At 42.8% G+C, this 72,089-nt stretch overlaps 2 protein-coding genes across 4 annotated transcripts; one reads left to right on the forward strand and one right to left on the reverse strand.

Annotated features, from left to right (window-relative positions):
* Positions 1–16,089: 16,089 nt before the first annotated feature.
* armc2 (armadillo repeat containing 2) lies at positions 16,090–39,290 on the forward strand. Of its 2 annotated transcripts, XM_029732942.1 has the most exons (19): positions 16,090–16,987; positions 18,370–18,622; positions 19,181–19,491; positions 19,597–19,669; positions 20,000–20,174; positions 22,484–22,646; positions 24,971–25,050; positions 25,812–25,931; positions 26,791–26,975; positions 27,130–27,232; positions 28,353–28,576; positions 29,340–29,485; positions 29,989–30,088; positions 30,856–31,192; positions 33,741–33,863; positions 35,683–35,796; positions 36,041–36,173; positions 38,758–38,927; positions 39,081–39,290. In XM_029732942.1, the coding sequence occupies exons 3-19, from the start codon at positions 19,280–19,282 to the stop codon at positions 39,206–39,208; spliced, it is 2,586 nt and encodes an 861-aa protein (XP_029588802.1). In that variant the 5' UTR covers positions 16,090–16,987; positions 18,370–18,622; positions 19,181–19,279; the 3' UTR covers positions 39,209–39,290. The 2 variants fall into 2 exon arrangements, with proteins under 2 accessions (XP_029588802.1, XP_029588803.1); XM_029732943.1 differs by lacking the exon at positions 16,090–16,987 and having other exon boundaries at positions 18,342–18,622.
* Positions 39,291–40,459: 1,169 nt separating this feature from the next.
* Positions 40,460–46,545, reverse strand: LOC115174433 (sestrin-1-like). Of its 2 annotated transcripts, none has more exons than XM_029732945.1 (9): positions 46,249–46,545; positions 45,207–45,272; positions 44,854–44,943; positions 44,566–44,748; positions 44,047–44,286; positions 43,623–43,874; positions 43,226–43,416; positions 42,883–43,027; positions 40,460–42,756 (listed from the first exon to the last, which is right to left on the reverse strand). In XM_029732945.1, exons 1-9 carry the CDS (start codon positions 46,348–46,350, stop codon positions 42,670–42,672), a joined length of 1,356 nt encoding a protein of 451 aa, XP_029588805.1. In that variant the 5' UTR covers positions 46,351–46,545; the 3' UTR covers positions 40,460–42,669. The 2 variants fall into 2 exon arrangements, with proteins under 2 accessions (XP_029588805.1, XP_029588804.1); XM_029732944.1 differs by having other exon boundaries at positions 44,854–45,054; positions 46,249–46,544.
* Between the last annotated feature and the right edge of the window lie 25,544 nt (positions 46,546–72,089).

Here is a 72,089-nt window from a genome sequence, read left to right on the forward strand (position 1 = left end):
TCCCGGTCGGAGACTATGTCTATGGGCAGTCCATGGATCCGGAAGAAGTGCTGCACCATGAGCTGGGCCGTCTCTTTGGCAGAGGGTAGCTTGGGAAGAGGAAGTAGTCGGCTTTGGAAAACGGATCCCCCACGGTCAGGATGGCGGTGTCGCCATCAGATGGGGGAAGACCCGTGACAAAGTCCAGGGAGATGTGAGACCAGGGACGGTGGGGGACAGTCAGAGGTTGGAGGAGACCAGCCGGTGCTTGCAGAGGAGTTTTGTTCTGTGCACAAACTGTGCAAGTGGCAACGAATATGGACACGTCCAGGACCATGGTAGGCCACCAAAAGTGCTGTCACACTAAGGCCAGGGTTCGATGGGCGCCCGGGTGGCAGGCCAGCTTGGAGGAGTGGGCCCACTCCAAGACCAAGGAGCGGACAGTGTTGGGAACGAACATCCGGTTATCAGGACCCCCCCTGGATTTGGCTGGGAACGTTGCGTCTCACGGACCTGCTTCTCTATTCCCTAGCTGAGTGCCATCGCCAGGCATGAGGTGGGAAGGATGGTCTCGGGTTCCGGGGTAGTAGTCGTGGGGCTATAGCGGCGGGACAGTGCATCCGGCTTGACATTCTTGGATCCCGGCCGGTACGAGAGGGAGAAGTTGAACCGTGTGAACAGCAGGGCCCATCTGGCATGCCTGGAGTTGAGGCGCTTGGCAGTGTGGAGATACTCCAGGTGCTTGTGGTCAGTCCACACGATGAACGGATGTTCCGCCCCCTCCAACCAGTGCCTCCATTCCTCCAACTCCATCTTCACTGCGAGAAGCTCCCGAATCCCCACATCGTAGTTCCTTCCCGTGGCATTAAGGCGAAGGAAGAAGAAGGCGCAGGGATGTAGCTTGAGGTCAAGGACAGAACGCTGGGATAAGACAGCCCCCACTCCGACGTCCGAAGCATCGGCCTCCACCACAAACTGACGAGATGGGTGTGGATGAACCAGGATGGGAGCTGTGGTGAAGCAATGTTTGAGGTCCCGGGAACGCACGGTCAGCAGCTGGGAGCCACGTGAACGGAACCTTGGGCAAGGTGAGTGCTGATAGGGGGGAAGCCAAGATGCTGTTACCCAGGATAAAGTGGCGATAGAAATTGGCGAACCCCAGGAAATGGTGCAGCTGCACCCTGGATGTAAGCTAAGGCTAATCCATCACTGCTCTCACCTTCCCGGGATCCATCTGGACACTCCCGGCAGAGATGATGTAACCCAGAAAGGGGATGGTGGAGCGATGGAACTTGCACTTCTCCGCCTTCACAAACAGCTGATTCTCCAGGCGTTGAAGGACATGCCAGACGTGGAACACGTGTTCTTGAGGGGAGCGGGAGAAGATGAGGATGTCATCGATGTAGATGAAGACGAACCGGTTCAACATGTCATGTAGAACAACATTCACCAGAGCCTGGAACACAGCAGGGGCGTTGGTGAGGCCAATGGGCATGACCAGATACTCATAGTGGCCACTGGCCGTGTTGAAGGCGGTCTTCCACTCGTCCCCCTCTTGTATCGACACTAGGTAGTAGGCGTTCCATAGATACAGCTTGGAAAACACAGTGGCCCCTTGGAGCGGCTCGAAGGCCGAGGAGTTGAGTGGTAGTGGGTAATGGTATTTAACCGTAATTTCGTTGAGTCCCGGTAATCAATGCACGGGCGCAGGGTCTTGTCCTTTTTCTCCTTGAAGAAGACGCCTTCGCCGGCGGGAGAGGAAGAGGGATGGATAAATCCAGCAGCTAGGGAGTCCCCAATGTAGGTATCCATAGCCTTGGTCTCCGGTCCCGACAGAGAGTACAGACGTGGTGCTAGGGAGAAGGTCAATCCCGCAGTCATAGGGTCGGTGCGGCAGAAACGATGTGGCCCGGGCCTTGCTGAACACGAAGGTCCTGGTACTCCACGGGAATAGCGGAGAGGTCCGGGGTACCTTCCGAGCCCCCAGGAAGACATCCCGGGGCAGGTTGTTCTGACTTCAGGCAATGGGCGTGGCAGAACGGGCTCCAGCCCATGATGGCATCAGTAGACCAGTTAATGAGGGGATTTTGCCATTGGAGTCAGAAGAATCCCAATACCATGGGATTCAGAGGGGACTTGATGAGCAGGAACTGGATAGCCTCGCAGTGGTTCCCTGACATCCGTAGGTGGATGGGAGTGGTGTTGTGGGTGACTCGGCCTATAGAGCGCCCGTCCAGCGCTCTAACGTCCATGGAAATGTAGAGGGGTTGAGTGTGGATGTTCAGCTCGGACGCCAGGATAGCGTCCAAAAAAACTCGTCGGCCACAGAGTCAATGAGAACCCGGAGAGATTTGGACTGGTCTCCCCACAGCAGAATGGCATGAAAGGGGTTGTGAGCAGGGGAAGCAGGAACGTCCTCCCTATGGCCCACTAGAGTCCTTGCTCCTACCGGTGAGCCTGGCTTCTTTAGAGGAAAAGAGGACATGAAATGACCATGTGTCCCGCAATACAGACAACTCTTCATATCGATCCTGTATTGCCAATCCGCTGCCGACAACCCAGTTCTGCCTAGTGTCACAGGCTCAGAAAACGGTGACTCGGCCGTCCTCGGCAGCCCTCGGGGCAGGTCGGGAAACTCGGGTCCCCTCGGCAACGAGACCGTCGGGAGCTTCCAGGTTGACTCGGAGGCAAGGTGGAATCCCTGGGCGTGCGTGCAAAATCGAATTTCCTCTCCCTCCGTAGCTTCCGTAGTTGTCCATCGATTCGGATAGTCAAAACGATGAGGGAATCGAGATCCGTAGGTAACTCCCGAGCAGCAAGTTCGTCCTTGACCACCTCCGAGACGCCGTGCAGGAACATATCAAACAGTGCTTCCAGGTTCCAAGCACTCTCCGCTGTCAACGTGCGGAAATCAACCGCATAGTCAGCCACACTGCAGGAGCCCTGCCGAAGCTGGATTAGCCTCCGGGCTGCTTCTCTCCCAGAGAACGGGGCATAAAAAACCTTCACCTCTGCCACGAATCTCTCCAGACTAACGCATATGGCCTTCTGCTGTTCCCATACAACAGTAGCCCAGGTGAGAGCCCTCCCGGACAGCAGCGTGATGAGATATGCTATCTTGGATCGATCCGAGGGGAAGGAGGGCTGAAGCTCAAAAATGAGGGCACACTGAACTAGAAACGCCCAACAGGTGCTTGGCTCTCCATTGAAGCGTTCCGGGGGAGTAAACGGGGCTCCCGAGAAGGAGGAATGGCCGATGAGACGGCGCTGCTAGCAGCTGGGTTACTGAGGGGCTGTGGGGTTACCAAGGTGGTAAGCTGCCTCCCAGACAACCCGCGGAATTGCTCCAGCAAACTGTCCAATGCCTGGTCATGGCATTCAGCCAACATTTGGACCCCTCCACGAAGCAGTTCCTTGTGCCTCCCGATGTTGGCTCCTTGGGAGGAGATGGCGTCGCGCAGCTGGCCCGGGTCTGCTGGGTCAGTCATGGCCAGTTCGTACAATCAGGATAAGGTAAGACCCAGATGCAGACCGTGTTGAAGTAACAATGTTTATTACAGCAACAGAGGCAAAGGTACAGGATGGCAGGCAGACAGGCTCAGGGTCAGGATCAGGCAGAGTGGTCAGGTGGGCGGGTTCAGGGTCAGGACAGGAAAGGGTCAAAAACCAGGAGGGCGAGAAAAAGAGAGGCTAGGAAAAGACAGGAGCTGACAGGACAAACGCTGGTAAGCTTGATAAACAAGACAAACCGGCAACAGACAAACAGAAAACACAGGTCTAAGTACACAGGAGATAATGGGGAAGATGGGCGACACCTGGAGGGGGGTGGAGACAAGCACAAAGACAGGTTTAACAGATCAGGGCGTGACATTATACATTGTGTGTGATGTTTAACTGTATTTTTGTATACAAAATTTGCTAACACAGCTAGGCCTACACATACAGAATAACCCATGGCATATAGGAAATACCCCTAGTCTCTTGGGACATTCATTGGGACCTCTCTCTTCGTCTACAAACAGGCTTTCACAGCTTTCCATATCTGAGGACAGAAAACATCGCAAAGAAACAAGATTCATTATACTAAAATAAGACAGCACTGAATATTATGTTGCTATTATCTCTCTGTCCTCAGTTTTCCCCTCTGGGGACTGGAACTGGAGAATATTTTCACAATGTCCTCCCACAAAATGACCATGCCCTATCCAGTAGCCTACACTCTCCCTTCACTGACAGCTGGAGCTGCAATTTCACCCTCTTCCATGGCTGTTATTTACAAATGCATTTGGAGACTGTTTTTAATTTGCAATGGGTGTTTCACAATATGTGTACTACTGTGCTCTACACTCTAATGCTTCGGATGCATTCTCCGACTACGCTCTCTTGAGTACGAAAGTGTGAGTTTGAGAGTGTGGAGAATGCATAAAACATTACATTTGAGAAGCACTCGCACTCCCCCTACTGTATTACCTCACGCTTCACCTCCCATTCACTGAACCTTCTTCCAGCCAGGAGAATAGAAACAAAAGACAAAACAAGATATACACAAAGCAAACGTTTTACTTCGTAATTATCAGCTAAATATGTGAACCGTAATAATCTAGCTAGACAGCTAGTTAAACAGCCAAAAATGACCTAAAACTAATGTCATCTAAGGTAGATGTAGCTAGCTAGCCAGTTATCCCTATTGACCTATGGACTTTCCCTGAACTGTCTTCCAGCCTGGACAATGGCAATAGAGATGAAACAACATATACACAAAACAACCCTTTTACTTCATAACTATCAGCTAGCTGTACTGTATGTGAATCGTAACAATTTTCATGCTTTGATCACGGTAGTATGCATTTCGAGAAACACCCAATGATTACATCAAGATAGCTAGCTAATAGGAAGTTAGCTAGCTGATGACATTTAATTAACTTAGCTAAACAGTGTATAAAGTTAGCTAGGTAGCTAGCAATTCAGTTGAGTTAGCCTACAAAGTGGCCTAATGTAGCCAGCTAGCTAGTTAATAATACATCAGGGTTTTTATTTTTATTTTAAAAATGGATTTACTTACTTGAACAGGTTCTCCCACTACTACTGTTTTTTGGGTCCTTACAAAAACAAAACAACGGGCAATCTTCACAAAATATTGGGTGGTAGCAAAGCACAGCCAGCAGCCATGTAGACAAATGGAGACAAGGAAAAAAAGTGTGTTTGTCAAACGAGTTGTGACATTTGACTTTACCAGCGTAATCCACTTCCAATTTCAAAAAATATAAATTGCAGACTGTCGGCCACACTTGATAACTTGAACACTAGTGTTTGAAACTAACATAGGAAATAACTATCTGGTTGGAAAACAGTGACGCACATAAGACACAGCACCCTTTCTATGTGCATGTGGGGGGAGGATTCGTGAAATGTAATATCCAATCAAAATCTTGCCACTGGGAGCCAGCGGACCATTCAAACCATTTTTGCAATACAAAATTCTCCCGACCTCCAGGGGAGGCGTGACAACAACGTGATTTCGGAGATATGGCAAAGCAAGACTAGGGATTATGTAACAATGTGGTTCTCAAAATATTCTTTGTTTTCACAGAATTTTGCTGCACCGCCCCTTTACACAATGGAAGGTGGTGAGGAATGATTGTTCTTAACACAGGCATGTCTCACTCTCTGTACATTATTTATGTGTGTGTTTGTGTGTCTGAGTTATCTCATGCATGCCTTCCTCTCTCACCTGAGGAGTATATCACCTAGAGGGACAAACAAGGATACATTTCACCTTGATTGCTTATTTTTCTTACATGACAGAAAGAAAATCCAAATGTGTCATAAAACCATATCTCCCATTGAGTTGACTTGAAGTGTTTGTTTACACAGATGGGGGAGGTAGGGAGGGAGTATCTGAAACCACACAAAGGGTGTACTATTTCTTATTTATTTTCTTACAATAGAAAACTACAGAGAGGATGAGGGAGAGAACAGTAAACTATAATGTGAATGTTCTTGAAGTCTCACCATTGGTTGCACAACAGTTAGTGATGTGCAAAAATGAGAAGGGTGGAGAGGTTAGTGACTCTCAAACATCTATACACAATAGTACACACTTGAACACAGTGACCTACTATAGACTTTGTCACACACACAAATGAAAAAAGGAAGAGATGTAGGGGATTTGTCCCCTAAATGTGAATCTTGTTGTGTTCCAAACACACTGCGTCCATATCACTCAACCACACCAAGGCATTGGTCCATGTGTGTACTTGACCAACAGAGCCTATTGTGACGTCATCAAGCAGTGGCCAGGAGAGGGCAGTTCATTCAACAGTTTATATCCCTGTCATTTCAAACCAGTCATTGTATACAGGTGCATCACAATTCCCTATAGAACAAGCATTTTCTATTGAAATACCAGCATTATGAACAGCCCTAGGATTTAACTATCAGTTTTTTTATATTTATTTTTCAGTAGTCTCTAGGTCTAGGACATGTGCTCAAGCTTACAAAACGTGGAACCAAAATGACATTCCCACTAGTGTCTGTCTGTGTGTGTCAGAGAGTTTATGTACTGTATGAGTGTGTGTATCTGTGTATGCCTGTTTATTCAAGCCAGGGTAACATGTTGGGAGAGCATTCAGGCTGCATTGTGGAGGAGTGAGTCAGAGTGTCTGTCGTCATTGGCCCTTGACATGAGAAGCTCATACAGACTGTCATAGAGCAGGAACACAGTGCACAGACAGACTGATAGACGGACGGACAGACAGACAGGGCCTGTGGAAACAAAGAAAGAGGCAGACAGACAGACCAGAGCATCACCAACACCCATGGAGCTATTTATGGAAACATTAATCAGTTCCATCAAGATTACATATAGGCTCTCTCCTTTTGATTAGAATATTAAATATTAAACTCCCTTCGTTGGAGTCTGTGGATGATAGGAGTCAAAGGGATATAAAACAGAGGGATGCTTCTCCATAATGTGTGTGTGTGTGTGTGTGCGCCCAATGCTCATGTCTCCAAGTGTGTCACCCAAAAAATATCTGTGTGTAATATGAGTGCGTGTGTGTCAGGGTTCTTTTCCGTACAGACAGAGATGAGTGATAAGAGGGTGACTGTCTGTCGAGTGTGTCTGCTCTATTTGAATGGCTAGACCGTGACAGTGACTGCTATTCACCCCTACAGACGGGCTGCAGACAGTGTGTGTGCAAGTTTTATATCTGCTTGTGTGACTAAAGGCCTCAACAAGTCGCAGGTTGAAATTTATTGTCTTATCCTGGAGGCAGAACTGAGCGATTTCCCCTTAGATAGGCCAGCTGCAAAGTAAAACATTTTTCCTTTTTGATCTTCATTTAAGGTTAGGGTTAGGCATTAGAATAAGCAGTGTGGTTAAGGTTAGGGTAAGGTTTAAAATGAGCTTTTATGACCCTTGTGGCTGTGCCAGCTAGTGACCAGCTAGCTGCCTCCAGAACAAGATTCATAATGAAAAACTCTAACCTGCCAACAAATCAAGCATTAGAGGCGGTTTATGAGTCCTATTGTTATTGTCTCTCTCTCTCTCTCTCAAAAGTTGAGAGAGCCAAGGTTGACAAAGTTAAAAAAGTGCTTCTGCTGTAAAACACAGTCTGGAGTAAGCTAAGTTGGCTTCTTTTTTATCATCAGAAATATGCAGCGTACACACTGTTCTGTTCGGTCCTACCTGTATGAGGAAATTCTCCTGAAGGCACATTTGAACTTGAAATCCCTGATAAAACTGCAAAGTCAAGCAAGCCTGTGTCAGTGTGCTAGAGCAGCTTGTGTTGAACAGGAGTGGAGGCCTAGATACATCCATCAATAGCCAGTTGTGGTTTTCTGCCATAACACAGAAACACCCTCAATGCAAATCTCTCTCTCTCACGTCACAAAAAGAAAGAGTAAGAGAGACAGAATAAAAGAGACAATAGTAAAGAGAAAGAAAAGGAATGTTAATACTTGGGAGTCTGGGTTGCACACGAATTGAAATATCTCTATATAAGGCCAATTTTCCTCCCTTCAAACTCCGCCTGAAGCAGAATTTTGAATGCTGGAATTTGGGTAGAAGAATTAACACAATTAAAATGAATGTGTTACCATTGTTTTTATACTGAATTTCAATGTATTCCTATCTTTCTTACATTTTGTTTTATTTATTCCATATATGAATTGATATCTGCTTTTATCTGGAACAAGACAAACCCTCGGATAAGTAAAACTGTTTTGCAGAGATCACGGCTGCAGGGTGGTCTAACACACTTTAAAACATTCAATATTATTATTGGGCAGCTAATACACAAATAATGATATATTGGATGACAGGAAACACTGATGTTGCAGGCCCGAAATGGTTGACCCTAGAGACTTCATCCCGTGGGCCCACCTCCTTAGATGCCTTAGCTCCTCACTGAATGACTTGTACATTGATAATGATTTTGTATCTTTCGAACAGTTCAATATTCATAGATCAACATTTCTTTAGGTACCTATAACTTTGTAGTTTTGCATCTTCAAACTCTAATCACTTCTCATCACACCCACTTACCTCCCCTCTAGTCTCTGTAAAGTTAATCCTTATGTCACAGGGGGCACAGGCTTGGTCTATACACTGAGGGCACAAAACATTAGGAACATCTTCCTACTATTGAGTCGCACCCCCTTTTGCCCTCAGAACAGAACAGCCTCAATTCGTCGGGACATGGACTCTACAAGGTGTCGAAAGCATTCCACAGGGATGCTGGCCCATGTTGACTCCAATGCTTCCCACAGTTGTGTTAAGTTGGCTGGATGTCCTTTGGGTGACCATTCTTAATACACACAGGAAACATTGACAGTGAAAACCTCAGCAGCGCTGCAGTTCTTGACACACTCAAACCGGTGCGCCTGGCACCTACTACCAAAACCCATTCAAAGGCACTTCTTATGGCTTGAATCCCGTTAGCGGGATCGATATGACAACAGCCAGTGAAAGTGCAGGGCGCCAAATTCAAAACAACAAAGATCTCATAATTAAAATTCCTCAAACATACAAGTATTATACACCATTTTAAAGCTTTACTTCTTGTTAACCTCTCTAGGGTAGGGGGCAGTACTTGCACGGCCGGATAAAAAACTTACCCGATTTAATCTGGTTATTACTACTGCCCAGAAACTAGAATATGCATATAATTATTGGCTTTGGATAGAAAACACCCTAAAGTTTCTAAAACTGTTTGAATGGTGTCTGTGAGTATAACAGAACTCATATGGCAGGCAAAAACCTGAGAAGATTCCTTACAGGAAGTGGCCTGTCTGACCATTTGTTGGGCTTCTACACTCTCTTTATTGAAAACTGAGGATCTCTGCTGTAACGTGACACTTCCTACGGCTCCCATAGGCTCTCAGAAGGCGGCAAACCGGTGAATGATGTCTTTGCAGGCCCTGGCTGAAAAACAGTAGCGCATTTGGATAATGGTCGATCAGAGAACAATGAGACTGAGGCGCGTTTGCGAGGCAACACCATGTTTTTATTTTTTCGTCTTTGAACTTAAACAGGGTTTCCCGGTCCGAATATTATCGCTTTTTTACGAGAAAAATCGCATAAAAATTGATTTTAAACAGAGGTTGACATGTTTCGAAGTACGGTAATGGAATATTTAGAATTATTTTGTCACGAAACGCGTCGGGCGCGTCACCCTTCGTCACCCTTCGGATAGTGTCTTGAACGCACAAACAAAACAGAGGATATTTGAACATAACTATGGATTATTTTGAACCAAACCAACATTTATTATTGAAGTAGAAGTCCTGTGAGTGCATTCTGACGAAGAACAGCAAAGGTAATCACATTTTTCTAATAGTAAATCGGAGTTTGGTGAGGGCCAAACTTGGTGGGTGTCAAATTAGCTAGCCGTGATGGCTGGGCTATCTACTCAGAATATTGCAAAATGTGCTTTTGCCGAAAAGCTATTTTAAAATCGGACATAGCGATTGCATAAAGGAGTTCTGTATCTATAATTCTTGAAATAATTGTTATGTTTTTTGTGAACGTTTATCGTGAGTAATTTAGTAAATTCACCGGAAGTTTGCGGTGGGAATGCTAGTTCTGAACATCACATGCTAATGTAAAAAGCTGGTTTTTGATATAAATATGAACTTGATTGAACAGAATTTGTATAACATAATGTCCTAGGATTGTCATCTGATGAAGATCATCAAAGGTTAGTGCTGCATTTAGCTGTCTTCTGGGTTTTTGTGACATTATATGCTAGCTTGAAAAATTGGTGTCTGATTATTTCTGGCTGGGTACTCTGCTGACATAATCTAATGTTTTGCTTTCGTTGTAAAGCCTTTTTGAAATCGGACAGTGTGGTTAGATTAACGAGAGTCTTGTCTTTAAAATGGTGTAAAATAGTCATATGTTTGAGAAATTTAAGTAATAGCATTTCTAAGGATTCCACTGGCTGTTGAGTAGGTGGGACGATTTCGTCCCACATACCCTAGAGAGGTTAATCCAGCCACAGTGTCTGATTTCAAAAAGGCTTTACGGCAAAAGCAAACCATATGATTATGTTAGGTCAGCGGCTATACACAAAAAAAACAGCCATTTTCCAGCCAAAGAGAGGAGTCACAAAAAGCAGAAATAGAGATAAAATGAATCACTAACCTTTGATGATCTTCATCAGATGACACTCATCGGACTTCATGTTACACAATACATGTATGTTTTGTTTGATAAAGTTCATATTTATATCCAAAAATCTCAGTTTACATTGGCGCGTTATGTTCAGTAATGTTTTGCCTCCAAAACAACCGGTGATTTTGCAGAGAGCCACATCAATTTACAGAAATACTCATCATAAATGTTGATGAAAATACAAGTGTTATGCATGGAACTTTAGATAAACTTCTCCTTAATGCAACCGCTGTGTCAGATTTCAAAAAAGCTTTACCGAAATAGCACACCATGCAATAATCTGAGTACGGCGCTCAAACACAAAAACATGCCATACAATATATTCGCCATGTTGGAGTCAACAATAGTCAGAAATAGCATTATAAATATTCACTTACCTTTGATGATCTTCATCAGAATGCACTCCCAGGCATCCCAGTTCCACAATAAATGTTTGTTTTGTTCGATAAAGTCGATCCTTTATGTCCAAATACCTCCTTTTTGTTCGCGCCTTCAGTTCACAAATCCAAATTCACGACGCGCAGGTCAGACAAAAACTAAAAAAATTCCATTACAGTTCGTAGAAACATGTCAAACGTCGTATAGAATCAATCTTTAGGATGTTTTTATCATAAATCCGCAATAAAGTTTCAACCGGAGAAATCCTTTGTCTTCAGAAATGCAATGGAACTGAGCTACCTCTCATGTGAGTGCGCGTGGCTGAGGCTCAGGCTCATGCCTTGCTGGCAGTCCTCTCACTCAATGAGCTCTTATTCATCCCCACTTCACAGTAGAAGCCTCAAACAAGGTTCTAAAGACTGTTGACATCTAGTGGAAGCCTTAGGAAGTGCAAAATGACCCCACAGACACTGTAGTTTGGATAGGCAATCACTTGAAAAGCTACAACCACTTCCTGTTTGGATTTTTTCTCAGGTTTTTGCCTGCCATATGAGTTCTGTTATACTTACAGACATCATTCAAACAGTTTTAGAAACTTCAGAGTGTTTTCTATCCAAATCTAATAATATGCATTGTAAAAATATGCATATGTTAGTTTCTGGGCGTGAGTAGCAGGCAGTTTACTCTGGGCACGTCAGTCATCCAAGCTACTCAATACTGCCACCATCCATAAGAAGTTACATCTTTTGTCTTGCCCATTCACCCTCTGAATGGCACACATACACAATCCATGTCTCTATTCTCTCAAGGCTTAAAAATCCTTCTGAGGACAGACGTTCCGCTAGCGGAACGCCTCACCAATATCCAATGGTAGAGCGTGGCGCGAAATAGAAAAACCTTAAAAATGCTATAACTTCAATTTCTCAAACATATGACTATTTTACACCATTTGAAAGATAAGACTCTCGTTAATCCAACCACATTGTCCGATTTCAAAAAGGCTTGACAGCAAAAGCAAAACATTAGATTATGTCAGGAGAGTACCCAGCCAAAAATAATCACACAGCCATTTTCAAAGCAAGCATATATGTCACAAAAACCAAAACCACAGCTAAATGCAGCACTAACCTTTGATGATCTTCATCAGATGACACTCCTAGGACATTATGTTATACTATACATGCGTGTTTTGTTCAATCAAGTTCATATTTATATCCAAAAACAGCTTTTAACATTAGCATGTGATGTTCAGAACTAGCATTCCCACTGAAAACTTCCGGTGAATTTACTAAATTACTCATCATAAACGTTGACAAAATACATAACAATTATTTTAAGAATTATAGATACAGAACTCCTTTATGCAATCGCTATGTCAGATTTTAAAATAGCTTTTCAGCGAAAGCACATTTTGCAATATTCTGAGTACATAGCTCAGCCATCACAGGCTAGCTATTTAGACACCCGCCAACTTCGGGGCTCACTAAACTCAGAATTACTATTAGAAAAATGGTATTACCTTTGCTGTTCTTCGTCAGAATGCACTCCCAGGACTTCTACTTCAACAACAAATGTTGTTTTTGTTCCAAATAATCCATAGTTATATCCAAATACCTCCGTATTGTTCGTGCATTCAGGTCACTATCCAAAGGGTAACGCGCAAGCGCATTTCGTGACAAAAAATGTCAAAATGTTCCATTACCGTACTTAGAAGCATGTCAAACGCTGTTTAAAATCCATTTTTATGCTATTTTTCTCATAAAATAGCAATAATATTCCAACCGGACAATGTTGTATTCATTCAAAGAGGGAAAGAAAAAATGGCGAGGTCTCGTGAATGCGCATCTCCAGTCTCTCTGTCACCAGGCAGTCCACTGACAAACTGTGCTGCTGTTATCTGCCCAGAGACAGGAGACGCGTCAATCCGGTTTCTGAAGGCTTTAGAGAGCCAATGGAAGCCTTAGAAAGTGTCACGTAACAGCTCAGATACTGTAATTTTGATAGAGATGCAACAGAAGGACTACAAATTGTCAGACAGGCCACTTCCTGCTTGGAATCTTCTCAGGTTTTTGCCTGCCATATGAGTTCTGTTATACTCACAGACACCATTCAAACAGTTTTAGAAACTTTAGAGTGTTTTTTATCCAAATCTACTAACTATATGCATATTCTAGTTTCTGGGCAAGAGTAGTAACCAGATTAAATCGGGTACGTTTTTTATCCGGCCGTGAAAATACTGCCCCCTATCCACAACAGGTTTTAACCTGTCTTCTCCCCTTCATCTACACTGATTGAAATGGATTTAACAATTGACATCCATAAGGGATCATAGCTTTCACCTGGATAGTCTATGTCATGGAAACAGCAGATGTTCCTAATGTTTTGTACATTCAGTGTATGCTATTAAAAACTCGCACAATCTGGAATCAGAACAAATTAAGAAGATTTAGGTGAACAACTTTCTGATTAAATTTGGCAGAGTATGCTTCAGAGAATACATTCTAAAACATGCTGTAATACAATTTAAAATAGTCCATTGGCTATATTGATCAAATGCAAAATTTGACCAGAAATATATTCCACTTGTGACCGATGTAAGCAGGCTCCTGCTACTTTATTGCACATGTTTTGGATATGCCCAATTTTTTTTTTTACATTTTCCAAGGTACTGGAGAGGCCTACAGAACCTTATGCCTTTGTTGCATTATTCGAAGTGGCACCCTGGATACCTTTCTGAACAGTTATATGGGCAATATGCTAGCATTTATTACTCTTATTGCTAGAAGTGGAAAGATACATTTCCTCCTACTTTTAGCTATGGATAAAGGAAGTCTTGCAGCATCACAAACTAGAAAAAATGGGCTATTCAGTTAGAGGATCAGCAATACAATGGTATCATATCTGGCAACATTTCTTATCTTTTGTAGCTCATTTCATAACTCCATAAAGTAACCCAAATATGAATGTGTATCAATATTTTTTAATTTCTTTCCTTTTTTTGTTTGATTACAGTGCATTCGTAAAGTATTCAAACCCCTTGACTTTTTCCACATTTTGTTACACTCATCCTTATTCTAAAATGGATAAAATATATATTTTCAATCATCAATCTACACACAATATTCCATAATGACAAAGAAAAAATGTTTTTTTTTTACAAATTTTGGCAAATTTAAAAAATATATAAAAATATCACATTTACATAAGTATTCAGACCCTTTACTCAGTACTTTGTTGAAGCACCTTTGGCAGCAATTACAGCCTCGATACTTCTTGGGTATGACGCTACAAGCTTGGCACACCTTTATTTGGGGAGCTTCTCCCATTCTTCTCTGCAGATCCTCTCAAGCTCTGCCAGGTTGGATAGGGTGCGTCGCAGCACAGCATTTTCAGGTCTCTCTAGAGATGTCCGATCAGGTTCAAGTCCGGGCCCTGGCTGGGCCACTCAAGTACATTCAGAGACTTGTCCCGAAGCCACTCCTGCGTTGTCTTGGCTGTGTGCTTAAGGTCGTTGTCCTGTTGGAAGGTGAACCTTCGCCCCAGTCTGAAGTCCTGAAAAGCTTTTCATCAAGGATCTCTCTGTACTTTGCTCCATTCATCTTTCCCTCGACCCTGACTCGTTTCCCAATCCCTGCTACTGAAAAACATCCCCACAACACGATGCTGCCACTACCATGCTTCACTGTAGGGATGGTATTGGTCAGGTGATGAGCAGTGCCTGGTTTCCTCCAGACGTGACACTTGGCATTCAGGCCAAAGAGTTCAAACTTGGTTTCATCAGACCAGAGAATCTTGTTTCTCATGGTCTGAGAGTCCTTTAGGTGCCTTTTGGCAAGCGGGCTGTCAAGTGCATTTTACTGAGGATTTGCTTCCGTCTGGCCACTCTACCATAAAGGCTTGATTGGTGGAGTGCTGCAGAGATGGTTGTCCTTCTGGAAGGTTCTCCATTTAAGAATGATGGAGGACACTGTGTTCTTGGTGACCTTCAATGCTGCAGAAATTTGTTGGTACCCTTCTTCAGATCTGTGCCTCGACACAATGTCTCTGAGCTCTATGGACAATTCCTTTCGACCTCATGGCTTGTTTTTTTGTACTGACATGAACTGTCAACTGTGGGACCTTAAATAGACAAGAGTGTGCCTTTCCAAATCATGTCCAATTAGTTGAATTTACCACAGTGGACTCAAATCAAGTTGTAGAAACATCTCAAGGATGATCAATGGAAACTGGATGCACCTGAGCTCAATTTCGAGTCTCATAGCAAAGGGTTTGAATACTTATGTAAATAAGGTATTTTTTTTAAATAAAAATGCTTTGGTTTTCACTTTGTCATTATGGGGTATTGTGTGTAGATTGATGAGGAAATATTTAATTGAATCCATTTTAGAGTAAGTCTAATGTGAAAAAAGTGAAGGGGTCTGAATACTTTCTGAATGCACTGTATATCTGTGTGTTTCAAAATTGTGTTTATATTACTGTAATTTTATGTCATGCCTGTTCATTTAAAGTCTGGTATTGGGGAGGGTCTCCAATGGAGTATGGAAGGTTGGGGTGGGGTCTTTAAAATGCCAAATAAAAACCCCTTGATAAAAAAAGACTGCTGCAGCTGCACATCGGCGGGATGGGGAGGCCCCTATAGTTCAGACAGACAAGATATCAGCAGTTTTCTATTGTATTCATTACATGATGCCTGATGGTTGCACTGTCAGTACAATTTTGGCAATTCTATGAAACAGGTTTTGCTATGAGAGTACATTAGAGTGTGTGTGTGTGTGAGAGAGAGAGAGAGAGAGAGACAGAGACAGAGAGAGAGACAAGGAGAGAGAGTGAGAAATAAGAGAAGGCATGGGGATAGGATAAGAAAAATTAGGGGAGAGACAAACATATCAGAACAGGGAAGGAAGGAGAGTAATGGGATGAGAGAGAGAGAGAGAGAAAGACTGGACTGAATAGTGATTGAGGAGAGAGAGAGAGAAGCTCCTCTCATCTAACCTCCATGTTAGCTGTGTGTTTCCTCTATTATACTGAGTTCCTGGCCCTGAGCCGGTGGCCAAGGAGATGCACCACCTTCAAGGAGGACGAAAGCACTCGCAAATCAAGCCATTTCTTCCTCACTGTGACGTGGACAAGTTAAAACTGTGACGTGTCTGTGGTGGGAGTGTGTGTTTACTGACTTTTAGAGCTGTTCTCTTCTTTCTCTCAATGATTACTGCTACAGCTCCCAGGCCATATCAGTGATATACACTTTGACTGTAACAGCCTCCTCCACTGCTCACCATGTTAGTGCCAACTGTCCTGTTAGTATGTTTCCCCCTCCCTTAGTGACAATAAAATTACAGAGACCATCCTCCACCTCCCATTGGCTGGGAAGCACCATGGTGATGCCCTCTGATTGGGCATTCCCACCATGCACTCTCATCCAATCAGGCTTACTGTATCCATGAGACTGAAGCATGTAGGGCTATTTAAATCCAACAAGAGAGACACAAAATGCTCAGATGTACATTTCTACTTTGGGAAAAAAGCAGGGGGGGAAAGGTTTGCGAGTGGACGAACGTTGCAAATCCAGACAGACCTGATTGCTGCAAAGTGATCGACCCATCTTCGGGGTTAAACTGACCAAGGGTGAAGCGTGAGTTGAATGAATGAAAGCAGCGTACCAATGCATGTTGTACTCTTCTATCCCTCTACCCTAAGTTTGTTTATGAATATTGATAGAACTCTATCCCTTGCACTCATGCCTGCTTTGCCCTAAATGAAGCTGTGGCAGTGAACAGAGACTGAACGGTGAAATCGGGTGGACAGAATGAACTAAAGCTGGAGGTCTCTTCTCCAGTGTCAGGGGAGCACTGGGTATTGGTTGTTCATGCCACAGGAATGTTGTACGAAAAATACTTTACATCTCGCAGAGGAGCAGCGTTCGAAAGCAAAGCACTGGATGAAAAAGTCGACGTAAGTTCGTGGCCATTTTGTGTTCGCTCTTTTTTATTTTAACATCACATTTTCACGGACCACAAAATGGCGTCCAAATGTTCTCCTGCCAGGTCAGCCACTACGATCATTTCGAGATTTGTTTTCATTGAATTTAATCCAACAATATCACCTGCAACATATGCCGTAATGGTGACCAACATTTTTATATGGACTTTGGAAACACCTTTAAATCAGATTTTATCCACATATTTTTAGCAGTTTTAATGAATTTCTACAGCCTTATGTTAATTATAAAGTAGACTACATAAATGTATGACCCATGTACATTAAAATCTCAGTCTCAACTCTATCACAGTTTCTGTAATACAAATAAATAATGTTTACTTATCTTTTCATATCTGTGTCTACATTGTTACCATTTTACAGCTTATATTTAACAAGTTAAGATTTTATGTTATTAAATAAAACATTAACTGCCTGGTATTTCATTAAAGTGAGTGGATACTTATGGGAGAGGTGACAGTACTGTATAGCAACGGCTCATGCCGCCTTATCCTAACCATGACAACAAACAACGGAACAACAGATAGCCTACTACTATAGTCATGAGAAAGCAAGGTTCTTCCCTCCAGCAATTCTATAAACCTTGACTGGAAATAAAAGGTATAAATGTCAAAAAGGGTTAATACTCATTTACATAATGACCAAACTTAAATGTCTGTGGCAGACTGAGACAGTCTAAGTCTTTAAATACTGTATCTGTAGTCTAAGTCAAGCTTTACCAGTTTTCTATACTTAATTATGCGCATAAGTGTCAGCAGCGGTTTAATGTGCCAGTGAGAAAGAGGAGATGGTTGATTCATAGCGGCCGACACATTAATACTGATTTTTAATTTAGCCAGAGGGTGTATTTGTATTAATTATGAATCCCCTTGGCAGCAGCTACTCTTCCTGGGGTCCAGCAAAATTAAGGCAGTTAAATCAGGAATCAGGGCAGCCTGTTCAGTTGAAAGCCTGCTCATTCTCTTAACAACAACTCAATGGATGGTTATTGTTATAAATCAATTCCTCATTCTGAATACTAATCAGAATGTAATGTCGGTGGGATGTGAAAAATGTACTTGGCTATTGGTTGAAACAGTTTACGTCTGGGTTTAAAGCATCTCTGGGGCACTGGGAAGGACATATAAAAAGATAACAATGTGACAAACAACACGATGTCCATTTTAAAGATCGTTTAAAGACAGAGCACCGTTTAATTTAATGACAGATGAGGAAAACTATAACATTTTGGCAAGGGTTCTCTAATCTAGAAACCGATTATTCGGTGATGTATGACATGATAGCCTATGTGATGGTGTGACGCAACTGACTTGTTAAAATGTCATGCTTTTTGTCAGTTTAGTGAAAAATGCAAACGTTGTACCGAAAACACGGTGAAGATGCTGAGGGACTCACCTGGACTAATGCTGGACACAAACTGATAGTAAGGCTCGTGCCCGAGACTCGACGACGTCAGGCAGTCGTTTGCTGGGGACCTCTACAAACTCACTTGCATCAAACTTGAAAAGCAATGCATTTTCCTGTTTGGCTGTAGCTGGAAGTGTCGTCTCAAAATCGCCCATTCATTTTAAAGGTGATCACCAGTAGACGGTAAGTTTATTTTAGTAATAAGAATTCAACTTATTTTAATTTCCAAAGTCTGCCATCTGAGGTTAGTTAACGGTATCCAAAGCATTTGAACAGGCTAGCATGTCTAGCATGCTTGGTTTTTGACACCACTCCCGAGGTATTTAGTTTATGATACCAATTCATAGTGAGTATTCCTGGTAGTGCTATCGGTTGAAAAAATCAGAGTGTATCATAGATTAACATTTAATTTGTTCGTTTCTGTACACAATTTCTGTTACTTTTTAGCCACTCCGGTTTGTTGTCACTAGTCAAACGCTTGCTACCTCCGCTGTTCTCGGTTACCATGGTTATTTAGCGAGGACGCGCAGGCTTTCTAGTTTACAACAAGCCAATGTAACGCTTCATATCAGTGTATAGTTTTTTATGCTGTTTTGCTTGCTTTACGCAGATGCATTTTTGGTGCCTGTTTCTGCAATGGCTTAACATACTGTGTTTATTATTCACCCATATATATATAGTAAATAGCTTTTGTGAATAATTAATTGGTTTCCTCATCATTTCACTGCCTCTTCACTTCAGTAATACACCCAGGCAAAACCCACTTCAGTGATGAAATCATTCTCATAAAGTAATTCTCCTGACCTCATCCCTGGTCCTGCTGGCAACAACCCTCACAAAATGTCTTCTTTGGAGAGGAAGCGTGAGAAACACAGCCCTTTCACCCTGAACCCTGACCCTCGGAGGAAGACCAGCGCAGAGATCGTCACCGAGGCTAGGCACTCTCTGAGGACCCTGCGCACCCAGCGACCTTTTACCCCTCGAGACGACCACAGACAGCTGTTTGGAGAGACCTCTCGAGCCCAAGACGGTCGACCTCCCTCTACATTCAGGTTAAGGATCTGGTTAAACGCCCTATCTTATAACCCCCCTAGCAGTAGTCTAGTGTCACATCCATACAGTGTACTGAATGAACATGGTCTCTTTTTTTCTTTCAGCCTCTACGCTTGGAACTTTGAAGCGCCAGACTCCAGACCGGGTTCTGGAACTCGCCTGTCTCCTCTGGAACATGTGGGTTCTCCTCACTGTACATTTCATATCCTCACTCTTACATTACATTTACATTTTAGTCATTTAGCAGACGCTCTTATCCAGAGCGACTTACAGTAGTGAATGCATACATTTCTTTCTTTTTTTCCCTTAACTAGCATTGAAAAGGTTAATCCATTCTTCTCTAATTAAATCTGTCTCCTAGTACAGCACATTAATCTGTGTGTATCCTTGTGAACTTGTTGGTGGTCTTGGAAAGCCTTAGTGTATTGTTCTGATCAGCTGAAGACTCCACACACTAAATCAGTGTTTGGTCCCTTTAATGATCAAGTAATGTTTGTGGCCTAACAGAAGCCCAGGTTGCCAGTGGCCCAGGATGAGGACCCAGATCCCGTCAGCCCCATGGCCCTCCCCAAACCCCCCTCTGACCCCCTGGAGCTGAAGAGGGGGGCGGTGGGGGCAAGGGTACGCCTTTTTAGAGCTGGCTCTCTGACAACACTCCCACCTGTGGCACGGCCAACAGAAGGTAAGGAGAGATGGAGAGAAAGAAAAGAGAGATGAAGAGTGAGGAAAGAGGGCTGAGATGTAGTTTTTTTGTATTTTATTAGGAAGTCTAAGAAGGGAGAGAGACAAAATTGCAAAAGCGATGGAGAGATTGGAGGTGATATACATACATACACACACACACACACACAGTTGAAGTCGGAAGTTTACATACACCTTAGCCAAATACATTTAAACTCAGTTTTTCACAATTCCTGACATTTAATCCAAGTAAAAATTCCCTGTCTTAGGTCAGTTAGGATCACCACTTTTATTTTAAGAATGTGAAATGTCAGAATAATAGTGGAGAGAATGATTTATTTCAGCTTTTATTTCTTTCATCACATTCCCAGTGTGTCAGAAGTTTACATGCACTCAATTAGTATTTGGTAGCATTGCCAAACGTTTCGGGTAGTCTTCCACAAGTTTCCCACAATAAGTTGGGTAAATTTTGGCCCATTCCTCCTGACAGAGCTGGTGTAACTGAGTCAGGTTTGTATGCCTCCTTCCTTTCACATGCTTTTTCAGTGCTGCCCACAAATTTTCTATAGGATTGAGGTCAGGGCTTTATGATGGCCACTCCAATACCTTGAATTTGTTGTCCTTAAGCCATTTTGCCACAACTTTGGAAGCATGTTTGGGGTCATTGTGCATTTGGAAGACCCATTTGCGACCAAGCTTTAACTTCCTGACTGATGTCTTAAGATGTTGCTTCAATATATCCACCAGATTTTCCTTCCTCGTGATGCCATCTATTTTGTGAAGTGCACTAGTCCCTTCTGCAGCAAAGCACCCCCACAACATGATGCTGCCATCCCCATGCTTCACGGTTGGGATGTTGTTCTTCGGCTTGCAAGCCTCCCCCTTTTTCCTCCAAACATAACGATGGTCTTTATGGCCAAACAGTTCTATGTTTGTTTCATGAAACCAGAGAACATTTCTCCAAAAAGTATGATCTTTGTCCCCATGTGTAGTTGCAAACCTTAGTCTGGCTTTTTTTATGGCGGATCTGGAGCAGTGGCTTCTTCCTTGCTGAGCTGCCTTTCAGGTTTTGTCGATATAGGTCTTGTTTTACTGTGGATATAGATACTTTTGTACCTGTTTCCTCCAGCATCTTCAGAAGGTCCTTTGCTGTTGTTCTGGGATAGATTTGCACTTTTCGCACCAAAGTACGTTCATCTCTAAGAGACAGAACAAGTCTCCTTCCTGAGCAGTATGACGGCTGTTTGGTCCCATGGTGTTTATACCTGCGTACTATTGTTTGTACAGATGTGGTACCTTCAGGCATTTAGAAATTGCTCCCAAGGATGAAGCAGACTTGTGGAGGTCTACAATTTGTTTTTCTGAGGTCTTGGCTGATTTCTTTTGATTTTCCCATGATGTCAAGCAAAGAGGCACTGAGTTTAAAGGTAGGCCTTGAAATCTACAGGTACACCTCCAATTGACTCAAATCATGTCAATTAGCCTATCAGAAGCTTCTAAAGCCATGACATAATTTTCTGGAATTTTCCAAGCTGTTTAAAGGCACAGTCAACTTAGTGTATGTAAACTTCTGACCAACTGGAATTGTGAAACAGTGAATTATTAGTGAAATAATCATTCTGTAAACAATTGTTGGTAAATGTCTTGTGTCATGCACAAAGTAGATGTCCTAACTGACTTGCCAAAACTATAGTTTGTTGACAAGAAATTTGTGGAGTGGTTGAAAAATGAGTTTTAATGACTCCTACCTTAGTGTATGTAAACTTCCGACTTCAACTGTATATAGAGAGAGTTGCATGTTAGGGTTTTTTAGAGCGAGGGGGAGTTAGAGGGATGGTTGCAATAAGCAAACCATTAACACTATTATTGTAAGTAAATATCTCAGCGCGTGGCCTGCTAGTTATTTTATTATTAAATAATGTTTGCAGGCAGAAGGCTGTAACAGCGCTTCTCCCAGAAATGGAAATGAATGGAGCTTTTCACAGGAGGACATTATACCTTATTTACATTACCACTGGGGTGGTTGAGGTGGAAAACATAATTCACTACAGCTGGTTGCCATGGGGTTTAGTCTTCTTTTTTGCACATTTGCTTGCTGTCATTCCTTACTTACTGTATTATAACGCTTTTGGGAAAAGCTAAAATGACTGTAAAATTGGGTTATTTGTACATTTTCTAAACATCAATTTTCTAATCTTTCACAAAATCAAAACACAATATCTGAAAAGATGGTGAAAACGTTAAGGGGTGTTCAGAATTAACACTAATATCCAGTAACTATAATAGCTCTTAATTGTACTGTGTTTGTAGTAAGGGAGAGTGTAAATTCAGACTCCAGCCCAGAGCAGAGAGAGCTGTCAGCTAAGGGAAGAGGCAGGAGAGCCCCTTATGTTGAGCCTACTGATCAAGAGAGGAGAAACAAGGATAGTGGAGGACCCTCGAAACCTGCCCCACCCAGGACCGACAGTATAAGGTACTGTATGCCTGTACATTTCTCTACATTTCACCCCTTGTTCTCTCTTTCCTCCATATCCTCGTTTCTTTCTATTCTCGTCTCTCTCTTTTTTCCATATTTTTTTTCTTGAATTTTTCTTACTGTTCTACTCTTTCTCCTATTTCTCTCTCCTCCCTCACTCTCTCTCCTCCTTTCTCTCTCCCCCTCTCTCCGTTCCTCACTCTGCCTCTTTTTGACCTAGGTGAAAGTAAGACAATAAGTGTAGATTTATTGGCACACAACGGATTCCATGTCACCAGTACTGCATAGTGGTGAATTATACCTCCTATTCTTACATTTCACATCCTTGGCCTTGGCCACTCTCTTTGTCACACCTTCAGTGTGTCTGATTCAAAGGACTTTAACTACGCCCCCCACCTCCTCCGTGCTTTCTCACTCATTTTGGTTCTCAGAATGCCTTCGTGTTTATTCAAGGTATTTCATGAATTTCTCCTAAGTGTTATCAAATATTATATAACATTTTAGCTACCCCCATCTAGGCCTAATAAGTCAACCTCATTATTCAGGTCAGGTATCTGTCTAAAGCAGGATTTCCCAAACTCTCCTGGGGTCTCCCATGGGTGCACATTTTGGTTTTTGCACAAGCACTAGACAGCTGATTCAAATAATCATAGCTTGATGATGAGTTGATTATTTGAATCAGTTGTGTAGTGCTAGGGCAAAAACCAAAACGTGCACCCATGGGAGGCCCCAGGACCGAGTTTGGGAATCCCTGGTTTAAGGGATCTTAGTTTCCCCGCCCAAACTACCTTCTCAGCCAAAGCCCTTCCCAATAAAATAGGCTTATCTATCTGTTATCGCCATCACTGACTGGTCAGCCTTATACCTCCACAGCCAGTAGAGGCTAGAACACTTTCTTTCTACCGACCTCATCAGGAGAGTGTCAGTTACGGAGACATAACTCCAGGCGTGAGGACGGGCCTGTCATTAAAATCCATTATTTCCATCGATTAGCTATAGCTGCTGGGGCTGTGTAACGATGAACAACCATTAAACACTTTTACTTAGAAACCAAGCTCTCCCACAGGTTTACTGAGAACCAAAAATCCAAGCCAGGAATCCTTTTCAGAACTTAGACCAACCCATCTTAGAGAGAGGGGGATAGCAAGCGACAGAAAAAAGAGAGTGAGGGTTTGAGCTAGGGGTGAGAGACAAGAGTGACAGAGAAGGAGATTGATATAACAAATTGATATACAGAGTGAAATATTTAAAGTTGGAGTGTGTAGTGCATGCTCAAGAAATGAAAGAAAAGTGAGTGAGAGATGAAGAGTGAGATATTAGACATTGGCTGCTTCTTTTTCTCCAATAAGCCTGGGCTTTATAGCTCCAAATGGATGTCTATTCAATTTGGGTGCCCATCTGGGCATTGCTGGCAGCAACATAGCAGCGTCTCTGCTGGGACTGACTGACTGACTGTCTGCTGTCCATTGGCTAGACCCTGCCCAGGCCCAAGACACAGATGAGATCATGTCTCTGAGAATGCACTATCACACACAGAGGCCCTATTATCAGGCCCTAATCCTATCACACAGACCCCATGACCCCTCTCTCTCCCACTCTCGCTCTCGCTCTCTCTCTCTCTCTCTCTCTCTCTCTCACTTTTTCTGTCTCCCTCTCCATGTGTATTTGTGCATCTCCCTCTTTTTCTCTCTGAAATGTAGAATAACATTCACCTCTGCTCTCGGCTTGTGCTTTCTGCTCTAGTCTATGCCCTGTGTACCAGCCTCAGTACTGTCCGTAAGTCATCCAATAGATGCTTTAGCCTTTGAGGGAGTTTTAAGTTCCATGCAGAATTTTACTTATCTGTTTTCCCATGTGCTCTTACAATGATTCAAACACAGTAGGGACATTATAGCACTGTCAAGATCAATTTGAACATCAATGACAACAAACAGACAGTGAATGGAACAGTGTAGATTAAAACAGCATGTTATGGGTGTTACTGTCTGTTCTCTAACCGAAACTGACTGGTGAGTAAAGTCACAGTGACAAAACATGAACGGCTTTAACCAGGCTTAACCCACGATGCTGTGGTCTGAGTTCTTGTTGCAATGGGGACACCGAGTGGTGGCTGAAGGAACTGGTCACATATGTATCTAGCAATACAACCAGTCGTTTCCAAACTACAGTATTATGCACTGTGAGTGACCCATCTTTGAAAATGTCATACATCTCAGTTAACAATAGTTAATCAGCCAAGACCTAATAGGTTCTGAGCCACCATTTTGGTAAAGACTGTTTCAACTCAAACATCTTGTGTGTGTTTGTATGTCAAATTGCAGTGGACTCAGGTTCCATGGTGGTGTTGACTCATCTATTAGACCAGGCGAAGGAACAGGAGCAGGAGCCGGGGCCAAAACAGGTTAGTCCTGATTCACTAAGTGAATACTAGCTTAGTTCAATAGTTTACTGAACCATAGAGTTCTAGCTGTACGTTAGGATCAACTAAGGGCTTATATGTCCAGCAGCGAACCAACAGAGCCTGCGAGGGTAGCCTACACCAGGCCAATTGTTAAACCTATTGTTAAATCTACCATCCAGGTTGGTTGGTTGGCTGTAGATGGGTAGATGTGTGTGTCACCCCGACTTTGAAGGATGTTTTATTTTATTTGAGCTTAAATCAAAGTCATAGTTGCTTTGATGTCTACATACTGGTTGAGGATGGATATATTAAGCTGCTAAATGAAAAGAACCAAGAATGTAGTGTTCATCTTATCTCCAGCCTAACCACCTTTTTTTCCTCTCAACTGTGAGAGCTTAGCAGTGTGTCACACTTTGATCATGCAGGGTGTTGTTGCTGAAGGCCTCACTCACACCTTCTGTAAGCAGCAACTAATGGCTGTTGGTCTGTAGCCACCGCTTCCTGCACCACCACTGCACCAGGCAGCCAGGCATACAGATATGCAAATATTCACACGCACACAAGGACACACACAAATCAGAGGAACTATAGATGCAAACGGTGACCTTTCATTGCAGGCATTAAACTTCCTGCAGAGCGATTTATTTTAAGAAGCTGAACTTGTGAATTATACTCAGCCCTCTTGCACCAAGTTGAGGTTTGAGGCATTCATTGTCTGTGTTTTTCTTTCTTCCCTTTTCGTCTCCTTGTTTCTGTGTCAGAGTTAGGAACAGAGTTAGGCAACGGAGACAGACCAGCCAGCCAGGAGGCTGAGGACGAATCAGTGGTGTGGAATGTTAAGATTTTCCCTTTGTTGCAAGAGCTGGAGTCCATCGCTGCAGGTAGCGTTCTGTTTGCTATGAATGAACCCCAAACAAAAGTACAAACAGATGTTAGTCACATAACATTCTTCTCAATATAGGACAATGATGATTGGACAGTGTTGGATTGCAATTCTTTCCCTAATGCATCTATGTTGTCCTGTACAAAAAGCACCTCTTTCGTAAATGCACAAATCATTTAGACTTTTTGCGAACTGGGCAGATATTGTGAAAACAGGACTGAAATTAAGTTTATCCTGTGATTTTAATATAGGGAAGTTTCTCATGTGCTATTCAGCTGATTTCCTTTTCATGCTAATATGTAAGTTCATAAAAATTAAAAATAAATCAGTGTTGGTAGAAAAACACACACAAATGAAAAAAGTTAACACGGAGCCATTTTAACAGTTGAAGAAAGCAAAACAAAGTAGTGTTGTGTTTGGCGTCCCTTCAGAATTCTCCTAGTTTGGCTTTGCAGTCTGACTACCGCAAAATAAATTCTAGGTCTGTAAATATTTTAACACTTTTGAAATATTTATTGTACCGAGTACCTCCTGGCTCATGCATTTCAGATTGGCTGTGAAATTGCAATATGTTGAGTCGAGTGTGTGGCCAACCTTTCTGGAAAGAGGCAATTGGCCGTAGAAGAAAAACATATTTTACCTGGAAAACATGGAAAAGCACCCCACCCTCTCTCTTCCTCTCATTAATGTACAGGATGTTAATCATGCATATTCACAGGGGGCCAAATCCTAACATAAGATATGCGTGCATAACTCATAACTCTGTGTGCATGTGCATAAACACTGCATGCCAGTGGTATATTTGCACAAATATGTCTAAGTTTACATATTTTTCTTAATCATGTGCCTCTCCTCAGGTGGATCCGAGGATGCCGTGGAGCGGCTGTGTGACGCGTGTGACTGTCTCCATGGCGCCCTGGCAGAGCAAGGCATGCTGGGCCGGCGTTGCAGGAAGAGAGCGGGGCTTCTTAGGGCACTGTTCTGCCTCATCGACATCAACTCCGCCCAACTCAACCTGCAGCTCGCCAAACTCACCCTTGAGGTGAGTACAAGTGCTTTTCTCCCATCTCTTCTTTGCCCTAATACACAACAGTAGTTAGTTAGCTTTGTTGGGTGACATCCTTAGTACAAAGCAACAGCGTAAAGTTCCTGGCTGCTGTGTTAGAATTATTGTTGTCTAATAACTTGTTGTTCAGCTGAACGTCAGTGGAAAAAACCTGCTGAACATCTGTAAACTCATCTTCAAGATCAGCCGCAGTGAGAGCAACGATATCCTCTTCCAGAACAACTCCATCATAGGTAACATTGACACACTTAACAGTATGTGTGTATAATGTTAATTATATACAGTACCAGTCAAAAGTTTGGACACCTTCTCATTCAAGGGTTTTTCTTAATTTTTTATTATTTTCAACATTGTAGAATAATAGTGAAGACATCAAACTATGAAATATCACATAAGGAATCATGTAGTAAACAAGTGTTAAAACAAATCAAACTATATTTTATATGAGATTCTTCAAAGTAGCCACCCTTTACCTTTGCACACTCTTGGCATTCTCTCAACCAGCTTCACCTGGAATGTTTCTCCAAGTCTTGAAGGAGTTCCCACATATGCTGAGCACTTGTTGGCTGCTTTTCCTTTACGCTGCGGTCCAACTCATCCCTAACCATCTCAATTGGGTTGAGGTCGGGTGATTTGTGGAGGCCAGGTCATCTGATGCAGCACTCCATCACTCTCCTTCTTGGTCAAATAGCCCTTACACAGCCTGGAGGTGTGTTGGGTCATTGTCCCGTTGAAAAACAAATGATAGTCCCACTAAGCGCAAACCAGATGGGATGGCGTATTGCTGCAGAATGCTGTGGTAGCCATGCTGGTTAAGTGTGCCTTTAATTCTAAATAAATCACAGACAGTGTCACCAGCAAAGCACCCCCACACCATCATACCTCCTCCTCCATACTTCACGGTGGGAACCCCACATGCAGAGATCATCCATTCACCTACTCAAGTCTTCCTTTCCTGTGGCTGTCCTCATGAGAGCCAGTTTCACCATGCTTGATGGTGTTTGCGACTGCACGTTCAAAGTTCTTGAACTTTTCCAGATTGACTGACCTTCATGTCTTATTAAAGTAATGATGGACTGTCGTTTCTTTGGTTATTTGAGCTGTTCTTGCCATAATATGGACTTATCCCTATTTGGTATAAGACCATCTACTGTATACCACCCCTATCTTGTCACAACACAACTGATTGGCTCAAACGGATTAAGAAAAACCCTGGAATGAGTAGGTATGTCCAAACTTTTGGTTGGTACTGTATGTGTGAATGTTTGTTTTTACCTGTGTAAGGTTCTGTTAAAAGCAGCTCACGTGTTGTGAGGTTGGAGTGATGTGTGTGTGACTTTGTATTATGTCCAGATTCCCTGCTGTGTGTGCTGCGCTGTGAGGATGTGTGTGTGTCTGGGGAGGCTGTGTTGTACTGTGTGGGCACTCTGAAGTTCCTCTCAGGGAACTCCGCCCTCCTCAGGCTCCTATTGGCCAAGGACTGTGTGGGTGTGGCCACCCTGCTCATACAGAAGCTCCACCCACTGTCCCAACCTGACCACACTCAGTTCACCATCGGAGGACACATCCATGTACAGGTGAGATTGTAGAAGATACCCCGAACCAGTTTTATAAACACCATGGTAAAGGCCCGGTAGAGCTGACCCCAAATCAGTCAAGGGCAGTTTTTTGAGCAACTTTCTGCTAAGTTCCTCGACAGTTAAGTTTTCAGTTGAAGTAAAAAAAAATGTAACAAAGCTAAACATTAAAAGGAACAAAATGTGAAATATTCAGTTTTAAGGAACTTCTCAGTTCTGGTGAGGGTAACTTTAATTGTCCTTATCCTGCTATTAGGAATTATGCTTTTGTTTCTGTCTGCTTCTCCATAATATTCTGATCCGTTCGGGCCATAAGACACACAGCTCTGCTCCACAGTACAGTGTGTTTCATTCTATAGAAAATCAATCTGATTAACTGATTAAGATAACATCCTGAATTAGAGTTTAGCAGATGATTTGATATGAAACGATATGTGGCGGCCTGTCTGGCTGCTTGTTATGCTGCTGGTAGTCAGAGGGATCTGAGAGTGTTGTCATTTCAGCGTTACTGCTGGCAACGCTCTGTGTAGTGTTGGAAATCAGTTTCCTTCACGATAGAATCATTTATAGGGTCTTTGAATAACTTTTGCTTCTTCTGTCAAAAAGGTTTTAGATTACTGGAGATATTGTTACATCAGGTGCAACTGGCAAAGACAATCTACAATAAATCATCTGTTCTCTTGGTTCCGCTCTCATCACATCGACATTGCCTGACATGCTCTCTCCCTCTCGCTCTTTCTCTCTCCACCTCTGACCCCTGCAGTTGACAGCGACCCTGAGGAACCTGGCTGACCTCCCCGAGTCCCGCCCCCTTTTCGTCTCCCACGGCACCCTGACAGAACTGTGCCTGGTGCTGCGCCATCACCACGGAGACCAGGACATCTGCACCAACATTGCCAGGGTGTTCAGGTAACACACACACACTGTACATCTAAAACCTCTCAAAACTTACATTCAACTGTTTTATTGAGAGTGGGACAGTACAGTCCTCAGGCCATTGGACATTGTGCATGTTGTGCATTTCTTTTTAGCCTGTAAACATGAAGTGATGGTTAAATATGTCTCAAAGACTTTTCCCAACTACATCAGCCACTCTGAACTGTTATTCTTCATAGAAAACACATTTACAGTTCATCCTATCTTATAATATGAATGAACAGTTCACTATCTCACAGTGAATGATTATAAAACCATGTAGCTCTCCCTATTTCCACAACTAATGCCAATAAAACCAATGCCTCTTTAGTAAAACAGTCCAGTGAGAGACAATCAAATCAAATGTATTTATATAGCCCTTCTTACATCAGCAAAGTGCTGTACCCAGCCTAAAACCCCAAACAGCAAGCAATGCAGGTGTAGAAGCACGGTCTATCTGGTCAGTGTTATTTATTGTCCCTCTGTCTGTCCTCCAGTAAACTGTCCTCCTACTCTGAGTGCTGCCTGGTTCTGGCCCAGACCCCAGGCTGCTTCACACTATTTATAGAACTGTTGAGCAAACACCAGTGGAAACAGGTGAGCCCTGTGTGTGTACTGTGGTATAGAAAGCAGATTAGCCTATTCACTCCCAGTGTTTATACTGTTCATCGACTAAGCCTGTTTACCTTGAGCAGGTTGTTTATGTACTCCCAAGTCCCAGTACATTTACAGCTGTGTGTGTGTGTGTGTTTTGACTTTAATCAGCGTCCCAGGAGAAATTGAGGAAGTCATCCTGCCCTTCCTCAGGGAGACGGGGCGGGGAGGATCTAAATCACCCAGGGAATAAACAACACACAGCAGGGGAGCTAACACCACACACACACACACAGTGGGCACACACACGCTAGACACAGTAGATATCCCCCATTAATACACATAGACACACGGTTGATCACATTGTGTCCTGAATAGCCCTTTGACAGGACAGCCTTTACAGTACAGTACAGCCCAGTCCATCCCAGCCACACTTGCCAGTCAGCCCAGCCAGGACTAGGGTAACTCTAGGGCAATGGGAAGGATGTGTGCGTTTGTGACACCCACTTTAGGGGAGGGGCGGTGTGCGATTGAGAAACAAACGTGGTGGTATACAGGTTGTTTTTTTCTGCTTTTGGGGTAATTTGTCGATCCTTGTCGTTGTGGTGGGGGAGAAATTGAAAATGAATGTAATGCCATATCTGATGGGAGAAATGACTGTGTTACTCTCTGTAACCAAGGTATTTGTTTATGTGGATAACACACATACACACACACACACTACACTGAAACACATTCAAGCCCCCTCCCTCTGTCTCTCCTCCACACAGGACCTGGTGGTGCGTCTGCTCTTCACTCTGGGTAACCTAACGTCTCGGAGCAGTGAGGCCAGAAAGCACCTCTTCACGGCTGAGGGATGTATGTCTGTGCTCCTGGGGCTCTACCACACCTACCACGGGAGGTGGGACCCACCTCCCGCACACACACCCCGCACACCTCCAGCCAGGGACACCTGTAACCCCCGCACCCCTTTCTTGGGGTGGCGGGAGAGCAAGGATGTGCTGGTGAAGCTGGTCAGGGTGCTGGCTAATATGTCCATCCACCCTGCAGTGGGACCGTCCCTGGCAGCTAACACAGACCTAATACACTACCTGCTGGACACACTGGGTGAGTTTCAGCACTTTGAGGGTAATGTAAGGGTGAAATATGACCCCATAATGTTCTCATAACATCCCCATAATGTTCTCATTGTGTCTCCATAACATTACCATAATGATCCCATAACATCTCCATAATGTTCCCATCCCCATATTGTCCCTGGTTGTACTGAAGCTTTCTATTCATCAAATCAAATGTATTTATATAGCCCTTCTTACATCAGCTGATATCACAAAGTGCTGTACAGAAACCCAGCCTAAAACCCCAAACAGCAAGCAATGCAGGTGTAGAAGCACGGTGGCTAGGAAAAACTCCCTAGAAAGGCCAGAACCTAGGAACAAACCTAGAGAGGAACCAGGCTATGAGGGGTGGCCAGTCCTCTTCTGGCTGTGCCGGGTGGAGATTATAACAGCACATGGCCTAGATGTTCAAATGTTCATAAATGACCAGCATTGTCAAATAATAATAATCATAGTTGTGGTCGAGGGTGCAACAAGTCAGTAACACAAGAGTAAGTGTCAGTTGGCTTTTTCATAGCCGATCTTTGAGAGTATCTCTACCGCTCCTGCTGTCTCTAGAGAGTTGAAAACAGCAGGTCTGGGACAGGTAGCACGTCCGGTGAACAGGTCAGGGTTCCATAGCTGCAGGCAGAACAGTTGGAACTGGAGCAGCAGCACGGCCAGGTGAACTGGGGACAGCAAGGAGTCATCAAGCCAGGTAGTCCTGAGGCATGGTCCTAGGGCTCAGGTCCTCCGAGAGAGAGAAAGAAAGAGAGAATTAGAGAGAGCATATTTAAATTCACACAGGACACCGGAAAAGACAAAATAAATACTCCAGATGTGACAGACTGACCCTAGCCCCCCGACACATAAACTACTGCAGCATAAATACTGGAGGCTGAGACAGGAGGGGTCAGGAGACACTGGCCCCATCCGATGAAACCCCCGGACAGGGCCAAACAGGTAGGATATAACCCCACCCACTTTGCCAAAGCACAGCCTCCACACCACTGGAGGGATATCTCCAACCACCAACATACCATCCCGGGACAAGGCCGAGTATAGCCCACAAAGATCTCCGCCACGGCACAGCCCAAGGGGGGGCGCCAACCCAGACAGGAAGACCACGTCAGTGACTCAACCCACTCAAGTGACGCACCCCTCCCAGGGACGGCATGGAAGAACACCAGTAAGCCAGTGACTCAGCCCCCGTAATAGGGGTAGAGGCAGAGAATCCCAGTGGAAAGAGGGGAAACCGGCCAGGCAGAGACAGCTGTGGGGTTAGTTAGGGGTTAGTTAGCTCAAGTTAGCTAACTAGCGCTCAAGACAGTAGTACTTTATTTGTTTAGCCCTGAGGTGCTCCGTCACCAGATGAATAAAAATGTACAAACCCTTTATAATGTAAAACTCTGTACTGTCAGTCCTTGTTTGGTACCACAGCTTCCTGTGTGCTGGGAACAAGTGACAAACATCTAACACCTATTTCATTTTTCCATTTCTCGCTTTCTTTCTTTCGATTTTTTTGTTTGTTGTGCACATCCTTTTTCAGTTTGGGTCCTTTTGCAGAAAAGAGGAGCCAGAGAGAGAGAGCAGAATGTTCTGTTCTTTTGAGAGCCTGGTTGGTTCTTGTGAAACTCCTAGGTGGTTAGATTGGTTTCAGGACTGACTGACTGGTATAGGCCATGTTCAGGTGGGTGTGAAATTCTTAGTTTCTCAGCTTTAACTGTGAGCTCTTATCTTCCGCCTCCCTCCCACACACTGTACTGTACGTGACTTGGTATGAGGAGATGGAGAGAGAATGACAGAGAGAAATAGAGGGCCATATGCAGATGGTGATAAAGACAAAGGTATGGCCATTTGAAGAAAGAGAGGGTGAGTGTGAAACAAAGTAAAGAAAGAATGGAAAAAACAGCAAAACAGAGAGTAGATTGTGAGAGCCAGGCAGGCAGACCGAAGAGATGGAGTTTTTCCCTCTCTGATATGCACTGGCTGTGGACATAAATCAGGCATCTCAATAATATCCTGTTTTGATCACAGTTTATGATGCATGCTGCTTTACATTAGAGAGAGGAGGAGAAATTCTCCACCACACTAAAGGGCCTTTCCAGTGAGACCCAGAAGCGAAACACACACTATGATGCAGGCACCGGTTGACACTCAGTACGACCGCAATATGTGATATACAGTATGACCGAATAAGCAACATCTGCTGCAAAATCCAGAGCACATTCTGTTTTCAACCGCTTGCATCTTTTTTTACTTTTCTGCACAAGTTCGTTGGAAATGATACCCACATTTATTTGTACATTTCCTGCAGATAACAGTGAATTTTGCATATTCCATAGTTACTATTTTCACACTTTTTACTATACCTCTGCCTTCATTTGACCTATAAATTCTGTTCTTGCTGTGCTGCAGAGAGCCTCAACAGAGATCTTTTTTCTACAGTAAATGCACCATGTTTTAATGTTCCTTGCTGTAAAGTGTGTGTGTGTGTGTGTGTGTGTGTGTGTGTGCGTGTGTGTGTGTGTGTGTGTGTGTGTGTGTGTGTGTGTCAGAGCTCAGGTCCATGCAGGAAAGCGAGGAGCTTCTGGTGAACGTGGCTGCCACCATCAACAACCTGTCCTTTTACCAGGAAGACAGCTCAGTGGTCAGGGACAGAGGACTCACTGTTGCCAAGTGTAAGCGAGTGTGTGTGTGTGCGCACTTGCGTGCATGTACAGTTGAAGTCGGAAGTTTACATACACCTTAGCCAAATACATTTAAACTCAGTTTTTCACAATTCCTGACATTTAATCCTAGTAAAAATGCCCTTTCTTAGGTCAGTTAGGATCACCACTTTATTTTAGGAATGTGAAATGTCAGAATAATAGTAGAGTGATTTATTTCAGCTTTTATTTCTTTCATCACATTCCCAGTGGGTCAGAAGTTTACATACACTCATTTAGTATTTGGTAGCATTGCCTTTAAATTGTTTAACTTGGGTCAAATGTTTCGGATAGCCTTCCACAAGCTTCCCACAATAAGTTGGGTGAATTTTGGCCCATTCCTCCTGACAGAGCTGGTGTAACTGAGTCAGGTTTGTAGGCCTCCTTGCTCGCAGACGCTTTTTCAGTTCTGCCCACACATTTTCTATAGGATTGAGGTCAGGGCTTTGTGATGGCCAGTCCAATACCTGGACTTTGTTGTCCTTAAGCCATTTTGCCTCAACTTTGGAAGTATGCTTGGGGTCGTTGTCCATTTGGAAGACCCATTTGCGACCAAGCTTTAACTTCCTGACTGATGTCTTGAAATGTTGCTTCAATATATCCACATAATTTCCCTTCCTCGTGATGCCATCTATTTTGTGAAGTGCACCAGTCCTCCCTGCAGCAAAGCACCCCCACAACATGATGCTGCCACCCCCGTGCTTCACGGTTGGGATGTTGTTCTTCGGCTTGCAAGCCTCCCCCTTTTTCCTCCAAACATAACGATGGTCATTATAGCCTAACAGTTCTATTTTTGTTTCATCAGACCAGAGGACATTTCTCCAAAAAGTACGCGGCGGTTTTGGAGCAGTGGCTTCTTCCTTGCTGAGCGGCCTTTCAGGTTTTGTTGATATAGGACTCGTTTTACTGTGGATATAGATACTTTTGTACCTGCTTCCTCCAGCATCTTCACAAGGTCCTTTGCTGTTGTTCTGGGATTGATTTGCACTTTTCGCACCAAAGTACGTTCATCTCTAGGAGACAGAACGCGTCTCCTTCCTGAGCGGTATGATGGCTGCGTGGTCCTATGGTGTTTATACTTGTGTACTATTGTTTACACAGATGAACGTGGTACCTTCAGGCGTTTGGAAATAACTCCCAAGGATGAACTAGACTTGTGGAGGTCTACAAATGTTTTTTCTGAGGTCTTGGCTGATTTTCTTTTGATTTTCCCATGATGTCAAGGAAAGAGGCACTAAGTTTGAAGGTAGGCCTTGAAATACATCCACAGGTACATCTCCAATTGACTCAAATGATGTCAATTAGCCTAACAGAATCTTCTAAAGCCATGACATCTTTTCTGGAATTTTCCAAGCTGTTTAAAGGCACAGTCAACTTCTTACCCACTGGAATTATAAGTGAAATAATCTGGCTGTTAACAGTTGTTGGAAAAATTACTTGGTTCATGCACAAAGTAGATGTCCTAACCGACTTGCCAAAACTATGGTTTGTTAACAAGAAATTTGTGGAGTGGTTGAAAAACTAGTTTTAATGACTCCAACCTTAGTGTATGTAAACTTCCGACTTCAACTGTATATGTGTATACTAGGTCGAGGTGTTTGTGTGGCTCTGGTGTCTCTTTATATTTGCTGTCTCACTCCCTTGCTCTCTCTCTCCCTCACCCCTCTCTTTATCCATTCCTCCCTCTCTCTCTCTCTCTCTCCTCTCTCTCTCTCTCTCTCTCTCTCTCTCTCTCTCTCTCTCTCTCTCTCTCTCTCTCTCTCTCTCTCTCTCTCTCTCTCTCTCTCTGTAGTGCTGTTGAAGCTGCTCCTCAGCTCCAGTATGGATGGAATGCTGGAGGCCACGCGTGTGTTTGGCAACCTGTCCCAGTCCAGGGAGGTTTGTGACTTCATCATACAAAACAAAGGTGTGTGTATATGCGTACACACACACACACAGTGGAGTGAAATGGGGATATGTGTCATGCTCTATTGACACCTGTTAGACAAAATAAAGGTTGTGCTTTAAGTATTGTATTCTGTGAATACACATGCAGAGCACGCACACGCAAGCAATACAAACCTTTTTTCCCAGATTAACACTGACACAAAAGACCCACCTGTGTTGTACCCCTAACCCATCTTAACCTCTTATCTCCCTGTCTCCCCCAGTACACCAGTTTGTGGTGACTCTGTTGGACTCTAAGAGCCCAGAGGTGTGTTTCTCAGCCTGTGGGGTCCTCACTAACCTGGCCCTGAACCCCCCCAGCAGAACCACCCTCACACAGGAGGGAGCACACACCAAGTAAGGAGCACACAGGAACTAGGAATGATATTAGTCTACTGTATGTGGTCATTTTACTAGGTCTTAACCCCAGTACCTTCTTTATGGTGCTAAAACATGTTAATTAAGACCTGGTGCTTTTAAGACTCACAGCTTAGTCTACTTTACTTGATCTACTAAAATCTTTTTTTGATTATGTTAATTGAGCTTATTGAGATTTTTATACATGCAAACATTTTATAGAATATCTGTTGTAGAGCCTCCCGAGTGGCGCAGGCTTTGCATCGCGGTGTTTTGACGTCACTACAGCCTGGGGTTCGATTCGGTCATTACCGGCCGTGATCGGGAGTCCCATAGGGCTGTGCACAATTGGCCCAGCGTCGTCCGGGTTAGGGGAGGGTTTGGCCGGCGGGCTTTACTTTGCTCATTTACTTTGCTCAAAAAAGGGGTAAAAAAAAAAATATATATATATATATATCCAATTTAGTCAAATGATGTCAATTAGACTATCAGAAGCTTCTAAAGACATGACATTTTTTTCTGGAATTTTCCAAGCTGTTTAAAGGCACAGTCAACTTAGTGTATGTAAACTTCTGACCCACTGGAATTGTGATACAGTGAAATAATCTGTCTGTTAACAATTGTTGGAAAAATTACTTGTATCATGCACAAAGTAGATGTCCCAACCGACTTGCCAAAACTATAGTTTGTTAACAAGAAATTTGTGGAGTGGTTGAAAACGAGTTTTAATGACACCAAACTAAGTGTTTGTTAACTTCCGACTTCAACTGTATTTCCGTTAATTCCCATATATTCCCGTTAATTCCCACGGAAAGTTTCCACCTCTGAATATTCCCCAAAATGTGCAACCCGAGTTTGGACACACCTACTCATTCAATGGTTTTTCCAAATTTTTTCTACATTGTAGAATAATAGTGAAGACAGCAAAACCATGAAATAATAATGTAGTAACCAAATAAGTGTTAAACAAATCAAAATGTATTCTATATTTGAGATTCTTCAAAGTAGCCAAAATTTGCCTTGACAGCTTTTCACATTCTTGGCATTCTCTCAACCAGCTTCATGAGGTAGTCACCTGGAATGCTTTTCCAACAGTCTTGAAGGAGTTCCCACATATGCTGAGAACTCGTTGGCTGCTTTTCCTTCACTATGTGGTCCAACTCATCCCAAATCATCTCAATTGGGTTGAGGTCAGGTGATTGTGGAGGCCAGGTCATCTGATGCAGCACTCCATCGCTCCCCTTCTTGGTCGAATAGCCCTTATACAGCCTGGAGGTGTGTTTTGGGTCCTGTTGAAAAACAAATTATAGTCCCAATAAGCGCAAACCAGATGGGATGGCGTATCGCTGCGGTAGCCATGCTGGTTAAGTGTGCATTGAATTCTAAATAAAATACAGACAGTGTCACCACCAAAGCATCCCTACACCATCACACCACCTGCTTCATGGTGGTAACCATACATGCGTAGGTCATCCATTCACCTACTCTGCATTTCACAAAGACTCGGTTGGAACCAAAAATCCAAATCCAACCAAAAATCTTACATTTGGACTCAGACCAAAGGACAGATTTCCACTGATCTAAAGTTCATTGCTTGTATTTCTTGGCCCAAGCAAGTCTCTATATCTTATTGGTGTCTTTTACTAGTGGTTTCTTTGCAGCAATTCGACCATGAAGGCCTGAATCACGCAGTCTCCTCTGAACAGTTGATGTTGAGATATGTCTGTTACATCAACTCTGTGAAGCATTTATTTGGACTGCAATCTGAGGTGTAATTAATTGACGATTTCTGAGGCTGGTAACTCTAATTAACTTATCCTCTGCAGTAGAGGTAACTCTGGGTCTTCATTTCCTGTGGCGGTCCTCATGAGAGCCAGTTTCATCATAGTGCTTGATGGTTTTTGTGACTGCGCTTGAGGAAACTTTAAAAGTTCTTGAAATGTTCCTGATTGACTGACCTTCATGTCTTACAGTAATGGACTGTCATTTCTCTTTGCTTATTTGAGCTGTTCTTGCCATAATATGGACTTGGTCTTTTACCAAATAGGGCTATCTTCTGTATACTACCCCTACCTTGTCACAACACAAGTAATTTGCTCAAACGCATCAAGAAGGAAAGAAATTCCACAAATGCACTTTTAAGAAGGCACACCTGTTAATTGAAATGCATTCCAGGTGACTTCCTCATGAAGCTGGTTGAGAATGCCAAGAGTGTGCAAAGCTGTCATCAAGGCAAAGGGTGGCTACTTTGAAGAATCTCAAATATAAAATATGTTTTGATTTGTTTAACACTTTTTTTGGTTACTACATGATTCCATATGTGTTATTTCATAGTTTTGATGTCTTTATTATTCTACAATGAGAGAATAGTAAAAATAAAGAAACGAGTGGGTGTGTCCAAACTTTTGATTGGTACTGTATATCGTGCTAAGCTCAAGACTCAGTCATCTTTAGCCAAAGAGCCTTACTACAGTAGCAGGGGCAGAAGTTTCATCAGCCCACCTTTTAGGACCAGCTGCACGTGACTTAAGTCTCACCCAGTCACTTGGCGTGTATATGAGCGTGTGTGCATGCCTGTGTGCAGGCTGGCAGACTGTCTGAGGGACTTTGGACCAGTGGACTGGCAGCTGGCTGGCCTGGTGTGTCAGACCCTGTGGAACCTCACTGAGGAGGGGGGGACGGAGACAGGCCCCCCATCCACAATGAACAACCAGGAGAGGGAGGCACTGCTAGAGGTCCTAACACTATACCTAAGTAAGGATACCAAACTACTGTAATGGTTTACCGAAAGTGTCTTGAATAACCATCTATAGTGTTTCTATGCTTCTATATACTACTGTAAACAGATACTTTGTTCAGTTTTTTTTTATGTTGAATCATTTTGATTAAGCTCTTTCTATCTCTCAGACAAGGAGGACGCGCTGCAGTGGACCTCTGGTGACGACATGAGGGACTTCCACCGATTATGCTGGGAGATGGACTTCCTGCCTGTGGCTCAGAGGCTGAGGGACAGGATCCAGACTCAGACTGACTAACATGACTATCTCCTTACTCTGGTTGTCGCGAATGGCACCCTGTTACCTATATAGTGCACTGCTTTTGACCAGGGTCCATAGGCTCTGGTCTAAAGTAGTGCACTACATAGGGAATAAGGTGCCATTTGAGATGTGCCATGTCTCACTCCCTAGTGTGACCTCTTTGCAATGTCCTCTCCTTTCTCCTTGTTGTGCCTTGCTATACTGACACCTCTCTAAAGTCACTCTATACTCTATGCTACTACTACTCTTCAGCTACTTCCCCTCTCACTAATTCTATGAATAAGTATTTAGTTATAGGCTATAGGTCTAGATTTTTTCCTGGTTAAGTCACATGGTCATGAAAAATTCAAGGCCCATACCTATGACCCACTGAATGTTGAGCCTCTACCTGACATGTATGACAAACTGTTTACACTTTAAATAACAAATTATTTTTTAGGTTGTATCTTATGCATACTGTAAATGGTTGTGATTTTGTCATAAGCTACTCTTGTTAACATACGAGTAGAATTGTAATTTGCCTCTGGTGATAAAAAGTGAATGTTTCTCCTTCTGGCTGATTAAGACATTTGTTAGGCCTAGATGTAATCAGATCAAGCGTTAACCAGCGATATCCAACACCCAAGTAGTTGATGTTTTTGCGGTATCGGAGGTGTAACTGCATTGGAGTTGTCAAATCTATGAGCAGCTGCTCCTGATCAATGTTGCGAAGCCACACCCGTCCCAACTTGCATTAGAAGTTCAGAACGAGAAAGTATAGGCTATATAGAACTAATGACGCATAAATTGATTAAATTAAAGGAGGATTTCTATCAGCCCAATTGAGGTGTAGATTACATCTCACATTCCAGTTTTTGAACTATATATTAACAAGGCTTCATGGGATTTCTCTTAAGTCGACTCCGTGTAGCTAATGGCAAAGTCCACTTCAGGTATAATTCCAGTTGACGCTTGTGGATTTGACAGCTCTAACGCAGTTTCACCTCCGACACCGCCAAAACAACCGCTATGCTCTCGTGTCTCCCATTTGACCTCACTCAAGCACTGAACTTTCTCATTCTTCAGGTTCTTGACCGTTGATCAAGTCATGTGGTTTTTAAATTTATTTAGTTTGCTTTACCGCGCTTTGAAATGAACAGCTCTATATAAGTTGAATAAATTATTAATATTGAGGATGTCGGCTAAAGTGGATCTGATCGAATAAAGCCCTAAATCTGTGAACCGCTGTACACAAACTACAGCAAAGTATTGTAAACATTCTCCTCAAAGCCTTTATTGTTACACAAATATGGACCAGGCAGTGCTGCTGCAAAGTGACAGCATTTTCAAATCACATTAATAAAAAAATTCAAAAACGGCACCTCTGTTAAAAAAAAAAAACTCAGTTCCCCTCTTCCTTGTCCTACTATACAAAATTAAAGCGTTCAGTGACATCACACAAGACAACCCAATAGCATTTCATCAGGCATATTCAATGACAAACATTGTTCTCCACATGATAGGTGCCTGTCTGTCTGGGTTGATATGAAACAGGTAGAGCTGGCTGATCATGGTGTTAAGAGCATCATTTGTTTAGTCTCATCCTTTTTCAGATTGTCATAGGGAAATGAGTCAGTCAAAAATAGAGGCAGTTCAGTAGACACACTGCTGGTGATTGAATGGACCAAGTCACCCTCTGTCCTTAATGGAAAAATCCCTGAACATCCAAAGATTTCAGTCTATAGCCAGTCATGCCAGGGAGTTTTTCCAGTGAGGACAGAAGTGAACAGAACAAAGCTCAAAGGTGATCCTAAAGGGAATGTCCCCTCTTATCTCATTGCATCATTACAGACAAGTAAAGTGATGTCCATTGTTCAGCTTGCAGATAATACATGTGCTGTGACTACAATTTGATGGGTTTGTTGCATGAATGATTCAACATGTACCTATGTTATGTAATGAGTGAACATTTTGATGCAGGAAAAACTTTTAGGGAGAACTAGAAAATGATACAATAAGTTTATTATATTTAATTTCTTTAAAGTGTCAGTAACTGACAGAAGTATGAAACCTCGACTTCCTACCACCTCCAAATAATCAACTGTCTCAACCCACCCTCAGAAGAATGCAGTACTTGTTTTCAGTCAACAGAAATAAAAACAGTCTGTCATCGTCTTACAAAAATAAAAGAGCTGCTTTTGCACTGGTCAGGCTTCCACAGAGGAAACAAGCACAGCTATGACCGACTGCGTCGACCACAGTCGGTCCAATGAGGACCAACCTGGCTCCTTACGAATGGAAGCCAAGCGACCCAGAGAAATAAAGAGTAATTCTGCTTGCCAAAGAGCACTTCTTAATGTGATAGAGAAAACAGAAGAGGTATGTACTGTTAAAACTCACAATCCAAAGCTTTGAAGGTGTTAGGATGACCAGGCCAGGGTCAAAGGGTGAATGTGGAAGACAGACAGGTGATGGCATCTTTATGACAACCGGAAGCCAATCCCCTAGAAGACCTGGTTTTTAAAAAACGTTATTTTTAGCTTATCTTTTTTCCTTACATGACAAAGCTTCTACCAGAAACAAACAAAATCAATGTAAAAGTGACCACATAAAAAGAGTGCCTCGCCTTTTTGTTTTTTTTTCAATGCTTGAAATCCCAATTTTTTTTATAAAACACACACGGAGTCACACACATACTTGTCACAGAGAGCCTCTCCTACTTACAGTCAAACTGAATAGGTCTCAGACAGTGTTCTTTTTTAGTTTTCCAACACGTTTCCGTTCTCACACACTCCTTGGGTTAGCTTACACAAACAGTTTAGGATGGTTAGGGGGTGGGGTCAATATGACCCCATGCTTACAGAAGCAGCAGTATCAGTCAGCACCTCTGAACACTGCCGTATGATATAAAAATCAGGCACACTTTACCACACAGCCCAAACAATGATTTCATAATATCCAGTTACAGCAATAACATCTTAATACAACCCCCCCCCCCCCCCCCCCCCCAAAAAAAACTATGATTACATTGAGTGTAGACTAGTGTACTGCTCTCATTTCTGGAGAATTGCTGTGGGTTTTTCACACTATAAGGATATTTCAGTGACATCATCCACTGAGATGTATTGGAATACTGGAAGGTTGGCCACACACTCCTAACAGAGGGAGTCTGCTCTAGGCTGCCCCCTCATGGTGTGTTTTGGCAATGCAGGCAAAGAGGCCCAACAAAGCTCATCTTTCCACAAATGGGTTCAGATTATTATTTTTTGCAGTTATTTCTTTTGCCCCCCCATTCTCTCTCTTTTGTCCCATTCACCTTTCTACATTCCATCCATCACAAGGACGAGCTTCTTCATGACGAGCGGGGCTCCTTTCTGTCCCTTCCTATTTTCTGTTTTCCCCCTTGGTTTTTTATTTTAAAAGGTGTCCAACGAGAGCAACAACAACAGTAAAATACAACGATAAACGCCAAAAGCACTTCATGTCATGTAGCAGGTGATCGCTCTCAGAGCGTAGAGCAGTTCTGCCTGCATGCGCGCTTCCATAAGAAGCAGATTTACATGGACCTGGGAAAGGGAAAGGAAGAGTTACAACATTGCTCCAGTACTATGAGATAAAACTAGAAACTTTAAAATGCTACCAATAGAAACATAAACCCATGGACAAATAAGTAAAATAAGTTGTTCCTTCACCTTCTCGGAGTGCTGGAACTGCCTCCAGAAGCTCTCATACATTCGTTTGGTGGTTTTCTCCGGGCTGCACACCATGGTCTTAATGTAGACCTTAAAGCTGCGGTCTAACAGCTGGTTAATCTCCCCATAGTCATAGTCATCATACCTGAGACACACACATACGAGGGAGATATGTTAGAGCTACTGATGAATACAGTTATTTCTTTACTAAAGTACATTACCGTCCAAAATGAATGCACTTTGCATTAAAACACGTGATAATATTAATGTTTTCATTGAATCTAGCATATGTCATCTTGGAATAAATTAATTTGTATTCGTATTGTGCCAGTGAGTGGCGTACCTGATGCCGAACATGCAGTGGATGTAGTTCCAGATAGCCCTGCGGAGCATGGAGGTGTCCACGTCTTTGTGCATGGCCATGGTGTTGTAGGTCAGGTTGTAGGCCATCTGGAACTTCTCATCCAGCAGCTGACCAACATCAGGGTACAGACGGTTCACCAGGGAGTAGCCGTGGTCCTCCCAACTGTAGTCCTGCAGAAGAGAGAGGAGAAAAGAGGAAGGCAAGGTGCTAATTACAAAGTCTGGATATCAATTGGTCAATAAGATAGTGCAACATTTTCTAAATGTAATCTTGAAGCTATTGAGAAAACGCTTCACTTTCTCTCTCCTTTCAAATGCCTCTTTCCATCGCTCTCTGTTTCTCCGTAAGTGAAGTTGTGTGTGCGAGCGTTATATACCTGTACTCTGAAGGTGGGTACATGTTCTCCTCTCCTGGAAAAGTCCTTGTAGCCGTAGCTGGGGTCTTCAAAGTGCCTGGACACGTCTCTTGACTGCACACACTCCTCGTCCTCTGCCGTGGCCACCAGCATGCTCTCGGTCTTCTCCCTCTCGAAGCGTGTGGCCATCTCCTCCTGACTGGCTTCCTCTTCATCACGACACTCCTGCAGCTGCTTCATTCTCTCAATCAGCACCTCCACCTCACCAGACACCTAGACAGGAACACAAACACGTTCTGGGTCAGGGCATGAGTCATAAAAAGGGTGACCACAACCACAAGAGCCACTCAACTCACAACCACATCTTTGTCAAAGCCAGTAACTAACAAACCCTCAGCTTCACTTTCTCTCACACAAACAAATACACCATCCTCCTTCCTCACACCTGATGGCTGCCTCTCCTTTCCTCCAGGTCGTTGCCGTGCCCATTGCCATTGGCGATGTCGCAGACACAGTACTGGCTGAGGGAGACAGGTCTGAAGGTGTGCCCACCATCACTGTGGATCTCAGGGGTGATGCCACAGCCGAAGGTAAAGGATGCCAGGGAGTGGTAGTGTGTGAGGAGCACCACAGCATGGATCAGCTCAGCCAGGGACCAGCTGTGTTCTTCAGCCTTCAGCAGGTGCTGGGGAGAATAGAGAGTTGAAGTGTCAGTCAATCAGTAGTTTCCTTTGGATGGAATCTTATTTTCCTGTCTCTCAATTTCTACCCTTCCATTTGTTCTCTTCCTTCCATTTAATCTCTGCCCATTCCTCCCGCTTTCATATAACTAACCCTGCCAAGTAACAGCCACATAACTCTGGTGTGCCGCCACCCATGATCTCAGTCTGTTACATAACCCTAACCTGTCCCTTTGCCCAGTCCTGCATGTGTGTGTGTCACAGGTCCAGCCTCAGCTGCCTACCTCAATGTGTGCCTTGGTAAGAAGCCAGGGCCGGTGGGCCAGGATCTTGTTGAGCTCCCCAAGAGCCTGCAGCTTCTGTGGGGCTCCGTCCAGGCCATTCAGCCACTTGGGGTCCCCTCCCACCTGGAGGAAGTCGTTGACGTGGAGGTTGACCAGGTAGGAGCACTGGTGTCTGGCCGCAGCCTGGGAGGGAAGCGGGGGAAGGAGAGTTACGAGATTGTCCAAGTGTCTCTACACTACCATGGTAAAGCCACTGCAGAGTTTAGAGTAGGGCTTAAGGGGCCTCACCATGATGCCTATGTAGTGGCGGTAGTGCAGGGATAAGGGCCCATCCATCTGCAGCAGGTAGTGCTGTGTTCTCAGGAAACTCTCCAGGTACTGTGGGTGGAAGCCCATCACCAAGGAGATGTTGTCAAGACGACCCAGCGCAGCAAATGCGTCCTCAAATATCGATTGCACCCTCGGATCTACTTTACTGACTTGAAGTATCTGGTGCCACAGAGCCAGTGAATACATTTTTATTCTCAATAACATATTGATATAATATGGCACTTTAATGTATTGTAATGGTAAGTAAAAAGGTGTAATAATTTCCACAAGTATAGAAGATCATGTGGTGTAAATGAAGTTGTTCTCCTTACCTCTTTTTCAGGGATAAATCTACTTGGTCCATTTCCCAGTGGTCTTGGGATACTAACTCCTAAGTCCTGCAAGTTAAGAGTACAGAAACACATAGTTCTGCAAGAACCAAATGCAACATCATGCGAAAACCCTAAATGCTGTTTTTAGTGCCATTTTGGCTGCGAGCCCTGACTGAGTAATATTGTACATCCTTCTGCAAGACATCTCTCACTCTCCACTAGATCACATATTCGCTCTACAGTCAGGTTGGAGCATTGCATGCACAGCCTGTGCAAAAGACAAATCCAACTCACTTTGTTCACAATTTCGCTGTAGCAAGCTGCCATAACAATAGTCTCTAGAAATGCGACAAGTGTCAAAATACACAAATCAAACACTTGATAGATACAATGCATCATGCGTGCGGCTGCTATGTAACCACTTGCAGTTTGAAACATTTGAAATACACTTGATACATTTAATACCCTAATTGATACAAAATTATTCGGAAAGGTTTGCATAGCCAAATGTTGTTATTAAAAGGAACAAATTCAAGACACGATTGACATCACGTTAAACATTAAAAACAGCCAACTGTCAACTTAAGAAGTCGCTGATCACATGTTCCCTTGGGACTCCATAGATAGCTCCTGTCCCTCTGCGCAGAGCAACGAAGTGGTAGAATGAATTACCTAGTCTTAGAAGAACTCGGGGCCAAAGATTGCTCGATTGCGACAACACTGTCTTACATTCAAAGACACCAAGCGAAAAAATTTGCTAAGAGCATATACGAAATAGCAGAGTTGACAATATGATGACAATGCAGGAGATGAACTGTAAAGCGTTGACAAGCAACGCTAACTCCTCAAACGCGTAAACAAGGTTGGACACAAAAGAAAAGACTGCACTGCAGTTCCTTCGCTCGCAGCCACAAAACAGTGTCTAAAAGGACATGAACTTGTCACAAATGAACACTAAAATTCCACGACGACGGTGCACGGAGTTTTAAAAACATGCGTTCACTGTCAAAAACATTTGCCATGTATTTTCCTTTTCTCTTACCTTTTTGCTAAGCCGTTCACAATGAGTGCATATTTTATATAAGTCTGTTACTGTAAATGAATTATTTTCCATGGTTTCTGTTGCTGCAGTTGCGTGCCTCATAATGTGTCTTCAGTGTGATCTTGTGTTTCAGGTATATTTAAATTGATGTTTCCGTTCTCGCTTTGTTTCATGAGGGTAAAGTGCTCAATTGTCAGTTGTTGCAGCCCTACAGCAGAATACCGTTCGACCTCAGCACACACTCTGTAAATAAACTGAGCCCTAGTTCAGTGACGTGCGCAACAGCCAATCGAAAGACGAAAACAACCTCCATTCATCAATGAGGTATAAGAGGACGGAGAAATAGGAGTGGACCGTGCGGAGAGAGGGTCTAAACGTCTACGCAGAGCGAGCCAGCCCCCAGGAAAACATAATCAATCAAGTGTCTCATTTTGTTCCTTGCTTCTGCCATTGATCATGGCAATGGTTATCGAATGACACCATCACTCTGCAGCGCACAATGTGTGCATTAATCTTAAGAGTCTATCTAAGTAACATAACAAACAAATCCCCATGAAAATCCGTCAATTTAAACTAGAGATTGCATGGGATGCGTCTCAATCCACCAAACTTGAATGTAACCCATACAAACGAATGGAAGTATGGAGGTAGTTTTGTGCCAACAAATATGAGTGATTAAATACATGTCCAAAACAACCACAAATATTTCCTGAGTTTTCTTACATCTCCTAGATATAAGGCCAAATTCTAAATTTGATTCTAAATCAAATAGCTAAATGATCAATGGTATGACCATCTTAAAACAATTCCATATGTTAACTTAGTTAACCCCCCCAACAGCTTAGACTTCCATAGGTTTTAAGAGGTCCCTTTGACCAGCTGCCTTAATATGTCTTTATTACATGATCCATAGGCGAATTATCTAAGTCAATCAATTATGACAAACATGTCATTCACTTTGCACATTTTTTTGCACGTTTATTTTTCACCCTTTCCCACCACAATGACCCACTACACTAATGTTTGCATGCACCAGCTATCTATGTCCTCATCTCAGTCATGTGCATTGAAAACAACTACCGATACAAGATTATTCAGCAAGCAGCAGCAAGTTCTTTTCTCTGTGAAAACTGAGTCCAATGTGGTCATGTCTCCTTGGCCAGCATCACCACTGTAAACAAGGTGGCCTACCGACGCTTTGCGGTGGCGTATATTATTATGGCACAGTAGGATATCTGGTCCTGCAAGACAAGACAGGACACAGCAGGTGTACAAACAACCTGAAATTAATCCCTGCTTATGGTGCATTTCAATTGAGGATTTAACCCAGTGTTTTACCCAAAAGGTTGACTTTTTTGTTTCCATCTATGCGGGCCGGCGCCTCTGTCTCACTGGGCCATAGCTCCAGCGGACCCGCTCTAATACCTGATGTCCACCAGATGCATATGCGTTTTGTTTTGCTGGATGTCTAGCCCACATTTTCCGTACTTAACGCACATGTACTTCGCTTTTCAACTAGCTAAAAGCTAGCTAGTTGGAGTCTGTGTGTGTAACTCCGTTTGTACCGACACACGGTAAGCAATGCATACAGTACACAGAATGCACCGCAGCTTAGTGAGGCACCCCCAACGTAGCGTTGTGGATTGCTCCATTGGCAATGAATGACTTCAGCCGGAACACAAAGAGTTTTATGCATCTGGTGGAGATGAGGCTTAACTTGGAGCCAAGTAAGGCTACTTTTCTTCCTGCATTTACATAACCATGGCGAACTGTGAACTTTAACACCTTCACACAAAGCAACAGTCTTGAATGATACAGAGGTTGTTGATTCTGCTTGCCACAAGTCTTTAGTGTCACACTCCTGATGGAAGCACAATAACATTAAAGCCTGCATCAACATAATACACTAGTGGCCCACTGGTGTGGGGGTATTATGATTTCAACATGCTTCGGTTCGGTTGCCACCTAGCTGAATTTGGCTAGGTGAACCCGAACCTGTGCTCACATACTCCCTTAAAAGACCTTCGCTTGAAAAATGAGCAGCAATAGTACTGTTTAGAGGTTGACCGATTATGATTTTTCGATGCCGATACCGATTATTGGATGACCAAAAAACCCTGTTGCCAATTAATCGGCCGATTTTTATATATATATTTGTAATAATGACAAATACAACAATACTGAATGAACACTTTTATTTTAACTTAATATAATACATAAATAAAATCAATTTAGTCTCAAATAAATAATGAAACATGTTCAATTTGGTTTAAAAAATGCAAAAACACAGTGTTAGGGAAGAAAGTAAAAGTGCAATATGTGCCATGTAAAAAAGCTAGCGTTTAAGTTCCTTGCTCAGAACATGAGAACATATGAAAGCTGGTGGTTCCTTTTAACATGAGTCTTCAATATTCCCAGTTAAGAAGTTTTAGATTGTAGTTATTATAGGAATTATAAGACTCTTTCTCTCTATACCATTTGTATTTCATATACCTTTGACTATTGGATGTTCTTATAGGCACTATAGTATTGCCAGCCTAATCTCAGGAGTTGATAGGCTTGAAGTCATAAACAGCTGTCACAGATGTGTGGAGAGACGGACCAAGGTGCAGCGTGCTCTGAGTTCCACATATTTTATTTAGTGAAACTTACAAAACAAAAGGAAACAAACAACTAACCGTAACATCAGCGGCGCTACATGCACTAACTCAAAACAAGATCCCACAAAACAGTGGGGAAATGGCTGCCTAAATATGATCCCCAATCAGAGACAACGATAAACAGCTGCCTCTGATTCTGAACCATACCAGGCCAACATAGAAATAAAACACCTAGATAGAAACACCCCCCCTAGTCACACCCCGACCTAACCAAAATAGAGAATAAAAAGGCACTCTATGGTCAGGGCGTGACAACAGCGCTGTGAATCAAGCATTTCTAAGAGCTGCTGGCAAACGCAGGAAAGTGCTGTTTGAATGAATGCTTACGAGCCTGCAGCTGCCTACCACCGCTCAGTCAGACTGCTCTATCATATATCAAATCATAGACTTAATTATAATATAATAAACACACAAAAATATGAGCCATAGGTCATTAATATGGTAAAATCCGGAAACTATCATTTCGAAAACAAAATGTTTATTCTTTCAGTGAAATATGGAACCGTTCCGTATTTTATCGGAATGGTATTTAAGTCTAAATATTGCTGTTACATTGCACAACCTTCAATGTTATGTCATAATTATGTAAAATTCTGGCAAATTAATTACGGTCTTTGTTAGGAAGAAATGGTATTCACACAGTTCGCAATAAGCCAGGCGGCCAAAACTACTGCATATAGCCTGACGCAAATGCGCTTTTGTTAAATCATCCCCCGTTTGGCGAAGTAGGCTGTGATTCGATGATAAATTAACAGGCACTGCATTGATTATATGCAGCGCAGGACAAGCTAGTTAAACTAGTAATATCATCAACCATGTGTAGTTAACCAGATATTATGTTAAAATGGATTGTTTTTTATAAGATAAGTTTAAATGCTTGCTAGCAACTTACCTTGGCTCCTTGCTGCACTCGCGTAACAGGTGGTCAGCCTGCCACGCAGTCTCCTCGTGGATTGCAATGTAATCGGCCATAATCGGCATCCAAAAATGCAGATTACCGATTGTTATGAAAACTTGAAACCGGCCCTAATTAATCGGCCAATGCCGATTAATCGGTCGCGCTCTAGTATTGTTTGTCCATCTTGAGATGCCGTAGCCAGTATAATTCAGACTATTGTGAGGAAGTGTAATCTAAGATAACGAGATCTTAGTTGCGCAACGAGATCTTAGTCGCGCAATTTTACATCTAACTAGGATGTTTGGTGGAGTATTTTTCAAGTGCAAAAATTTGCATGAAAACGAGTTCGCTACTGTTGACCAATGACCGACGAAGGTGAATAGACTTCGGCTACCAAAATTCAGCTTGCAAAAAGAAAAACATTTGTGTGCATGAACAGTTGAAAAAACCCTTGCCGAAGACCAAAACAAATAAAAACGTCAAAAAACCTAGTCATAATATATGCACAAACTTTTCTGAACTGTTCCGGATGGGAAGCATGTGAAGGCCTTTAGACTATCAGAGCTCAGATAAAGCAGCTCAGGCCTAAACCAATCAGACAGGCGGTATAGCAGCTCAAACAAACCTAACAGGAAGTCTAGATAAGACAGGCAACGTTTCCCTCACTGGCTCTATCATAGAGCCTGTCAATATAGATACAGCCTGGATGATGTCACCAGCTACCTGTGTTGCTGTTTTTACTGTATTGTACCCTGAATATTTACAAGTCATTTGTGAGTAATTCATAATGCTGTTTGGTCAGATGGTAGGAGCATGAAAAGGAGGTTTGGTCCGGATATGACTACTCAAAATATTCTTGCAGTGGTATGAAATCTAAATATCTGTCTAATTGTCTTATAAATTAGTGTGGTAAACAGCATATCCATAATTGGGATACTTGCTTATTGCTGCAGCACAGCCAGCTAGGCAGGCCTGAGTGAGTCATGTATGTTCCATGTCTGAGATGACAACAACCTCTTTACAAGCATGTTACATAATACCACTGGCATATTAAGTCTATCTAATAATAAATCAAAGCGGGGGCGGAGGTGGGTTTGGGGAGGGGGGGGGGTGGAAGAACCAAATAAAAACCTGACAAACAAGTTATATTAGGTAACAAGGAGGTGGTGGTGTAAGGGAGCCCAGATTGTTATCGGTTATCACTAGACCGAGCCGATCCAAGCTCCAATTCAATACTCTGTTTAAGGGCCTGGCTTCCTGGTTGATTTGGCACTGGCTGGCTGCAAGTCAGTCCCCTGGCTGATAGATAGCACACCATTCAGCAGGTTCATTGTGTTGATAGTGCCCCCCTCCCTCTCTCCCCCTCCCTGTTATCCCCAGAGAGGGGTGGGAGTCATGGTAAACATGCCCTGGGTCTGGAGTCAGCACTCTGCCATTTCCCAGCCGCGATAGCCGGAGCAGCACAGTGAGCACTGTGTGTATGTGAGCCCCATGGCTCAGCAAAGTTGCAGAGCAGAAGAGGCCTGGTCAGCTTTCGGTTTACGACACCATCTTTTCACATAAAAGCGCTAGGCTAGGTCAGGGACCCGACTGGCCCCCAGCCCCCCGGACAGAGGATAGGGCCAAACACTATTGTCACGGGCGTACACATCACCACCACCCAGCAGACACTCTTGGGGCTTTGCTGTACACATGCCAGCCAAAGACCAGTGCGGCTGGGGCAGGGGTAAGAGTGGGTTATGATAACATCATGATGATTAATTACACTGCAGTGGGAGGCTAGTGGAGATCCTGCAGGGATCCTTCTCAAGACGGTTCTCACAGTGCAGATGGTGAGCCTCAGAGGAAGGGATAAAGGGATTGGACAGTAGAGTTGGAGTTAACTCTTCTTTAATTTCGTCAGATCAGACTCAGTTTGGAACTGACCACATTCATTTAGCCATTCTTTTTGGAGGACTTTTGGACTCCTGAACTAACCGGATTGACATGGTATATGAGCCATGCCATTAGTCCTGCGGTATTAGGAATAGGGGCCTTGTTAAATTACTTGGGTCTCCAGAGAACCCTGGTTGTCAGTGGTCTTCTCTTTTATTGAGTCTGAATGAGCGGTCTAACTGATGATGCACAAACCACCCGCACACAATGATATCCTATTATTACAACTGACTGGTAATACATTCTACAGATAAGACTGAAACAATGGTAGGTATGGACCGGATATCAACAGATTATCTATACAAATTAGATATTTGGGTTTTAGAGGAGTATGTTAGTAAATAGTTTACTAACAGATCTCTATTACATCAATGCAACTGGTTTGTGATTCGTATTTTTATGGACAGGATAAAAGTAATGGAGATTTGAGTGGGCCAGAAAAAAAAAAGTTTTAAAAAAGTTAAGGAAATGTACTTATTGTTTTACTGCGCAAATATTTCAGCTGCTGTTACCAGTAAAAAGGAGGATAAAAGTCAAAGGGATTAAAGTAGAGAAAAAGAGAGAGAGAGGAAGCCAAAGTTAATGCTGTGCACATAAAGTATGTGCCCCAGAAGTGGCTGCAGTGTTTTCCACATGCAATTAGAAGAGAAGAGAATGGAGAGCCAAAGAAAACCACAAAACTGTGGGGATGTTCAACAAGCGGTAGAAGTCCTCCTAACCAGTTCAAACCTGACCTATCGCTTTGCAGAGAGAGGAAGCAAAAAACTCCCACCCTCACAGTGACATAAGCCTAGCAACAGGCTACCACCAATCACAGGCTAGAACAACAGTTACAGGGTCCAATCTTTTTTCTTACTCTCCCTCTCTTGTTCCTCTGGGGAAAAAAGTGAATTAAAGGTTTTGCTAGAGCATGAAGTTGTGTGCACAAGCATATCTGGTCTATATAATAAAGTTTGACTAACTTCTCACTTTACAAACAAATTGTGCCATCAAGTTTTTAAGAGCTGTTTTGAGTGCAAGTGTGTATGTAAGTGCATGTGTGTTGGTGTGTGTGCGTGGGTGAGTAACAAGTAGACTTCTATTCTCACTGTGAACACGAAACCATATGCCGCAGCTTGACCCAGAGCGGTTTCACAAAAACAACCTATATCTCTTCCCCAAATCAACAGTGTACTGTATGCAGCATGCATATTCCTTATGTGATTTTGTTTCTCTCAGTCTTTGCATGTTGTTTAGAATTGAGGCTCTCTAGTAGTTGGTAACGTCTGTTTAAACTTAATGGAAGGGAGATGAATGAACACAACGTATAAGTAAAAGTGAAATTAATAGTGCTTATTTGCTTCAATCACCGAACACAACCGGCGCTTAGAGACAGGCTTCTATTTGAGCCAGGTGTCTATTTCTGTAATGCAGAGCACACAGCTTTAGCTCAAGCTCCTTGCTAACCTTTTTCCTCCCCAACCTTGCAGTGTTGCCCTCTTCTGATCCAACTTAGACAAACGTTCAAGTTTGACTTTTTTACCCTTGTTCATGTGCAAAAAAGTGAAAACTGCAGACGAAGTATGTAGGTATTCTCCCGCTTTTCCTCTGACTCTCCCTCACTCTGTCGCTCTCCCACTCTTCAAACAAGGCTCTTGGTTCAAGCCATTCGATCACATAGCAGTTAGCATAACAGCTATGACTTGGCATTACCCGTATGTCCCATCCAGGTCCACTTTGAAGTGCAGGACAGTTGGACATGATGCTTCATTAAAATGTCAAACTTTCACATTGTTCAAAATTGTAATTGCATTTGTGCAGATGCTTAGCTATATTGTATACCTAAGGATGATGAGCCTTGAATTATATGTTGCTGTGGATCAGTTGTCCTCTATGTAGCCTAACAACAATCCCTACCAGTGAGAACTGAAAGAGCTATTACACAGAACAAGAATATAAACGCAACATGCAACAATTTCAAAGGTTTTACTGAGTTACAGTTCTTCTAAGGAAATCAGTCAACTAAAATCAATTCATTTGGCCCTAATCTATGGATTCCACATGACTGGGAATACAGATATTCCTCTGTTGGTCAAAGATAACTTTAATTAAAAGGTAGGGGCGTGGATCAGAAAATCAGTCATTATGTGGTGTGACCACCATTTGCCTCATGCAGCGCGACACATCTCCTTTGCATAGTGGATCAGGCTGTTGATTATGGCCCGTGGAATGATGTCAAACTCCTCTTCAATGGCTGTGCGAAGTTGTTGAATATTGGTAGGAACTGGAACACGCTGTCGTACACGTTGATCCAGAGCATCCCAAACATGTTCAATGGGTGACATGTCTGGTGAATATGCAGGTCATGGAAGAACTGGGACATTTTCAGCTTTCAGGAATTGTGTACAGATCCTTGCGACATTGGGCCGTGCATTATCATGCTGAAACATGAGGTGATGGCGGTGGATGAATGGCACGACAATGGGTCTCAGGATCCCGTCACAGTATCCCTGTGCATTCAAATTGCCATCGATAAAATGCAATTGTGTTCGTTGTCCGTAGCTTCTGCCTGTCAATACCATAACCCCACTGCCACCATGGGGTACTCTGTTCCCAACGTTGACATCAGCAAATCGCTCGCCCACATAACGCCATACACAGCGTTTGCCATCTGCCCGGTACAGTTGAAACCAGGATTAATCTGTGAAGAGCACATTTCTCCATCGAAGGTGAGCATTTGCCCACTGAAGTCAGTTACAATGCTGAACTACAGTCAGGTCAAGACCCTGGTAGGAACGAGGAGCACACAGATGAGCTTCCCTGAGGCGGTTTCTGACAGTTTGTGCAGAAATTCTTCAGTTGTGCAATCCCACAGTTTCATCAGCTGCCAGGGTGGCTGGTCTCAGATGATCCCGCAGGTGAAGAAGCCGGATGTGGAGGTCCTGGGCTGGTGTGTTCTTTGTTTGTGAGGCCGATTGGACGTAGCGCCAAATTCTCTAAAACATTTTATTTTATTTTACATTTACATTACATAATCTGGCAACAGCTTTGGTGGGCATTCCTGCAGTCAGCATGCCAATTGCACGCTCCCTCAAACCGTGATACATCTGTAGCATTGTGTTGTGTGACAAAACATTTTAGAGTGTCCTTTTATTGTCCCCAGCACAAGGTGCACCTGTTTAATGATCATGCTGTTTAATCAGCTTCTTGATATGCCACACCTGTCAGGTGGATGGATTATCTTGTCAAAGGAGAAATGCTCACTAACATTTGTTTACCAAATTTTGGAGGAATAAGCTTTTTGTGCATATAGAACATTTCTGGGAGAGTTTATTTTAGCTCATGAAACATGGGACCAACACTTTACATGTTGTGTTTCCATTTTTGTTCAGTGTAAATAGTGAATGCATTTTTCCAAAAGTCATAAAATCAATAGGCAACAGCTGAGATAACCTGGGAACCACTTACATTATATAGGTCAGAATTTAAATCCCAGTGTTTCCACTATATTAAATTAGCAGCGGTGGCTAGGGCTGTGACACATTTCAGCTGAAGGCATTCAGTTGTACAACTGACTAGGTATCCCGGTTTCCTCTTTCATGAAATTTTGTCAAGCAAATAACTGCCGGTCTCATGGTAATTGACTATGAATTAACATAAACACAATTAGCATCTCCTGGCTTCCACACATATCCTACAAGCCACTGATGCAGACCTTTGGAACATCTACATTTTAAAAAGTCTAATAAATACCTTTAATATAGCCTACACCTTCACAATAAATCCATTATTTATTTTAGACAGGTAAAAAAAAACATGATATGAAGAAAATATAGTCTATTTCAGAAGAACAGAATGGCATACTCTGAGTTGTCCTTATGTTATGTCATTTGGTTGTGGTTTACACTAGCTCATTTAGCAGACAAGATTTGCTTAGAATTCCGTGGAATATTCTTTTTTTAAATGTATGGTATGAAGAATACAACTGAACAAAGCTGAATAAAATAGAAAGGATATTTTCTCCAAATGGTTTCCAAGGAAGTGCGCACAAGCGGCTATTCTGTGTTGAGCGCTTAACAAAGAAACAGGTCCTCCTATATGCTTAATTTAGAGTTATTTAAGCAACTTTAGTTGTGATACAAACGTTGGGCTATATGTTTTGATGTTTAATATATTGTAAGGCTGCATGATGAGACTAATGTTGATATGTAAAAAGTAGCATGAAAGGCATGAGCTCTGATTTGTTTCTTGTGCAGGCTGCACACACTTCATCATTCAATCATTCACAATTTGACAAGCACTTGATAATATTCTCACCAGGCATAATATTCTCGGCGGCATCCCCCTTGTGTGGCCGTGATGGCCCCTAAAAAAATCCATGCCTTTTGCGGCCAAAGTGGCCGTTGTGCCCATGGACTGAAAATAATTATAATTCCCTTCTCCCAGCTGCCATGCTCCAAAACACCTCTCACTCACACGGCTCTCTCAGATATTTCAATTCTTATTAGCAAATGCCCGTCACGTGATCGGTTCCTTCTCACAGGCATCTCAGCTAAGAAGTAGGCTACAAGTGAAGACAGACACGTCTGGGACCATTATCATGCACCGGTCTCGGAAACTGGGGCACATAAAATAGCGAATGGAGGACGCTTTTCCCTGGGGTTCATTTTCATGCCAGCCAGGTAGGCTATATTCCTGTTGTAAAGCATGTGCTTAATATTAGGAAAGTTGAAAAATAAATATAGTCGGCCTAGCCTATAGAAAACTGATGGGATCCTCTTTCTAATAGAGGCAATTAAAACTCTGTTTTCTCATGCAATTGCATAGCCTATAGAAATGAAGCCATTTTTTAGCAGTTTCTTGATATGCCACACCTGTCAGGTGGATGCATTGTCTTGGCAAAGGAGAAATGCTCACTAACAGGGATGTAAACACATTTGTTCACCAAAACATCCGCTCATGGGCTCTCATGAAGTGTTTGATTTGATTTTCAAAAACATTTGCATTGATGTGATCTAAGTGATTAGAGGGACAATAGAGTGCTGAGTACCAGGCAGTTAGCAAGTCTGGTAGGCTACTAATGACCATCAGCGGCATCAGAGCTTGAAGAAGCCTAGTTACTGTGACTAAATGGTCACATGGAGTTTGACTGCGGTCATGACTCGTGACCGCCAGTATGGAAGTAATATGGTCACCGTAACAGCCCTAGCGGTGGCCCACCTCTGCTAAATCGTTTCCACCACTTCCCCAAAAATTTTTTGTTTTGTTTATTATATTTTTTATATATTTCTGCTGAGACAAGCTTTTAAATGGATAGTGCAAGATCTTGGCAATAAATCCCTTTTTCTACATCCCCATAGTCTGATCAACTCATGGATACCATTTTTATTTCTATGCATGCAGTTTGAAGGAAGTTTCTAACTAGCTTTAGCACAATGACCAGAAGACCAGTCATTGTGCTTAACGCTAGTTACCTTTAACTTCATTCAAACTGCATGCAAAGACATACAAATTGTCTCCATGAGTTGATGGAGTAGAAAAAGGGCTTAATTGACAAAATCTCACACTATTCCTTTAAAGTCAGTGACATGTTTCATGTATATTTGTAGCAAACAGAGCAAGCAGTGACGCAATTGAGAGCCACGAGCGTACAGCAATCCTTTGCTCCTCATCATCTCCCTAAAATGCAGTGGCACGCATCAGTTATATTTCAGATGGTGTCAACATAATTTCCCCCCTTTACATTTGCCACTGCTGCTAAAAAGAATCCAAGAGGAAACACCGAACCCTCTACTCCAATTCCTCCCTCTACTCCCACTCCCCTCTCGTCAATCTCCCCTCTCCCTTTCTATCTCTCCTCTCTGATGTGTGTGTATTCTGGCATGCTATAAGAGTGCAGCTGCCTCGCCAAGCGCCAGCTTTCCTGAGTGGAGAGGCACGGTTGAGACCAAAGGGCCCTGGCCTGGGACAAACGCACACAGACACCAGGAGGAAACCGCGTTCCCTGGATTCCATGAAATGGAGCGGAACTCACGGGAGCAAAGGGCACAAAAAAGTAAAAGGCTGCAGGGAGGGTAGAGAGGAGGGAGGACTCTGAAACAAAATAAAATATTTAAAAAACTGTGCTGTACTTTGTATGTTTCAACTCTGGACAATGTGTAGAATATGTCTCCAGACACAGACAGACAGACAGACAGACAGACAGACAGACAGACAGACAGACAGACAGACAGACAGACAGACAGACAGACAGACAGACAGACAGACAGACAGACAGACAGACAGACAGACAGACAGACAGACAGACAGACAGACAGACAGACAGACAGACAGACAGAGTCTCTAGCTCTCACAGATGCAGAAAGAGCAAGCCTGTATGTCTGCATCTCCCGCACATACACACGCACACCCAAACACACCCACCCACCCACCAGGGTTTCCATTAGGAAATTGTGGCACTGGACAACTATATTTACCGGCCATTTAAAAGATTTACCGGACCCATATGCATTGGGTGCATAACCCATTAGGGCGTCCACCCACGGTGCTCAGAATAACAGAAATCACATGTAGATTATGGTAATGCATTTTAACAGAACATGCAACTCATGTAATGAAGCAGCCAATAAAAGGTAATTTTCAAACATTTGCTATAAGGCAATTCACGGGAAAACACCATTCTACACAATGGACTTGGGAACCTGATAGCAGTTCCTGTGAAAGAGATGAACATCTGTTAGAAACTTAGAAAGAGGGGGAATCTAAAGATGCAACAACTAGGATGGGTTGCTAATATGACTAGCATTGTGCCTTTGGCTTCTGGACAATGAAAGAAAGTTGATATGAAAACCAATAGAACAGGAGAGAAACGGCATAGTGGATCCAATTGGGAAATAAATGGAAATTAATTTGTCAAAATTATGTAATTACTCCTGTCTATACAGAAATAAATACAATTATTCAAAATACTTCACCAGAAAGCATGACTTAGCCACAGAGGAATCAAGGATCATTAGATTCTTTAAAAAGTTAGCCATGGATTTTTACAAATCACAAGCTTGTAGGTCTATGCCTATTTGGGAAGCTCGCAATTTGGGCAGGGTGCATGGAAATAAGCCTAGCTGGTTATTGAGTTGCGGCTGTCAGTAAAAAGCATCTAAAATATGTGTGAAGAGAACGTGTCTTGAGCACAATTTAAAATATTGAGACAAGAAGATGAATCTCTCTCCTGAACGGCTCAGCTGTCTCCCACCAACTCTTGTGAATTGTTTGCCCTTTGATTATTTAATTTTTGAATCAATTCCCCATTACATAAGTCTGCAGTAGTAAAATGTACCATTAATCCCTGTCATTGGTTACATGAATGTCTGTTAATGCATGTATTAATTACAGTCACTTACCGTTTTCATTCTCAGAGTAGAAACATTGTTTGCAGAGTTCACAACCTGCTAACCTATAAGAAACAAGAAACATGTTTTTCATTGTCTTTTGTTTGGAGTGCTCAATGTGAGCAATGAGTATGTGTCTGGTTTCTCTGTCCTGATAATGTTGAGGGAGCTCTTGTTCCTGAGCACGCATATAAGTACCTGGCCTGCTGTGTGGAATAGTAGAAAATTGTATTTTTGTTTTTACATCCATTGCGAATGATTATACTGTATATTGAAACTATAGTTCTTCACAGTAAGCTATTTGAAAAATCTTTACAACAATCTCCCCCTTGATAATCATCAATCCTCATTGTGAAAGAGCAATGGAAGACATATGCCTACTGCTGCATTGGCCGATAGGCTATGAGTTCCATACGTTTATTACTTTAGCCGCCAATGGATCGTGGTGTATCAATGTGTCCATATGGCAGAGGCTGGTGATCTCACATTACCTGACTTTTAACTTTAAGATGATCATTTTAATTCCTATTTTTATGATTAACCACGTGACAATGATTTTGAGAAACAAAAACGTTATTGAAATAAAATGGTTCCACTAAAATGCGCATAGGGAAATCATAACTGGCACGCAGAACGGTAGAAATCATAGGATTAATCGTAAGCGTCCCCAAACTTGAAACTCACGTGCCCCCAATGAAGTCTATATGAAAGAATTGACTCCACATCCTTGGCTATAGGCTACTTTGAAGCAAGGTAAGACATTCATGTTAAAAAAATTAAGTATGTTTTCAAAATGCACACTTCCTCCAGCTCACATTGTAAAGTGGTGGGTGACACGCTGGTAGCCTGTTGCCTGCACTTGAATGGTGAGTGGGAGGTGTGCTTCAATTACCGGTTGAGAAAAAAATATAGTAGCTCTTTTCAATCGTGCACCAAAACTGTTTTTAACATGCAATCGCATTTAGACCAGCTGGGAGCTGCAGGACAAATCCTGCTCAAAATATGCTGTGTGCGTGTGACAGCTGTGTTGGATAGCCTAAATAAGATATGCCCACATGATGACTAATGAAAATACACACAGGGCAATTTAATTCCACTAAACTATGTAGATTAATGTAGAGACCGAAAAGCATGAAGGTATTGATAAGAGAATTATCTAATGAAGGTAAATTAATCAATAATCCATTAAGAATTAGTAGTTATGTAGCATGGATAATAAACTGTAAGTCAATGTACTGAACATTAGTCCCATCAAGTCTAGACATGGGTGTGTGAGATACTGGGAGGAGCCTTCAAGGTTCTCCTAATCTATGGGGAAAGGAACAGGCAGTGCTGGAACAGTGGTGGCAGGTCAAGGAAGAGATACTGTTTACCTACTGTCTGTGCGTATGTGTGTGCATAGGTTATCTACTTTTGGGTGTGGATGTGTGTGCGTAAGCGGAGAGAGAGGATAAAATGAACATCTTTGTTATTTGAACTTCAGAACGTTCTCTGAATAAAGCCGTATGAACCTTTTGCAGAAAGCTGAGTCCTTGCCTAATTATTAACCCAGTGTCTTACAAACCCTGGGGATTAGTCAAGGCTTATTGATTGTTAATTTATAGCATTAGGATAGAAAAATCCTTTGACAGGTATTTACGTCGACTGGTATTTCATCAAAGAATAAAATGCATTCCTTCGCAATTTTTTTCTCCAGTCATTTTGTCCAGCAAAAGTTTTATTTATCGGCTTTTCATTGGATGTTTTTTTTTACCAAAATCCAGCAACTGACACACACACACACACACACACACACACACACACACACACATACATACATACATACATACATACATACATATATACATACTTTGGGGGATTTCATGTAATGGACATACACAAAATAGTCCAAATTGGTGAAGTGAAATGAAATGGAAAAAAATAACTTGTTTCAAAAAATAGAAAAAAAACATCAAAAAACCCCGGAAAAGTGGTGCGTGCATATGTATTCATCCCGTTTGCTATGAAGCCCCTAAATAAGATCTGGTGCAACCAATTACCTTCAAGTCACATAATTCGTTAAAAAAAGTCTGCCTGTGTGCAATCTCACTAACTATACACCTGTTCTGAAAGGCCCCAGAGTCTGCAACACCACTAAGCAAGGGGCACCGCCAAGCAATGGTTGGGTTATAAAGGGGTTGGGTTATAAAAAAATATACAAAACTTTGAACATCCCATGGAGAACCATTAAATCGATTAATAAAAAATGTAAAGAATATGGCACCACAACAAACCTGCTAAGAGAGGGCCACCCACCAAATAAATCGGACCAGGCAAGGAGGGCATTAATCAGAGAGGCAACAAAGAGACCAAAGACAACCCTGAAGGAGCTGCAAAGCCCCACAGCGGAGGTTGGAGTATCTGTCCATAGGACCACTTTAAGCCATACACTCCACAGAGCTGGGCTTTACGTAAGAGTGGCCAGAAAAAAGCCATTGCCAGAAAAAAAGCCAAGAACAAAAATAAGAAAACACGTTTGGTGTTCGCCAAAAGTCATGTCGGAGACTCCACAAATATATGGAAGAAGGTACTCTGGTCAGATGAGACTAAAATTGACCTTTTTGGCCATCAAGGAAAACACTATATCTGGAGCAAACCCAACACCTCTCATCACCCCGAGAATACCATCCCCAGAGTGAAGCATGGTGTTGGCAGCATCATGCTGTTGGGATGTTTTTCATCGGCAAGGACTGGGAAACTGGTCAGAATTGAAGGAATGATGGATGGCGCTAAGTACAGGGAAATTCATGAGGTTTGAGACTGGGACGGAGGTTCACCTTAGGGACAATGACCATAAGCATACTGCTAAAGCAACACTTGAGTGGTTTAAGGGGAAACATTTAAATGTCTTGGAATGGCCTAGTCAAAGCCCAGACCTCAATCCAATTGAGAATTTGTGGTATGACTTAAAGATTGCGGTACACCAGCGGAACCCATCCATCTTGAAGGAGCTGGAGCAGTTTTGCCTTGAAGAATGGGCAAAATTCTCAGTGGCTAGATGTGCCAAGGGTATAGAGACATACCCCAAGATACTTGCAGCTGTAATTGCTGAAAAAGGTGGCTCTACAAAGTATTGACTTTGGGGGGTGAATAGTTATGCACGCTCAAGATTTCAGTCGTTTGTCTTATTTCTTGTTTGTTTCACAGTAAAAAATACTTTCAAAGTGGCATGTTATGTATCATGTTATGTAAATCACATGATACAAACGCCCCAAAAATCAATTTTAATTCCACATTGGAAGGCAACAAAATAGGAAAAATACCAAGGGGGTAAATACTTTTGCAAGCCACTGTACATTTAAATGGTATTAATATTAATTTGCATATATTTCCATTAATTCCCATATATTCCCGTTAATTCCCACGGAACGTTTCCACCTCTGAATATTCCTCAAAATGTGCAATCCTAGTGTGGACACACCTACTCATTCAAGGATTTTTCTTTATTTTTGCTATTTTCTACATTGTAGAATAATAGTGAAGACATCAAAACCATGAAATAATCATGTAGTTACCAAATAAGTGTTAAACAAATCAAAATATATTTTCTATTTTAGATTCTTCAAAGTAGCCAACCTTTGTCTTGATGACAGCTTTTCACATTCTTGGCATTCTCTCAACCAGCTTCATGAGGTAGTCACCTGGAATGCTTTTCCAACAGTCTTGAAGGAGTTCCCATATATGCTGAGAACTCGTTGGCTGCTTTTCCTTCACTCAGGTTGTAAGGCAATAAAATAGGAAAAATGCCAAGGGGGGTGAATACTTTCGCAAGCAACTGTACACATACACAGTATAGAGTCCAGCAGTCAGCAGTGTTCCACTGGAAAGCAGTCGTCCTCCAACCCTATGTGCACGTTATGAAGGCCGAGTTCCCAGGGATGTTATTTTAACAGTGAGGGAGTTCAACTGTTACAACAAAAATATCACATAGAATAACAGAAAATACAAACCCTGCTCAGGCCCAGCTATCTTTAGCGTGATATAAAACAGACTGGCAATAAAATAATGAATAGACCCCCCCCCCCCCCCAAACAATGTTACCCCTCCAAAACCCTCCTCTGTGTGATTTATGCCAACATAACTCCAACCTCCCCGCTCTAACTCCCCATAATCTCCTGGAGTTTGGTGTGTCATAGGGTTCTGTGGAAGATACCACTGTTTCGCTACAGAGGGGTGCAAGGAAGCGTTCAAAGGGTAAAGTTCAGGGAGCAAAGAGGTTTAAAAAAGGGAGAGTGTGCACATTGTAAAGAAAAATCATAAACACAGATCTGGGATCAGTTAACCATCTCAAAACTCTAGCCTTGATGCAACATGCAGCTCCTAACTATCCAACCCCCTGCTCCCTTGGCAGAAAGTACCATCAGTTTTTTTTGGTTGGTGAGAACCAGACTTTGCTGATTGGGCACAAATGAGTCAGCTCACTCCCAGGACCCCGTCCAACACATCCCTAATCAGATTAAAATAGATCCAACCGTTCACCTGAGACAATAATTCACTCCCCTAACTCTCTCCATCTCCACAAACAACAAGGAAGGCCACACCACAGTAAAAACAGCTCACCATCGTGCCACTAAATCATAGGTCATAAAACCTCATAACTAATATAAAACTCCATGAACCTGAACCTCTGCTCAGCCAGCCGGTACATTACAAAGTTAGGGCATTATCAGTCTCATCTGATTGCTCATACGGTTAAAGGAAAGAAAAACAACAACGTGTCAATGAACTCTGTATGAGAGAATTTGACTAGGAGAGTAGCAGACATGGGGTGATAAAACTCAAGGCTAGATTGTTGGACAGGTTTTATTGTAGCTCATTTTTGGAAGTGTAAATGAGTGCTGGTATGAGAGGTACGTCCAGGTCTGATCCTGTCCACTGATTCTGAATGCAACGTCTTGCAGACAATGGCAAACATCCGAGATATAACAAGGATAATACAGTGCTACTGACGTGGCCCGCTACCTAGGACTGTGGGCCCCCTTCTCCGTGGCCGAAGTGAGTCAAACATTCAAACGTGTTAACCCTCGCAAGGTTGCCGGCCCAGACAGCATCCCTTGCTGCGTCCTCAGAGCATGCGCAGACCAGCTGGCTGGTGTGTTTACGGACATATTCAATCTCTCCCTATCCAAGTCTGCTGTCCCCACATGCTTCAAGATGGCCACCATTATTCCTGTACCCAAGAAGGCAAAGATAACTGAACTAAATGACTATCGCCCCATAGCACTCACTTCTGTCATCATGAAGTGCTTCGAGAGACTAGTCAATGATCATATCACCTCCACCTTACCTGCCACTATAGACCCACTTCAATTTGCATACGGCCCCAATAGGTCCACTGACTTTGTAATCGCCATCACACTCACACTGCCCTATCCCATCTGGACAAGAGGAATACCAATGTAAGAATGCTGTTCATTGACTACAGCTCAGCATTCAACACCATAGCACCCTCCAAGCTTATCATTAAGCTTGAGGCCCTGGGTCTCAACCCTGCCCTGTGCAATTGGGTCCTGGACTTCCTGACGGGCCACCCCCAGGTGGTGAAGGTAGGAAACAACATCTCCACTTCACTGATCCTCAACACTGGGGCCCCACACGTGTGCGTGCTCAGCACCCTCCTGTACTCCCTGTTCACCCATGACTGCGTTGGCCATGCACGCCTCCAACTCAATCATCAAGTTTGCAGACGACAACAGTAGTGGGCTTGATTACCAACAACGACGAAACAGCCTACAGGGAGGAGGTGAGGGCTATGGAAGTGTGGTGTCAGGAAAACAACCTCTCACTCAACGTCAGCAAAACATAGGAGATGATCGTGGACTTCAGGAAACAGCAGAGGGACCACCCCCCCATCCACATCGACGGGATGTGGATAAGGGGGTGGAGAAGGTGGAAAGTTTTAAGTTCCTCGATATTCACATCACATCATGCCGTTGCCGCTTGGTCATCGCTTATTCATATATTCGTATGTGTATATATTCTTATTCCATTCCTTTACTTAGATTTGTGTGTATTAGGTAGTTGTTGTGGAATTGTTAGATTACTTGTTAGATATTACTGCACTGTCGGAACTAGAAGCACAAGCATTTTGCTACACTCACAATAACATCTGCTAACCATGTATGTGACCAATAAAATGTCATTTGATTTGAATCGCATTCTCCGTTGCTCAATAATATAAATAATATAAATAATAGTATATCTTTCTACAGTGCATTTGATAAGTATTCAGACCCCTTGACTTTATCCACATTACAGCCTTGGTATTTTTGCAATTTTGTTTCATGGGTGTCGTGATGATCCAGCTCCACTATAAAGCAGAGAGGATGCGATATGCCCTAATCCTTGTGGCGCTACCGTTTTCCCCAGGTCCCATTACCTCATAAATAGGTACCGGCCGGCCGAACAAAACCACCGGCAGAGTCTCGTTTGAATGCCACACTGCGGCCCGAACAGCCCCGTTAATATTTAATTGTTTATGAAATGCCCATTTGGTCGGGCAGAAATTCAACGTAGTTCTGTCTTCCCCCTCTCTCTCTCTCTTTCCCTCTTCATCCCCTACTTCCACGACGTAAACATTTCCACACATGAAATATGGAGGGAGGGAAATGTACTGGCTGTAACAGCTGAGGACCTCCATCTATATGCCATCTTTCAGGGTTTCTTTTCTCTCCTCATCCTTCACTCCCTCCCCTCTTTAGGGTCCCTATCTCTCACTCTGACTTGCTTCATCTCCCTCCCTCTATCAGTCTTTTAATGTCCTGTTGTGGTTGACTTTACTAAACAGTGCTATTTGTAAAGAATGTACACGGAACATTCTGACTCACTTCCTCCAGCGGAATATCAAATAAGTCCGTAAAAGTAAAAGAACCCACACAAACAAACAGCGCATGTACACACATGCAGTCTACTGCACATTTACTTCCATAAATTCAAAAACAGACTTCTTCAAACATGTGGTAAGGTTTAGTACAACTGGCATGTTGTCTCAAAGATGACAGTCTATGAGTCTTCTAGGTCTAGCTCAATTCACAAGAACAACAGTTATACCTGGACTCTTAGGACATTATATTTATAGAATAACAGACTGGTTGATGAAATGTCTCACCCTCTCAGGACTTCACGGCCCAGGTCTGACTATGACCATCTTGGTGTGTGTGTGTGTGTGCGAGTGGCTAGTTGAGCAGTCCTCTGATGGCTGCGGGTGAGATGTTTGCCATGTGGTTAATCAATCATAAAAGCAGGAGAGGAGAACAAACCAACCAACCAAGGGAAAATCTTCCATATGGCTCACTAGACTAACAGGCCAAGGATGGAGGGAGAGAGGAGGAGAGTGAGGAGGAAGAGGAATGGAAGAGCAGGAGGAACAGAAGGGTTTTTCCACCACATTGACGTGAGACAGAATGGAGGGGACTAAGAGGAGGAGAGGGAGAAGAGGGGATTAAAGAGGGAGAGAGAACCTCATGGTTAAGCAAACACTGTGTACCGTACATCTGGAGTGACATCATCGTCCCAGAGAATCAATAACTAGCCACTTCCTGTTTAGTAACTGAAAATCAATGACTGAACACTACCTATCTGCACCCACACACCTGAGACACACACACACACACACCACATTCGCATGCACACATACAATCGTAGTTAGGACCAGATTATACAGTGACGTCAGGGGGCCTCTATTTTTTTTCCACAGGACCTCTTATGTGTGCATAAAAAATGTTTATGGGCATAATAGTAAAGCCAAGTCTTTTAACTGTTTTTTTTAAATTAACTTTTACTTTAGCATGAACCAAATTGGTCAATATGTTTTGCTCTTATTGTCAAACAAATCACTTTATGTGTTCGTCCACTTCAAAATAATTCCAGCATCCATGCCATTTGATGAACGGAAAGAGACATCTGTTACATGACATACAGCGATTGTCATTGGGTATACTCTTGTTGCTGAAATTAATTGATGCGTATTGCTGACCTTTTTTGTAGAAAGAAAAGTTGGGACACTTGAAAAGGGCCTGAGATATGGGACTGTCCCAGGATAACAAGTGAAGCCACATGGGAAACAAATGGTTTAAACCATGACAGAGTTCGGGGTGTTAGTTTTATTTGGAATAAGTTTTTATTTGAATATTTACCACAGTACAAATGACATTTTAAACAAATAGGAGAATGATTAAATAACCATTATTTAGAGACCCCCCCCAAGTTGGACTTTGTTGCATTTAGCGGGACTCATGTCTCATTTAGGGGGTCTGAGTCCCCTCTTGGCCCCTTGTAATTAGCACTCTGGTTGGGACACATCAGTTCCTGTTGAAGTCTGCAGGGCCCAGCTCAAGCAGATCTATCTCAAGTTTCACCCCCCCCCCCCAAACATCCCAGACTCCCTTACCTCCCTCCCCCTCTTCCACTACTCTCTCTCGCTCTCCTCCACTCTCTGTCCCGAGCATGTTATTATGTTGCGGTATTGAAACCAGAAACCACAAATAAAAGGCCATGTAGTCACTTGACAGAGATCAGCAACAGGCAATAAAAGAGAAGGGAAACACTCACACACACGCACAGATGGCCAAGCAGAAGTACAAAATATTAGCCATGCAAGCAATTTGTGTCACTCAATACGAACTCAGAACGATGGCAGTGATCATTCACTAGTGATGCCAATCAGACAGGCTCAGTCTATGAGGCTCGTGATTACCTATCCTTGACTAAAGCTTAGAATTCAACTTAAATACTTCTAATGCCGCATATACCATATAGGCAAATGTACATTCATTGAATCACTACACTTAAGTTATACAAAGTTCACATCCATGAAATCCAATTTCCCTCAGATCACCCCTCTCCTGTACCAAGTCATAGAGCAAACAGAAAGAATTCATAGAGGTTTAGGAGCTTTCAGAAGAGAGAGCCATCAGACTGACAAGGCTGTTGTCAACGCAATGAGCAACTGAGCCCAAGCACTACTGTATCACATCAATCCACCCACTTATCACCTTCTAGCTGACAGAGAGTGCGAGAGAGAAAAGAGGAGAAACAGGTTCCAACAACACTTCAACAAGTCACAGAACAGGGGGGAAGAAAAAAAACTATTTTAATAGAAAAACAAAATGGTGCGATGTCACCCATATAGACACAGCAGATAAGCAGAGAAGTGTGAATACAATACCTGGGGGTTACTGTGGTAGATCTATTTGCATTTGGTGAGTGGGTGTTTTTTTCCTTCCATAGCCCCTTACTTGTCTCTTGTTATCACATATATTTGTTTTGAGCCTAGGCTTTTTTCTGTTGTTGCCAACAGCGCACTGTATTCTCGAAGTGAGAATAAGCCCTACTGCTACCTGTCATTATGCAAACATTTGAGTTGAATATAACTGTGTGGGCTAGAGGGTAATATTCTCTATCCTCCACAAGCCCAACAGTCTAGATCACCTACAGGGGCATCTGTCGGTCTGTCTGTACTCACCTGCTGAGGTGTCTGTCTGTCCCCCACCTGTAGAGACACCATATGGCACACAGACACCAGTAATGTCTAGAGCCCTCAGTGTGTGGATGTCTGCCAGTATCTATAACCTTGAGAATATTCGGTTGGTCCATCGACTAGACTTAACAATGACCATTGAAATGTGTCGCCAGATAGCTATTGCCTCTGAACACTGACTCAGGGGAATATTTTATTTGAAAATCCAATGATCCGTGTTAGCATTTGTGTGTGTGTGTGTGTGTGTGTGTGTGTGTGTGTGTGTGTGTCCGTCCCTGTGTGTGTAGAGAGAGAAGAATCGTATTAATTTGCTGCATTAGAGCGAGGTGAAAAAAAGCGTTGACCCTTCGCTAACCTTTTCTGAAGACCAGGTCTACAGGCTCCATGGCTCAGTGTAAAGCCAGCAGTGTTCTCTATGAGAGTCCCACAGGAAACACTAACATAATACAGCCAAGGCTTTCCTCGATATAGACAGACAGTGTGCACAGAGAGATGCACACACAATCAGTCTCTCTCTCACACACGGTCAGATAGACAATGGCCAGTGGAACATTTCCATAAAGGAAGGTTGTAATGCTGTTGTCCAGTCACTGGGCAACTGGAACAGCAGATGGTCATCTTCCCTTCCACTAATATCACACCAGCTAGCCGTGGGGGGGGGGTGACCTCAGGCACCAATCTTACACCTATCATGCACTGCAACTCTACCCCAATTTGGTTTGACTTTGATTTCCAATAGACATCAGTTTAAAACGGATAGCAGAAAAATATGCAATAAAATAATCTCTGAACTATAGATCAATGCTGTGCAGTTCTAACGTAGCGGATTAAACAGGAGACCATTAATTGGCATAAGTGAAAGACAGACAGTAGGGAGCATAGTGAGACAGTACCAACTATAACAAGACAGTGTATGAGGGAGACACTAACTGAGCAAAACTGCTCATTGCAAGAAGTAGTGGAAAGGTCAGCTCTAAAATAAAGAACAGAAAACAGGAAGGTTTTATATCCTGTTGATTGGTTGGCCCAAGCACGCACTGTAAAACTATATTGGAGAACATAGCCTACTTGCCACATAAGACCGACCGGCTCAAAGCAATCTTATGTAGCAAAATTTGAAACTGTGTTTTTACATTGGATAAAAGTAGAGACTCAGAGCTACAAAATGGTATATCTACACTGTATTTTTGAGGAAAAATGTATTTTAAAGATGACAAACTTGTAAACATATTTTTGAGAAAATGGCCTTTGAATATTTTGGCACCTACTGGGGAGCTCTCCTTTGTCTACAAACATTCAGCATTGTTCACACCCTCTTAAGCCAGCCCCGCCCATCTCTTTAAGGATTCACATGTGAGGTCATGTGCTAAACAGTGAGTAGTGCAGTAAAGATTAAGACAAAAAAGTGGTAAAAGTAGTAGCCTACAATAAGGAAAAATTCCAGTTAAACAGAAAGTGTCCAGATAAAATATTTTATAAATATTAGATGACGCTTACCCAGACACATTTGTCTAAATTGATGGGTCATGTGAAAGAAATGCTATAACCCCCAGCGGTGGAAAAATGGTGGAAAAAGCACAAAATTGTCATACTTGAGTAAAAGTAAAGATAGCCTAAAAGAAAATTACTCAAGTGAAAGTCACCCATTAAAACACTACTTGAGTAAAAGTCTAAAAGTATTTGGTTTTAAAAATACTTAAGTATCAAAATTAAAATTATAAATCATTTCAAAATCCTTATATTAATAAACCAAACGGCACAATTTTATGTTTATTTTTTTATTACGGGATTTACAAACAAAGGACTTGTGTTTAGTGAGTCTGCCAGATCAGATGCAGTAGGGATGGTCGGGGATGTTCTATTGATTAGTGTGTGAATAAAAAAAAAATTCCTGTCAAAATGTAGTGAGTACCTTTCGGTGTCAGGGAAAATGTATGGATTAAATTATTTTTATTTTTTTTCAGAATGTAGTGAAGTAAAAGTAAAATATGACTGGTCCATCCGAACCATGCATGAACTAGGGAATCTATATTCGGAGAGCCTGTTTCTGTCCTGCCCTTGACTTTGGTGCAGGGCATGTGACGTCCATAGCCTCTTCGTAACAAAACTCCCTTATCTTCTCAAAAAGATGTTTGTCTAGCTGTGTCCAGTCCAGGTGGTGCTTATACAGGCAGACCATCTATGGGAGGAAGGACGTCAGCATTGCACAGCAGCTGAAACCTGGTCCTGACTGAGTCCGAACGCTCCTTGGCGACAACACCAGGCTCCAGAACATCGAAGCTATAAAACAGGAAATAACAAAATAAATTGAGAAGACATTACAACCTTGTACAACATCAATTCACCTCCCAAGTTTAGATAAAAATAATAACCTCATACAATGCAATGATAATGATATTCACCTGAAGTGCTGGTACTGTTTGATCTGTAGCAGCGGCCTGAAGTACAGAGTCAGGTGTTGTTGCCAGCCATAGCTTTCCACCAGCACCGTACCATCTTCCAGTCCAACCAGCTGTGGGATGTTGACCCGTGTCAGAGTGCTGTCCTTCACTTTGCTGGACAACATGCCTTCATCAATCAAGTAGTTGACTTGTTGTGGTATTCCTTCACAGCAGACACCAAACAAGCCACACTTGCGAGGAGTTAAGAAGTCGATGGGACCTGGCTGCAGGTTAGTGCACCTGCAAACAACAAAAGAACACTAAGATAAATTACAATTAATTGTCTCACCCCTGTCAGTCTGTCTTTACACTGCTCAGTGAAAGGTATTTGCCTAAAGTGGTTGTTCCACTGGATATCATAAGGTGAATGCACCAATTTGTAAGTCGCTCTGGATAAGAGCGTCTGCTAAATGACTTAAATGTAAAATGTAAATGTTATATATACACAATTGAAGTCGGAAGTTTACATACACTTAGGTTGGAGTCATAAAACTCGTTTTTCAACCACTTCACAAATTTCTTGTTAACAAACTATAGTTTTGGCAAGTCAGTTAGGACATCTACTTTGTGCATGACACAAGACATTTTTCCAACAATTGTTAACAGACAGATTATTTCACTTATAATTCACTGTATCACAATTCCAGTGGGTCAGAAGTTTATATACACTAAGTTGTCTGTGCCTTTAAACAGTTTGGAAAATTCCAGAAAATGATGTCATGGCTTTAGAAGCTTCTGATAGGCTAATTGACATCATTTGAGTCAATTGGAGGTGTACATATGGATGTATTTTAAGGCCTACCTTCAAACTCAGTGCCTCTGATTGACATGGGAAAATCTAAAGAAATCAGCCAAGACCTCAGAAAAAAAATTGTAGACCTCTACAAGTCTGGTTCGTCATTGGGAGCAATTTCCAAATGCCTGAAGGTACCACGTTCATCTGTACAAACAATAGTACACAAGTATAAACACTGTGGGACCACGCAGCTGTCATACCGCTCAGGAAGGAGACTTTCTCCTAGA

The sequence above is a fragment of the Salmo trutta genome, chromosome 35, assembly GCF_901001165.1.
Source record: "Salmo trutta chromosome 35, fSalTru1.1, whole genome shotgun sequence".
Taxonomy (NCBI): Eukaryota; Metazoa; Chordata; class Actinopteri; order Salmoniformes; family Salmonidae; genus Salmo; species Salmo trutta.

What these genes read in the sequence shown, in the direction of transcription:
- armc2 (XM_029732942.1), top strand. Translation starts at nt 19,280, where the DNA reads ATGTCTTCTTTGGAGAGGAAGCGTGAGAAACACAGCCCTTTCACCCTG. An exon ending in AGGAGCCGGGGCCAAAACAG is followed by an intron (nt 25,051 to 25,811) that starts GTTAGTCCTGAT and finishes TTTCTGTGTCAG; the next exon opens with AGTTAGGAACAGAGTTAGGC. An exon ending in AACATTGCCAGGGTGTTCAG is followed by an intron (nt 29,486 to 29,988) that starts GTAACACACACA and finishes TCTGTCCTCCAG; the next exon opens with TAAACTGTCCTCCTACTCTG.
- LOC115174433 (XM_029732944.1), bottom strand. Translation starts at nt 46,350, where the DNA reads ATGAGGCACGCAACTGCAGCAACAGAAACCATGGAAAATAATTCATTT. An exon ending in CACTGCATGTTCGGCATCAG is followed by an intron (nt 43,028 to 43,225) that starts GTACGCCACTCA and finishes TGTGTGTCTCAG; the next exon opens with GTATGATGACTATGACTATG. An exon ending in AGTTCCAGCACTCCGAGAAG is followed by an intron (nt 42,757 to 42,882) that starts GTGAAGGAACAA and finishes TCCCTTTCCCAG; the next exon opens with GTCCATGTAAATCTGCTTCT.